At 39.8% G+C, this 72,089-nt stretch overlaps 1 protein-coding gene and 2 long non-coding RNA genes across 4 annotated transcripts; 2 read left to right on the forward strand and 1 right to left on the reverse strand.

Annotated features, from left to right (window-relative positions):
• Window positions 1-7,500: 7,500 nt before the first annotated feature.
• LOC146891923 (uncharacterized) lies at window positions 7,501-54,899 on the reverse strand. 2 transcript variants are annotated; one of them, XR_015004942.2, is made up of 4 exons: window positions 54,369-54,899; window positions 48,520-48,645; window positions 39,057-39,160; window positions 7,501-7,859 (listed from the first exon to the last, which is right to left on the reverse strand). It is a non-coding gene; the product is annotated as an uncharacterized LOC146891923 (long non-coding RNA). The 2 variants fall into 2 exon arrangements; XR_015004943.2 differs by lacking the exon at window positions 7,501-7,859 and having other exon boundaries at window positions 38,906-39,160; window positions 54,369-54,893.
• A 2,728-nt stretch (window positions 54,900-57,627) lies between these two features.
• LOC146891924 (uncharacterized) lies at window positions 57,628-58,905 on the forward strand. The gene is made up of 2 exons (XR_015004944.2): window positions 57,628-57,879; window positions 58,415-58,905. It is a non-coding gene; the product is annotated as an uncharacterized LOC146891924 (long non-coding RNA).
• A 7,424-nt stretch (window positions 58,906-66,329) lies between these two features.
• Window positions 66,330-66,916, forward strand: LOC125417387 (NHP2-like protein 1). Its single transcript, XM_085699063.2, has one exon. It carries the CDS (start codon window positions 66,426-66,428, stop codon window positions 66,714-66,716), a length of 291 nt encoding a protein of 96 aa, XP_085555189.1. The 5' UTR covers window positions 66,330-66,425; the 3' UTR covers window positions 66,717-66,916.
• Window positions 66,917-72,089: the final 5,173 nt, after the last annotated feature.

Consider the following 72,089-nt stretch of genomic DNA (forward strand, 5'->3'; position numbering starts at 1 on the left):
CTGAGGAAGAGATACCACATCCATTTAGCACACTGAATTTCTGAGATGTCATAGTCTTCATTTGGTTGTATTGCTACTGCCATTTAGTGAATGGCACAGAAAGCTAGGACCCAGAACAAAAAAAGGCTCTGCAATAGGTCCAATCTGCTACATCACCTGCCAAGTTGCTCTTACACTTGGATCATGTGATCCAGCAGGTTTGTTGATGCTTGCAGCATCAGTGGCAATAGATTTGGCATTTGGACATTTCGGCATGTCCCTGAAGGTGAATCATAGCACAGACCCTTAGGATTTTGAGTTTATTTGTACAGTATTATTCTCCTTTGGAGAGGCAACTCTTGAACTGCTTCTGGACCTCTGGAGAAACTAAATGTTTGACAATAGGTCACCAAGTAACCGTGACACTCATGATATTCATCATGAGTTAGGCTCATAAAATTGGGCATGTTCAGTACTCTATGACCAAACTGAAACGATATATAGGAAATGGACCAATCACAAGCAAATTACACATAGAAATGGTCCATTTGTCTATGATCCTCATACCTGCCTCGGTCTTTCTCCTAGATTGTGCAAATGGCCTGAGAGAAATCAAGAGATTTTTATTTGAGTACCATTTGTAAGTGGGTAAGTGCAGAATGATCCCCTTCTGAAGGACAGTGGGCATTAGAGCCTCAGGCAGTGTACCTAACTGTGTACTTTGCATAGAAAGAAAAATGACTGAATATGCGCTTATACACCAATCTATTGAATGGAGTCAGTGGTTTGGATGGTCATAGACTTGAAAGAAATATGGTTAGGAAACTGGTAGCAAAGAAAAATGGGGAAGAAATATGTAGAATTAATGACTAAAAGTGCAAAACTATTTATTTCTTTTATGAATGTTCACCTAAGATGGAAAAGATGCTTAAAAATTAAATATAGAGAGAATGCATTTGATAGACACAGGGCAGCTTCTTTATTCAGTCACCTCTGAGGGGTTCACAAACAAAGCAGTATGATAGTTACTTATGTGAGGGACCATATGGACTGTCTGTCATCAGAACACATACGGCTGCCAAGGCTCTGATGGGTACCCACTCTGTGGACAGCAGAGGCTAACACTGAGTGCCGGCCATGGCACCGTTCTCCATAGTGGCTTTCCAGCGCCCAAAGGACTGTCTGATCCACTAGACCAGTCGTTCTAAAGCTGTGGATCACATCCCTTTGGAGGCTCAAATAACCCTTTCACAAGGGTCGCCTTTCAGATGTCCTGAGTATCAGATATTTACCCTGCAATTCATAACAGTAGCAAAATTACAGCTATGAAGTAGCAACAAAATAGCTTTGTGGTTGGGGTCACCACATGAGGGACTGTATTAAAGGGACGCAGCATTGGGAAGGTTGAGAACCATTGACCTAGACTGTTTCCGATATGGAAAAGGACGCGTTTTGTCCTTTCAGAAGTAGACATTTACTCTGCAAAAGCTACTACCTGTGAGCTTCTGCAATGTCACAGCTACATGGTTACAAAGAGCATGGCTTTTGGCCAAGGAACTTGTCACCCAATAGAAGTATAGCAATAGTCCAAAGAATTCACTTGCCACAACATGCTCACCCTGCCAAAAAAAAGCTTCTTTGAGAGGTGAGTTGAATAAAAATTGGGAAACCTTAGTTATTCTAATGGCAGTGGCAACACATTGTGTAGGACTTGAGCAAGGTCTCCCACAGGTGTTTATGACCTGAAGTATCTCTCTTGTAACCATGATTCATAGGTCCCGAATCAAGGAATAGAGATGAGAATTGAGCTATTCAGTATAAGTCCTAGCAAAATGTGCGGTTCCTGTTCCCAGGACTCTCTGCTCTGATGAACGGAAAGTACTCGACCCTGCTGAGTGAAGAGTGCTTCTGTTGGGAGACATGCCCACATTCTGTGGAGCAGGACTTTCACATTGCCACCAGGCACTCAGCCCCTCATGCCTTGGAGACAGCAGGTTAGGAAGGAGATTAGAATGTTCTTGGGAATACTGACATACACTAGAATAAGAAAACTGCACTAAGTATCACTACGGAGGTTAAGAGCACGTCTGAAGTATAGAAGAACCTAAGGGCATCCCTCATTGCTACCGTCCCTTCAGGAAGGGATAATCCTTACAAATAATGAACCACAAAGACCCAATCCGTGTAGTCTTACCAATGGTTCCACTAAACACTCTTCAGTATTTAGATCATTGTAGGCCACTCCACCAAGAGAAGAACAGTGGCCACCTATGGTGTTAGCTGAACCTGAAAGTTCAAAATTACAGTGTTTTCTCACAAAAAAAGAGTTGAAACTTATTTTGATGTAGACAACAGGAGAAGAAAGAGAAATATGTCTGGAACAACCAAGTGTGTGTATGGGGGCGGTGGGAGAGAGAGCAATAGAAGAGGAGATTCACTTCCATAAGGCCAAGCAACTCCCCCGGTTAAGAAGCCTGGGAGAAAGTTCTAGAGAGAAAAATGGATAGGAGGATAAAAAGAGACAGTGGCACTGTAACGGGAGACTCGAGGAGCAGTAAAGAATCTGAACCGCCACAAGTTCTATGTATACCACATTTTAAAATGTTCTTGCAAAAGGACAAGAAAGGTTGGTTGAATTCCATGGTATGATTTTCTTCACAAATCGTTCAAAGAGAATAGATAAATGTTCATAAACATTTACTGATATGGCATCATTTTACTACTTGCTAATTAATTCACTAAGATTGACGAGGATTAAATTAGGATAGCGAGCTACTGGATGGAAAATTTTATTTCCTGATCCTCCATACTCACACTCAATAGGAGCCAAAACGCTGGTTGTCAATGGTTACACCACTGTGATTCAGAAGAAAGCTGTTCCACATTAGTAAATTAAATTAAAAACACATTGTTACTTTCAACATTAGCAAGAGCCACATGGTATTTTGCAACAGAGCAGAAGATTTGTGAGCAGAAAAATCTTTCCCTGCTAGGCCAGGTGGTCCAGATGACAACTCTCACACACCAGGCCTGCAAGCGTCATCCTTGCTTTTAAAAGTTGATTGAATCTGAATAAATAAGGTGAGGGTATTGCGTAATATGAAAATAGACACAGCGAAGACTTGATAAAGTGCAGACGCCAGTCTGCTTGAAGCTTAAAGACACTTGTGAAATGGCATGTTAGTGTGGCCTCTTTGTCATGAACATCTGACTCCACAATCACAGATTTCCTGCAGAAAGTAAACTAGACGCAACAGTATCTGCTGACAAGAGTCTAGCATCAGCAGGTGGGAAGGCAGAAACAGGAGTGATGCTGGAGGGACTGGCAGAACACCTTCTGGATCCCACAGGAAAGAAGGATCCATTTTCCTTTAAATCACTGCACCAAAGGTCCTGACGTACCCAGTGGCTGTACCAAATGCAAACGTCTGATCTTAGTATGGAAATTTGGCCCAGTTGGCAAAGTGTTTGCCAGGCATATAGGGGGACCTGAGGTAGAATCTCAGAATACATGTAAAAAATAGCTGGCTGTCCCTGGGCTTAGTGGAGCACTCCTTTAATCTCAGTCCTCCAAAGGTGGAGACCACCTTAACTCTGTGTGTTTGAGGCCAGCCTGGTCTATATAGGACAGCCAGGGCTACCTAGTGAGATGCTGTGCCAAACAGTGGTGACTTGTGAATATAATCCCAGCACTATGGAGTCGGGGGACTGGTGAATCCTGGGACTTGTAGTTCAGGCTGCCTTGTTAGCTTGGTGAGCATTCGGCCAATAGGAGACTGTGTTCCAAAAAAATAAGGTGGACAGTATCTGAAAACCAATACCTGAAACTGACCACCAGCCTCCACATGTACCCTCACACACAGCACCTACACTTACATGTTCACCTCACGGAGAGAAAAAAAATTGTCATAACTTCATTCAGACTCTTGGCAGGCATCAGCATCAGGAAAGAAGCCAAGACTGGTTCTCTTGTGAACTTGAATAGATGATGTGTCAAAAGGAGACGTAGATCAGCAAGGAACAGAAATCAATGGCTTGTGTGGCAAATGAATAGAACTGGAGACACAAACAGGTACTTATAATGATATATATTTATATTTACGCAGATCGAAATGTATTCAGTTCTTGGCTTTGTTGGTTGAGGGCTCATTTTTAATGCGTACACCTGATAGTTCTCTAATACCATTCTTCAGTAAAAAGGAACCAAGGCTCCTTGCAGAAATGACTGACTCTAAAATTTGGGGGATGGGGAGGAGGTTGTGCAAGATGAGCCTGGAGCCTCTGTTAGAGGTAGATAGTGTCAAATGTAAATAATAATGATAATAACATGAACTAGAAAGAAAAGAGAAAGAAGCAAGCAAAAAAAGAAAAAAAACAAAGTAAAAGAAACACTCCACAATGCTGGGAGTCCAACATGACCTAGAATCTAAACAAAGGCTTCCTAGAGTTGCGGGACTGGGAAGGCGGCTCCCTGAGCAAAGCGCACACTGGGAAACCTGGACCACCAACACCAGTGAACGTGCCGTGACATCATGAAACCTGCCATAATTCCTATCTTCCAGAGACAGACATGGGTTATCCCTGAAGCAAGATAGCTAAGCAGACTAGCCAAACTGGCAAACTCTGACTTCAAATAAGAGACCCTGTCTCAATATGTCAGGTAGAGAGCAAGGAAGAAGGACAGAAGCCAATCTCCAGTCACGTATGCACACCCATGCAGACACCCCTCACACTTTACATGTTACACCTAATGCTGAGGTAATTGGAGCTAAGTGCTTCAGTGTTTTGGGATTACAACCCAATTGTAAAATTAATATCTGGGAGTACAAACTGATATTAATATTTGAGTAAAAACATAAGAGAGTAAAGACACAAATGTGTTATGCAGAATAGTTCTTAGCAACAGATGTAGATACATGTCCTCAAGAAGGACAACTTAGCTACAGAATCCTTCAATGCAGGGTTGGGGTCCTGGGATTTTGCTAAGAATGCAGTGTGGATGTCCCATGAGGAAACAACTGCCACCTTATTCAGCGTACTCCTTTGGGTCACTATGGAGAGGACCGCACTTAACTAGTCTGTGCATTGTAAGTTGGGGTTCCAGTCTAGTGAGTGGTGTTGGAAGCTTTTTATCTCTTGAATAGTGTGTTATATACATAAGGTTGGCTCCAGTCCTTCACTATTCACCTTAGAAGCTGATTCGCTAAACTGGTGATGACAATTTATTATTCAAAAAAGTCCTTATGAAATCTTGGCAGATACCAAGGGGGAAACAACAGACTCCAATAACTGTGTTTATGGGCAAGTCTCTTGTCTTCAAAATCTTTTTCTCAACAAATAGTGAAAAAAATTGCAAAAAAATCATTATAGTGTAATACAGAAAATAAAAATGAATATGCATCAGATGGTTAAAATTTTTAAGATGATTAACTCTAAGAAAACAAATCTGAATAGCACACACGCACAGTGCACCAGCACACATGTTGGAAGCCTAGGAAAGTACTGAAGAGCCCCCAACACCAGAAGACCTGAACTTCCCTTTTCCTATCTCTTCTCCTTCTCCCTTCCCACACCTTTCCTTCCTACCCCTTCCCTCTCCTCCCCTCCCTGCCCTTTGACTTTCCACTCTTTCTTCCCACCCACTTCTCCCCTCCTCTTCTCTCTTCTTCCTTCCTTTTGATTTTCTCTCCTCTCTTTTTCTTTCTCCCTCCTTTTTCTTTTTTCCCCTTTCCTCCCTGTGAGGACAGAAGTTAATCTCCAGTCATGTATGCACACCCATACAAACACCCCTCACACACTACAAACTGTGAGCTTATTTCTACCTTGTATGAAGGTCAGAGAGTTTTAGCTTGCTCAAAGTTGTTGAGAACAAGTGTGATTACACATCCTGACCTATGGTGGGTGTGGTTACTTGGTCTTTCTGACAGTAAGATGGCCCACACAGGTAGATCCACTCCACACTGACCAATGGTCAGGATATTCAAGACAACTTCTGCTCCTTTTTTTGAAATAGGCAGTATGACTTTGGGAGTGGCCACCTTCAGGATACTTGGTCTAGGATGGGCACAGAATGCTAATGACTTGATGTCTCAAAGTATTGAAACAAATAACTGTTCTAGTTGTCCTTTGTGTCATGTTAAAGCAGTCTTTTGTCTTTTCCCCCCTGTTGTAGTGGCATCTGAAAGTGTGTGGAAAATTAAACACAGGTGATTTCAGTATTCACTGGAACTCTCTCTCGGTACTAGCCTCTGTTTTCTGTTGTATTATTTTCACTAGTGTCAACATTCTCTTTACTATTTTACTATTCACCATGGCCCTGTCCTGGTAAGTGGTATACTTGTCGAGCATGGTCCCTGACACACCCCCTTCCATCCCAGTCCCTCAACTGAAATGATCAAGACAGAGAAACAGAGAGAAAAAAAATAATGCAGAAAAATTAACAGTCCCCAAAACCCTATGACACCCATTCACACAAAGCAGTGTATGGATCATGGGGGCATCACATATAATGGGCTCAATTCAGTAACAAATTAAAAGGATGGTATGCTGTGACCAAGTGGAATCATTGTTGTGGAAAACAAGAATGATCCAAATATAAAAATCCATCAGTGTGGTATGCCAAATTAACAGAATGTAGGAGGAAAGCTGTATAATCTTTCCAATTAATGGAGAAAAAGCTGTTAGAAGTTCTGCGTGCTTTTATAACCGAATACTCAATACATTAGAGATAAAAAGAAATGTTTTCAATATTGTAATATATTGGCTACATATGAAAATAATTGGTTACATAAGAAAAGCCCAAGACTTTTCAATGCTATTCTGTAGTGAAAAATTAAAGATTTTTCCATTGGATCCAAGAACTGTACAAGGATGTCAATTACATTATTCCTCTCCATAACAGTACAGAAATTTATAGCCAGAACAGTTAAGTGAGAAAAGAAATAAAAGACATTGACACTGGAAAGAAAGAAGCAGAGTTACTTTCAATTATAGATGGCATAATCTTGTATAAAAAGCTCCCAAAGCTTTCATAGAATGTTAGAAACAATATATTTACAAAGTAGCAGATATCAAAACCAACACACAAGCCAAAATCTTTATTTCTATATTAACAGTGAAGAAACTGAAGAGAAAACTTAGAAAACAATCTCAAATATAATAGCATAAACAGAAGGAAATATTTAGAAATTTACTTGGCTAAGGAGGCAAAATGATTGTACCCTGATGTAATAAACTGTCCTGTCCCTTTAAGAAACAAGTCCTGACCACTCCATCCCCCCCTCCCCACCACCACCACCGAGGCAAGGTGATCTTCCTTAAGCTTTTACCCTGAACTCTCTTTCTCTCTCTTTTCCGCCCCCCCCCCCCACCAAGAGGTGGCTTCAACTCTACTCTCATCCCCATCTCTGTTCTCTCTCTCTCTCTCTCTCTCTCTCTCTCTCTCTCTCTCTCTCTCTCTCTCTCTCTCTGCCTCTTTCTGCTCTTTCTCCTTCTCCCCTTCCCCCTCTCCCCTCCCACTAAATAAATACCTGTTTTCTCTGCATGGCATGCCTATCTGTCTCTGTCTCTCAGCCACTGTGGCTCCTCGTGGGGCCAGCTGTCCCACTGACCCACCAAGGTCTCTTCCTCACGGCCCACATGATCTTCCACTCGCTGCTACCCTAAACCACCCGCAGTGGCCTGCTGACCCTCAGGGAACTGCAACGTTTTACCATTACAACTGAAAACTATAAAAACATTCCTAAACAAAGTTAAAGCTATCAAAATGAATGGGAAGAAATAGAAATTCTAATCCAAGTTCAGGAACCCAATCAGGGAATGGAAGTCAAGCCATGCTCAATATTATATGAGCTCTCAAGGGTTCAAACAGCCAAGGTGATCTGGAAAGAAAAAGAGTAGAGTTGGTGGAGGAACATTTTCTGCTATCAAAATTTACTAAAAAGCTATAGTAACTCAAACTGCATGCTATTAATATAAAAAGATGTTTGATCAATCAACAGAATGTAATAGGCACTGAAAAGTGCATTCTTGCAAATACAGTCAAATAATATTAAGAATGCCAAGACCAAGAGAAATATAGAATCACTTGGAAACAGAGATGCTGTGATCAGCACCAATGGCCTGTATTAGAGAGCCTTTGTACAATATGGAGAAAGATATGGATATGGACCTAGGGATTATGAATGGCAAAACTGTGAGATGTGTTGCCCATCCTTACTGGGTCTTGTATATTGTCTCTTTCTTGGCTAGCTAACTGAGGAAAGAGAAACTATGCGACTTGGGCACAGGGAGAATGAGAAGGATGCAGACAACCAGACTGTGTTCAGCCTGTGTTCATAAACAGCATCTGTCCTGCCCAGACAGGAGACTCTAGGACTCGAGACAGGCTTAGCCTCTCAAGAGCTTGTGCTGCTCTTGCAGAGGACCAGAGTTCTAGTTCCAGCACCCACGGCAGGTAGCTCACAACCTCCTGGAACTCTAGCTTCAGGACCAATGACCTCCTCTGCCTACCACAGGCACCTGAACACACGTGTGGAGCCAAACACATACATGTAAACAAAATTTAAATGCTTGTTTTTAAAAAGACAGAAAGTCAGTGTGTTGGAGATTTCAAAAGTAAGCAAATTAGCAGAGAAACAGTAATTCTAAAATGTTTCTTCCATAAGACAGGAACCCCAGGCAGACATCATGCCCTTATTTCTTCACGAAGAAAGACAGACTCCACAGCCAGGCAGATGTCCCAAGGGCACATTCTGCATGTTTGTTTTTTGTTTGTTTATTTGTTTGTTTTTCTCTCTTGTTCATCTATCATACCAGGAGGGTGGGGTTGAAGTTGCTCTACCTATTGTGCCCTAATCCCAGTGATCCAGACATGTATTAAAAAAAAATAAAATAAAATAAAAACAAAAACAAAAAACAAAACCAGAACATCAGTATCATTCCAAGGTACAGAATGAGGACAAAGGCAGTATCTGAAGGCTTTGCGTGTCTCATGCTGGACATCATGAGAGCAACAGCGAAATGCAAATATTAGAGTTCAATTTCACTTTAAATTTTAGTGAAAATTTTAGAGTGGCTATATAGGCATTTTGTCAGCACCTCATTTGTTTCCAGTTCTTTGCTTCTTACTTTTGTTGTTCTGTGCGTGTGTTTGCACACCTGTATACTGGTGGAGGACAGAATGAGTGTCATGTGTCTTGCTCTGCCTTGCTCCACCCTTTTACTTCCAGAGCTTAGCCCAGTGCTTGGATGTGGATCTCTGCATCTGCTTCCATCAGTTACTGGATAGAGTAGCTCTGATGACAATTAAGGGGTCGCCAACCAATCTGATTACAGAAGATGGCCAGTTCAGGCACCCTCTCCATTATTGCTAGGAGTCTTAGTGGGGTCATCCTTGCGATTGCTGGGAGGTTCCCTGGCATCAGGTTTCTCTCTAACCCAGAAATGCTCTCCCCATCAAGGCATCTCGTTCACTACTCTCCTCCTCAGTCCTGCCCCCATCCCACCCAACCCGATCCCTCATGTTCCCATCCCCCTCATCCCCCTCAACCCCACGCCCCACTATACCCCTAGTTTATCCAGGAGATCTCTTCTATTCCCCCTTCCCAGGGAAATCCACACATCCCTCTTTGGGCCCTTCTTATTACCTAGCCTCTCTGGAGCTGTGGATTGTAGCATGGTTGTCCTTTACTTTATACCTCCCAGCACCTTGTAAAGTTTGATTAGTAATTCCTAAGATGCCACAAAGGCTAGAATCAACTTATATACCAATTTCTGTGTGTAGATGTTTTCAACATATAGATTGTATTAAATTATAATTTTTTAACTCATAAGCAAGGAGCTGAGTTAAATTGTCTAAACAAGTCAACGATTAATTATGCAAAAAAAATGTTATTTGGAGCTGATGTGTTCTAACCAGTTTTTACTAGTATAGACAAGCTGTTATCTCTGCACCTGACCTTCATGTATAAATTGGGCTGTGGAGGTTACTTGGTTGCTACTGTTAGTTTTAACTCTAAGACTTCTGGAATCACTCCATAAATTTGAATGTCAATTTTTAGTTTTTAAAATTATTGAGTCAGGGAAGATGAGTAGTCAGTTAAAACCTTACCATGCAGGTATAATGCCCTGAGTTCAGACTGCCATTCCTGGCACCCACATAAAAAGCTAGGCATACACTTGCAATCCCAGCACTGGGCAAGAGGAGAGAAGGAGTCACAGGGCTTGGCAGTTAGACATTCTAGTTGAACAGATGAGCTCCAGGTTCCATGAGAGAACTGTCTCAAAGCTAAGATGGAAAGTGATTGAAGAAGATACTTGATGTTGACTTTAGGCTTCAAGATAAGTATGTATGTATATATATATATATATATATGTGTGTGTGTGTGTGTGTGTGTGTGTGTGTGTGTGTACACAAATATGTAAACATATATATGAAGCAAACAAAAATATTTGAAGTTTTAATGGTACCACCACACAGACAGAATAATTTGAGTCATTTCCAAAGATTTAAATGGGTTTATTTCTTGGTCAAACCACCATTCTAACTTAAAAACAACTATAGTATTTCTGAAAGTCCTAAGTGGTATAAATCCAAGTTTTGCCTTCAATATTTGCATGATCCAGTAAGCTTGTAAGCTTGCTTATGATGTCCTGAAAAGATAGAATACTGATAATTAAGGGAAGAGGTGTAACTGGAAGATGGTGGCTTGGAAGGAAAGCTCTGTCCACCAGAAATATTTCCATCTGAATATTTGGATTCAGAATTTCTGAAAAGTAGACTTCTACTCACATTGACAAACCCTGGGTGCACTTTTACTACTTATGAATATTCACACTTGAAAAGGACATTTTATGACCTGGAGAGATGGTTCAGTGAGTAAAGAGACAGCCTCAAAGTGTTGAGATGTGAGACTGGACCCCTGGGACCCACATAACAGTCAAGTGTAATGGATGTGTCTGTATTTCTGGAGCTCCTATGGTAAGATGGAAGGAAGGACAGGAGAATCCCCAGAAACTCACATGCCAGCTAGCCCAGAGCATGCACCAGCATCACCCAAGGTTGTCCTCTGTCCTCCACATGTGGGCCATGACATGCCTGTGTCTGTTCTCATACATTATCCTGCACATGTATTCTCTCTCTCTCTCTCACACACACACACACACACACACACACACACACACACATCTTTACATCTTTAAAAATATCATTTCAACAATCAATTTACATAGCATTCTATGCTAGGGATAAGGATCCCAAAATATGTAGAGAGATAATCCATGTCTATTTATTTTTCTGATCTCAGTTTCATGACATCTTCAGAGTCACTGTAGGAAGTGTCATACACAGGGAAGTCAGGAGAGACTGCAGGAGGCTGAAAGAGAGTCTCTCCCTTTAGATATCAGTGGAAAAAGGACACCATCTTTAAAATCTGCCAGAGTTCAGGATGGAGATCCTTGCAGGTAGCTATAGGTAAAGTCTTGTTAGTTTCAGAATTATTATTTTATTATAATAACTTTCAATTTTTTATAGCTTTTGGAGGTTAAGTTAAGTCTTTAGTATGTCTTCCCTGACAGGCAAATTCCTTTTTCTGTCTCAATTCTGAGTGGGTTCGAAAATACATTTCTTGTTGAGGTTAGATAGATTATCTTTTCCTTATTAAAATAATTAATTTTCTAATAACCTAATTATAAATAAAAATTGAATAAGGTTATAATTTCCCTATCATTAGCCATGATAATGAATGTCCACTTTTACAATGCCTTTATTTGGATGCTTTCTATAGAATACATTTTTTTCCATTTTAGATAAGCCCATAATGAAGTTAGGTGTGCTTATATGCCTAGTGACTGTTAATGTATAGAAAATTTATGAAAGAAATGAAGTCATTGTTCATTAAAATTAATGCAACCGTATATCATTTTCTGTAAACATACTCAGCACTAATACACAGTTGCTGCTTTCTCTAACTTGCTGACTATATAGACACCTAAGTAGATGACTGAAAAACCCTCTTCAGCAAAGCTATTTGTCAGATTTATTTTTAAATGACACTATTTTGGCAGTCATATCAGCATAGATGAAATATGATGATGATGTGGATGGCTGGATAGATAGATGATAGATAGATAGATAGATAGATAGATAGATAGATAGATAGATAGATAGACAGACAGATAGATGAGTATGTCTCAGCACATCAGTGGAAAGTTAGAAGACACATCCATGGGAGGTTGTCGTGATGAATTTTAATTGTCGATATGATTGTGTTGGAAAGACCCTAGGAGAGTATTAAATTGCACATGGGTGATACCCGTGAGAGTATCTCTAGACATTATGAACAGATTGTGAGAGCGCTAACATAATAAATGCATTAATTCCCTGATGAATTCATAATATGATGGAAATGTTGAGGTGATAATAGTAGCAGGTAGGACATTGTTGGAGGAAGTAGGCCATTGGAGCATGACATAAGAGACATCCTGCTCTTGCCTCTTCATATACCCCTCTCTCCATATTCTACAAAAATTTAGCAGCCTTTTCCAATATAAAATGCCACTATCACAATGCTCTGCCTCAGAACATACTCAGAATCAAGTAAACAATCTGTCGTATCCAGAGGAGACCCATCTGCATGTATAATCGAACACATGATCTGAATAAGTTGGTTTACAGCAAGCAGCAAAATAATTTATTGATTTACGATTTTAACTTCCTGGAGTCGATTGTCAAATCAGGTTGACTCAGGTGGCCCAGTGCTTAGTCCTCAAAGACAGAGCATAGTGAAGCAGTATTTCAGTATGTTTTGTTCTTCACACCCAAGCATATCCCCTTTAATGGTTCCTTGAATCGAGAGATGACAAATGGGTGTGAATGTTCCACTTCCAATCCTCATTCAGAGTGCTACTGCCTCATTCTCTCCCACAGAAGAGAAGAGCTAAGAATACATTGGAACGCAGAGAGCGCCAGTTGTCTGCTTCTCCCAGCTGTCAAGCTGCTGTTTTGCTAACAAGAAGTTTAGTGGGACATTCATTCTACACAGCACCATATCACAGCCAGCACAGAACACGGAAATACCCAGGCAGATGTTTAGCCGCATAGGGAAGAGCTTCACAGGATGCCAGCTCCAGAGAAACAAGAGTTCAATCACTCTGTTCTAATGATCCTAGAGGAAACAGGAAAATGGATGGAGAAGCCAGAGGGAATGGTGGGGGTTAGACCTCCTATAGCTTGAAATATAGCACCAAACTGAGTTTTCTATGTTCAAGATTTAGCAATGCAGGGATCCTTATTAAGTAAAGTTATAATTCAGAGTATGAAGTTGTAGGAGCAAAAGGATATGGTAGTCCTGCTACTAACATGAAAATCACTAAGTAGAGGGACCATTCTTGTTGAAAACTGGATTGAACTGTAGAGAAGTCAGTGGCATAGAGTACACTCCAAAGTCAGCTACAAGAGAAAAAAAAACTGTGTGGAGAATGCTCATAAGAAACCATTAAGAAACACATGGGAGAGAGCTAGGAGTTAAGAAAATGAAACTCCTTCAAGGCACAGGTTTATTTCATTTCTATTGGCAGTTAAATGCCACGGTGGCTCACCTTGACCTCTACCCCACTCCAACCTGTTCCATCCCAAAGTCATCCTTCTTTCCCCACTAGAAGTAGAGTTGCTCACCTGCTATTTCTAAAACTACTATTAATAGAACCCCCAAAGCACTCCTGTCTGCTGAACAAGTCACTGAAAATAGCAACATATTGCAATCTGCTATGGAAACTTGTCAATTAAAATAATGGATTTTTAGTTGCAAATCGTTATCACAGTTTGACTTTAAAGTGATAGATGAGTTATGGTGAGGGTAAAGGAAGGATGAAAGCAAAGAAACACTTGTCAAATGATCCCCAAATTGGCTTGGTTTCAGAAAGGAATAGGGATGTAGGAAAAAAAATTTAGACTTGTTTTGTTGACTCTAGACTGGGCATTGACTCTTAGGACAGAGCAAAAGACTCCTAGACACGACAATGTCTTTTTAAATGCATATTATATCCAATGGGCACAAACACAAAATTCTGCATTAAAATTTAAAACATTACTTGGCGACCAGCAAGTTGGTTCAGCGAGTAAAGGCACTTGTCAATAAGCTTGAGAACCTTAGATTGATCCCGGGGATCCAAATACTGAAAGACAGAACTGACTCCTGCAAGTTGCTGCTCTCCAACCTCGCTATGCACACTGTGACGCATATGCACCTGTCCCAAAGAAAATGAATGTGTAAAGTATTGAAATATTCTTAAAATGTCATGTGTGAGTTAGCCTATAAAAAATGTTTTCATATGTTTCATGTAGGTATACATGGGATGGCCATTTATAGGACAATTATTTCTTGCCAGCATAACAAGAGCCCAGATTAAGTAATGGGGTAGTAAAGGGATCTAGAAAGCCCAGTTTTCTCTTCTCCAGTGACAATTAATATCAAAGTGACCCACCTTTCTGGACTCTATTCTCACTGGTTATATTATACCTCACTTTCCTGCTTCACGTACATGGAATAACATCATACTTAGTCTCTTTGCTTGGCTTCCAGAAGTCTTTCAGGCCTTCCTTGCCAGATTAGGACCGTTCGGACACTCATACCATGAGCAACAACTGGGTTCTCAGCCTCTACATTGTGAAGACAATCATTGTTCAACCACCCAGTGCACATCCTGTAAGTCTGCCTAGTAAATTAATTCTTTGTGTTTTGGTGGGAATGAGTGAATAAATGACCATTCAAAAAGATTTTATGAGCACATGGAAACAATTTTTAATGTTCTATTCTCATTATGAAAATTAAAGCATTTTTAATTAGGGTCCCTCAATCTGACAGGAAGTAGCTTGTGTTTGGCAGTTAAAAACTCTTCCTCTTCTTGAGACCCAATTAGAATAGATCTTCAGATAACCTGGCCAAGGGTTAGGAAAGCTGAGTTCTCAAGACTAAGAGGGGAAGGAGGGAGCTTCCTTGTCCCTTTTTACTCTATACTTTAGTATTTCCTATTAGTTTCAATGGTTTCATATTTCATCTGCACTTAAAAACTATCTAACACCATCCTTTAATGAGGGAAGCTAGAGTTTTGGCCCTTCTGGGCACTCTTCTGATTCTTAGGACGGCCCTATTTAGAGTACTGAAACATTGCTACCCACGGTCCTCACCTGCCACTCTGTGGCTGGAAGTCTTGAGGGACCCATCTCACGTGTTCCTTTATTTCCAGGCATCTAACCATTCCACACAAATTGCTCTCCACCAAATGCTTGGATTTTTCCGTGACACCAAATCCCATTGTCATCTCTGTTCTAACACTGGATGCCCAATATTGCCAAATATTAAGCCACCTTCCTCCTGACGATACCATGTGAGTTGACTCTATGCTCTGGAAACCGCTTTCTCCTATGAGTTTTTTGAAAGCCAATTGGCCTTTCTTTTCCTTGTCACTGTCCACAGAGGCTGACCTCTGGCCCAGCAGCATACCGTCCTGTCTCCTGCACAAGGATGCTAGCTACTTTCACTGCCCTCTCTAATTTGCGTCGTGACTAATGTGAAGGTAGATGCTGGTGTTTGCAGCGACAGGAATAGCAACCGCAGAGGTGTTGGAAACGCTGTCACTGTAGTCTGCAGAAGCCTCTGTCAGCATTTTTCAGAAGGAAACAGCAGGGGCTTCTTATAATATAACTTTAATTACAATGGCCAAGCACCCTGGCATGGTCTGAGGAGTTGCTTATGATACACCTGCCATGAATAATCCGAACTGCCTCAAGATGAGTCTCGCAAGTGGTGCCACCCTCCAGGTGCCAGCCGACAGCTCTTTCTCGTCTTTCCTCACCTGCTCTCTCTCCTCTGTATACTGGTGACCCAGCAGCTTGAATGCAGAACAAGTAACGAAAATGAACAACCACAGCCAATGATGTCAGATGACCAAAACCCAGTAGCAAAACTTCTGTATTTGTGGCATACCTAAATACTTCCAATTTTCCAGCCATGATCTCTAAGTTCAAATTGATGAAATAAATTGAAACCATCATTGCTTGCCTTCTAACAGGAAGTTAATCCTTGGAGGTTTCTATTTCAAATCTGACCTTCAAAAGTCTAGTTAGATAATGAATCTCAAAATACAGCCAGCAGATGGCAACACAAAGACTTGCCTGGGGTTCTTTGTTCTGTGTGGTGGAGGAAGTCCAAAGGACAGTTAACAAAACCCAGAGATTACTTTATAATATGGTTTACCCGGAGACCAATTCAAGGATGAGAAAGTATTTAAATTAGATAATAAAAGCAAGCAAATCTTACTTGTTGATATTTTCTACTATTTTTGAAGATAAATGAAAATGTCTAATTGTAGGGGTCGTCCTTCCACGCCACCCACATCCCACGAGTTCCATATTGTCCTAGGGGTTAAAACACAAGACGCGCGCACACACACAGATACAGAGTTCCAGTCATCCTCAAGAAGAGAATGCCCCTTTATTTAACTAAATCCAGGGTTAAAATACCTTTGGCCCCAGTAAAGGAAAACTCCTCCCACCCGGAGGGGGCTGGGGAAACTGGCCTCTGTGGGAATTTTTCCCCAGGCAGGTGGTCGAGGGTACAAAGCAATGTCAGACAGGTTAGATGGGCCTTGGCGCCTGAGCTTCTTTGAGGCAGGTTGAGAAATTACCATTTTAAAGTAAAATAGATCCCTCAGGCTAATGTACCAGGCTATAGCAGAACCAAGGACGGAACTAGCAGGAAGCTTAGCTGGTTAGCGTAAACATTATTTACATCCAGTATTTTGGCCTCAAGGATCATGGAGGACAGGTTCCCACATCTAATCATCAGATAGTGTATAGTAATAATTGTCCCCAGGCAGAACTTCCATATTTTCTATAGTTTTAATGTAATTCCATAGAATGTGGTTGAGCAAAAAGTTAAACTGGAGAATCCTTAAACTCTCAGGGTGTGCTGTTCTATGGCTAATAAGCACAATGATGAAAGTAGTGTTGTAACTGTGGATATTTGGATAATATAAAGTATTCGTGAAACATTTCTAAAGTATATTGTGTATGTATGCATGAGTGCGCATGTGTGTGTGTGTGTGTGTGTGTGTGTGTGTGTGTGTGTGTGTGTTTGAAGCAGAGTCTCAGTTAGCCCAGGCTGGCCTTGAATTCCTGATGATACTGGCTTTAGAGTCTTAAGCCTGAACCATTTACTATGTCTGGCAAACAAAATAATTATTGAATGTTTTAAACAGTTTTCTCTCAAATGTAACATTTCAGGGTGTCAGCACCTTCCCCATTGGTGCTCCCCTCAACTGAGAAGGGGATCTGAGGCTTAAATTTCATTGGTACTGAGTGCATCTGTCTCAGCACAAGACATGGAAGGTATTGAGCCTGTGCTGCTATTATAAGGTTCATCCTTGAATGGAAGCAAACCTGTTACAGATTGAGCATCATTAACCCCCAAATCTCAAATACAACAATGTTTTCAAATCCAGTTTTGTTTTTGTATTGACAAATATCACAAAAAAGAAAATTCTACATCTGAGCTAATCTTTCATTTCTGTGCTATTCATTAAAGCGCAGATGCACTGAAAATATCAGGTAAAATTCCCTTCAGGCTATGAATTTAAGGTACGTATAAGGATGAATGAATTTCCTGTTTAGACTTTGATCTGCTCCTCCAAGAGATCTTACTACATATACCTACTTGAAAATTATCCCAACATATGGGACAGTTAAGATTTCAAATATTTTAGATAAGGGACAATCACTCATATAACTTTTTTCCTTCCACGTCCTGTTAACTTGCGTGTGGCAGGGAAGCAAGAGGACATGAGACTCAGTAGCAGATAAATGATAAATGAGTCATAAATTGGACTGAGTGTTGGTTTATTTAATTAGTTTATTAGAGTTCTCTGGAAACAGCTAGGCACTGCAAAATTAATATATACAAGAATATTTATCCATCCAATTAGGAAAACATAAATTAGTCACATCATCTATGCTGTAAAAGTCACAACTGCCAAAAGGAATTAAACAAATGGAAGGCTAATAAAAATAAATGTTTTGCAGTGCATTCTGGGTATCCTGTGCATAAGGTTTGCAAGCAATGGGGAAACACCCAAAGTTTATTAAATGGCAACTTCCTCGTGATGTATGTGGTTACTCAGAATAATCCACACCAAGTATCACCTACATTTTTATTTTTCTTCAAATATACATATTGGGTGCTTTGATCTTTTCAGCAGTGGATCTAATGGTACTTTGAAGATTTAATTTTGTATTTATTTATATACTGATGTATTAATTGTATTAGAGTTGAGACCCATAAGGATCTGTCCTTTTCTGGCACATTTTATGAGAGGTCACACACCCTGCTTGAGTTAATCACAGTTACGAGAATCACCCACTTGTTGGACAAGGATTACCATTGTATTGAACAGGCCTTGAAGGTCAAGAAAACTTGCTCTAGAACCCACTCTCTCAGAACCCCATGGACCTATTCAATTATCCCATTCAGAAGAATCCTTTGGTCTTCTCTTTTCCACCAATAAGTGGCTGAACATTAAAATCACCAAATGTGGACCAAAACAATATAAGGGAACTTAATGACTACATCCCTGTATAACCTGTCTACATTTAACTGTTTTTAAAACATGCAGTCATGCAGTCTGTAATCATTTTAGTGGATATTAAAGTTGAAACGAGTATCCCTGCCTGGGAAGAGACTGTATATTTGAATATAGTCTTTGCTTTCAATTTCCCCTGAATCTTGAATAATCTGTGAGTTGTAGTTTGCAATTTTAGAAGCCTTGCAATCTGAGACCCTGGTAGATAGGGCATATGTAAGACAGAGCAGGGAAAGTGGTAAATTAATTAAAAATAGTGTCAGGCATTCGTGAACCTTTGGTGGAGCACAAACATGCACACACACACACACACACACACACACACTCACACAGGGCGAGAGGGGCTGAAACACACTTGGCATGTACTGTCATTTCAATTCTGTGATTAGTTCATTAAATCCTCACACTTGACTGACTGTTGGGACACATGCATGCAAAGGCAGAAGTTAACTGACAATTGGTATTTCTTCTTTTGAGGACTGTCTGTTCAATTCATTGATCATTCTCTTATTGGATTTTATTTTAGTTGTTTCATTTTTTGAGATCTGATTTTTCTCACATTCTGTAGGTTGTTTTCTTCATTTTAATGATTGGTTCCTTTGACACTCAAAAGCTTTTTAATTTTGTTAAATTCCTTTGTGAAATCTTGCAATTATTTTCTGTGCAATGGAGAGTTTTTTGCTGCTGTTATTCTGTTTTGATTTCTTGGTTTTTGATTTTTTAAATCTGCCTGTGGCTACATCTTAAAATGTTTGCTTATGCTTGCATATAACAGTTTTAGAGGATCAGGTCTGTTACTAAGGCCTTGTATTCACTCTGAACTGAGTTTTGTGCAGGGTGAGAGATATGGATTTAGTTTCATCCATTTACAAGAGGATATCAAGATTTTCCAACACTGTGTTGAAGAGGCTGTCTTTTTTTTTTTTTAGTGTATATTTTCGACACCTTTGTCAAAAGTTAGTTGGATGAGGCGACTCTCTCAGATGGCCGCTTTAGAGCCACACATGTTTCTTTCCTTAAGAAACCACTTATCTGGATCTTGGGGGCTCAGTCCAGTGCTCCAATGTGGGTCTCTGTCTCAATCTCCATCCATCGTCGGATGAAGGTTTCCTCTGATCCTGACTTCCTTGCTCACGTTCTCCCTCCTTCTGCTTCTCATTTGGACCTAGGGAGTTAAGTCCAGTGTTCCAATGTGGGTCTCTGTCTCTATCTCCATCCATCGCCAGATGAAGGTTCTATGGTGATGAAGGAGGGAGAACATGAACAAGGAAGTCAGGACCGCAAGGGGTGCGTTCACCCACTGATACAAAAAGACTGAACTAATGAGAGCTCACCAAGGCCAGCTGGACTGGAACTGAATGAGCATGTGGTCAAACTGGATTCTCTGAATGTGGCTGGCATGGGGACTGTCTGAGAAGCCATTGACAATGGCACTGGGTCTTGTTCCGTCTGCATGTACTGGCTTTTTGGGATCCTAGTCTGTTTGGATACTCACCTTCCTAGACCTGGAGGGGTGGGAGGAACTTGAACTTCCCACAGGGCAGGAAACCCTGACTGCCCTTAGGACTGGAGAGGGAGGAGGAGAGGGAGTGGGGGAAGTGGGAGGGGAGGAAGGGTAAATTTTATAAATTAATAAAAAAAAAAGTAAAAAAAAAGAAACCACTTATCTATGCTTTGTAAGTCAAATCTCATTGGTTCCTTGTCTTCGTTATACCAGGACCTAGTCAACTTTTATAAAAGAAAACAATTAATTGTGGGCTTGCTTACAGTTTTGGATAGCCAGTTTGTAATCAAGGCTCAAAGCAGACAGACATGGTGCTAAAGCAGTACCTGAGACCCTTATGCTCTGATTTGCAATCAGGACAAGAGAAAGAGATACTGGAACTGATGTGGGCTTTTAAAACTTTAAAGCCCACCCCAAGTGGCATACTTCCTCCAATACTTCCTTCCCAAACAGTCTATCTTACTGGTAACTAAACAATCAAATATAGGTGCCTATGGGGGCTGGTCTCATTCAAACCACCACATTCCCCAAGATGGACTAGGGTTTGTCATTGATGTCCTATAATTTGACAGTACTCTATTTTTTATGATAAGAATTACTGAACACTCTCTGTTAGCTTGTTTCACAAAGCAGAGTACTGAGCATGAGGGTGATCTAATGGGATGGTGAGGACAGCAAAATGAACAATAGAACTGAGATTCCAACCTACCCTAACACGCTTGCGGATGCATAACACTTCTTCGTAATTTCAAGATTCTCTTAAAACGTTACTTCTCATTCTATGTAATTCTTTCCTTAGAAACTGCATTCTTCACAAATCTCATCTGATTACATGGGATGGTTTCTTCCTGGGTCTGTTGACTATTGTAAAGAATTACAGTAGGAGGCTATTTAAAATGAAATGAATTAAATTAAATTACATATTTTTAAAGATTGGTCTGGCAAGTTGGCTCAAGGATAAAAATGCTTTTCATGGCTCACAGTGTGAGGAAATAACCAGCTCCTAGAAGTGTCATCTGACTTCTATATGTGCCCAGTGCCCAGACTCACAAACATACAACACACGTGCACACAAATTCAATAAAATAGTTTTATAGTTTTGTTAGTCCCATTACAAATGCTTGCTTGCTACCTGTGCCTACTGGCCATCAAGGAACAACATAAACAAAGGAAATTTTAATAATGGCAGCAGGCCATTGGACAGAACTGGTTGAGAAGGGGTTTTATTTGCAGAGACTGTATTCTAGGGACCATCATAGGCTTTGCTTCTTTTCCATGGCCATTCAAAAGCACAACAGACCCTTTCACTGACTGATGCAGCCTGCACTTAACCAGTCAATGGTTGCAAGTGGAGAAAAGGACTCCAATCCTGTTGGCTTTGTTCTTTATGTGCCCTGTGCTTGGAAGAATGGATGAAATGCTGTTTTCCTACCCGAAGCAGAAGGTTGGCATCCATCCTTTCTTGGGACACAAAACAGTGTTTCAAATCAGAATAACTCACTACCTAAAAATATGCTAAAACACAGACCAAATGGAAGCATATCAAAATTATGTTGCCTATCAGTAAACCGCTGTAATCACTTACTATTGTTAGCTAAACTTTGGAATTTACAATAATTTACTGACTCCTATATTCCATACTTTTCTTATATATAAAGAAGAATGGAGGTTTTATGAATAAGTATTTATCTCAGTTTTAAAGAAACTTGTCAGCAGAGAAAACGCTCAATAAAAACTCTAGTTTTAGCAACTGTTGGATAGGGATCATCACATCCTTTATTTATGGTTTTTGATCCCAAGACTCCGTGACTGGAGCCTCAGTTTTAAGTTACTTCCCCCAATCCCACCCTCCCCACCCCCCGTGTGTGTGTGTGTGTGTGTGTGTGTGTGTGTGTGTGATATGTACATGTCCTTGTGAGTACTATGGATATATATGGCAGTCAGAAATCAACATGAGTATCTTTTGCAATTGCTTTCTAAGTATTTTTTTTTTTGAGACAGGTCTCTCACGGAATCAGAAGCTCTCTGCTCTATTAGACTGAATAGCCAATAACCTGTAAATCTCCACCTACCCCCCAATCCCCAGGACTGAGGTTGCAGGTGCACACCATTGTGCTTTCTATGTGGACGCTGGGTATTTGAAGTCCTCATGTATATACTGCAAACTTTATTAACTTAGCCATTTTCTCAGCTCCTATTGCTGTGGAGTTGAGAAAGTCAGATCATCATGGGATTATACCTGTCAATTACTGAATAACACTTGTGAAACCCCAAAACAATTGGAAAGGTAGCAACACACTTTTAAATGACACAAGCTTCCAAGGGGAAGAATATTTCAAACTAAGCAAAAATGAAAATAGCATCAAATTTTGTAGGAAGTTGGAAAATAGTATAATTAATAAATTTTCTGACATTGAGCTATGATGTGGGAAGTCCTTCTGTATATGTGCTGCTTTTATTGGTTAATGAATAAAGAATCTACTTTGGCCTGTGATAGGGCAGAATAGAGCTAGGCAGGGAAAACTAAACTGAACGTTTGGAGAAAGCAGGTGAAGTCAGTGAGAAGCAGTGTAGCTGTCAGAGGAGAGAGACTCCGGAATGTTGGCGGTAGGCAATGCACGGATTAATAGACATGGATTGATTTGAGATGTAAGAGTTAGCTAGAAATATGCATAAACTAATAGGCCAAGTAGTATTGTAATTAATATAGTTCCTGAGTGATTATTTTGGGTCTGGACAGCCGGGAAATGAACGAGCAGCCTCTGCTAACAGAACTAATTTTGCATAAGTATGGTAAAGTACCAGTTGATTATTATTTACTATTATTATTTTTATCTTATTATTATTTGTTATCCCAGCACTGCGGTAATATATCTTTTAACACAATTAAAGGAAAAGTTTATATAATGATAACATGGAATGATAAAATATTGACAACCAACATCCGTTCATGATATAAACTCACAAAACTTAAAAATTAAGAATCTCTTGAACATAATAACGAATAACAAAGAAGAAACAATATGATTTTAAGAAATTGGGTATTTCTTCAAAATTTAATTCTGAGAATACAATTAACCTTCTCCACATTGTGCTAGATAACCTAGCCAATGTGTAAAAGCAAGAAATGGGGACAACAAAGATACTGATTGGAAGGAGAAAAGAAAAGATTTGTAGATTTGTAGGCAGATCTACAGTTGTCTGTGTAGAAAACACTGAGCCAACGAAAGTGCTCCTAGACTAAGTGAATACACCAAGATGGCTGGATAGAAGATTAACATAATCAAAACAATGCCTTTCCATATAAATACACAGAATTGGAAGCTGAAATCATAATATTGATTTATGTACACGAAATATAAAATATTTATCTATAAATCTTAAAAGTATGAATAAAGGAGATTGAAAAATGCTACTAACAGACATAACAATTGTGTACACATGTGGAGAAATAGGTCGTAGTCATGGATAGTAGGGCTCAATAGTGTGATCAGTCCTTCCCACGCTGACCTATAGAATCAAAGCAATTCCATGCCTAATACAAGTGCATCATTGTACAAATAATCATGGTTAGTCTAATGTTTCCTGCTGCTGTGATCAACAATGCAGCCAAAGCAAACCGGAGAAAGGGTTTATTTTACCTTTCAGGTTATACTTTATCATTAAAGTAAACCAAGGCAGGAACTCAGAGTGCAACTGCTTGCAATAGAAACCAGCAGAGGAGTACTGCTTACTGGTTTGCTCCCAGGCTCATGTTCTTTCTTACAGAGCACAGGTCTGCCTGGTCAGGGATAATCATGTCTGCAGTGGGTTGGGCTCTCCTGCGTAATCAGCAATCAAGAAAATGCCCCCACTGACGTGTCCACTAGCCAAAACAATTGGAAACCCCTCAACTGAGGTCCCCTCTTCCCAGCTGAAAATCAAGATTTCCCATTACAGTAGTTTATATAAAAAGACAAAGATGGAGAATAGACAGCAGAACATTGAAGACTAGTAAAGGAGTTACACTATCAAATCTGAAGACTTTCTATAATGCTACAGTGGTCAAGACAAAATCATATTTGACAAAAAATAAACAAGCAGATCAAAATGACAGAGAGTTGATAGATTTATTTTTAAAGTATCAAATGACTTTTCACAGAGGAAAAAAGGCAATTCTGTGGAGAAAGAATAGACTTCCATAAAATAGCTGGCATATCTGGGTATGTACAAGGAAAACATGACTTTATACAGAACTTCCATGTTTCATTAAAAACTAACTCCATTAATGATAAGTCAAAGCGTAAAATATAAGCCTATAAAGCTTATACTTCTAGAAGATAGTATGTGGGACAATCCATGTAACAAAAGATTTGGGGGAAAGTGATGAGTTGGACATCGTTAGTTTTTTTTTAAATTGAAGCTGGGGAGGTCGTTCATGGGGTGAAGTGCTTCCTGTGCAAGCAGAAGGACTTGAGTTCAGATCCTCAGAACCCATGAGAAAACCAGGCTAATCATGAATATCTGGAACCCCAGTAGCAGAGGGATATTTTGGGGCAAGATAGTTAGGTCGAGTTTGCTGGCCAGCTAGTTTGGCCAAAAAGGGAAACTCCAGGTTGAGTAAGAGACCCTGACTCAAAAAATAAAATAGAGAAAAATATGTCAATGAAGTCAGCCTCTGGCCTTCTTACATGGACACACAGATAAGGGCACTCCCATACAAATAACACACACACCACATAATAACAAACTTAAGAGAGGGCTAAAGTGTAAAATGTAAAGAAGACATGAAGGAGCACTGTGGTTTGTTGCTGGAAGAACGATGGAAAGATAGTTAGTTTGTAAAAATAATTTAACAATGCCTTACAAATCTATATATAATCTTGTATCACCCCGTAATGGATCTTGGCATTCACTCAACTGAACTGAAAATGTGTTCCTTCACAAAAACCTGCTCAAATACATTCATACCAGATTTGTTTGCAGTTACTCCAGATAGAACCAAACGATGTCTCCCACAGGTGAATGGATAAACAAATGTAATATGGCATGTCAATACAATGAAATGTTGTACACCAACGAAAATGTGGTTGAATAAGCTAGGAGGGATGCTCATGAAGAGGTACAGTGTGTGCACAGTAGGGCTGTGGAACAGCTCTGCCTATGTACAAGCATGTATGCATTAAAACTTGGAGAATTGGGCAATGTAACCAGTGAACCATAATTTACACTATGAACATTATTTGCTAAAATAATTCATGTATAATTTTGATGTAACTATTCCGAAACAAAGTACTAGTAATAGCGGGGAGACTGGGATGTGAGGGCAATGTGGATGAGTTTCTGAGAGCTCTCCTTGTGCGACCTCTCAGTGGTCTTCAACAGCTACAGGAGTTCCCTGTTAGTCCTTTAAAACACTAGCCCAGTGACTGACCAGCAAACTGAGTTGAGCTGTTTTAATGATACAACTTTGGAATTGGAGCGATGATGAGCGCATCTGAGGTGCTGTTTATCTGTGGGCTCAAATCTCCTAGTCCTTGTAAGAACTGAGAGCAGCCTCAAACGATGTCTAATCACAAATGCTATTTACTGTGTCACTCTGCCTATGTCCATCTGTCGTATGACTAATGGCTAATGTATTTTGAAGATGTTGTCATTGTTGCATTTACTGAAACTTTAGAATTTAAATATAATTATATTGTTATTTCATATCTGATAGTACCACTGAAAAAAGTTGGAATTTTTTTGTAAAAAATATATTATTAATCTCCAAGAAATGTTAGCATGCCAGTAAAGATGCTCTGAAGTGCCTGTGCCCCCCAAATTCAACCTGTTCACTTCCCAAAATAGTCAAAATATTCACACACAGCTGTCGGCATAAACAAAACTGTGCCCGGTGCATGGTGTGAAGAGGATTTGTAAAAATTCAAACAGAAGCCTAGCTGCGTCGGTCCCCACACAGGTTAGAAAGTTATCCATTCTGTGTGAGTCAGCAGAATCCAGCCAGCCTGAACCACGCAAATGAAAAACCGCGTGCTGAAGAGAAGGCAGTCGGAGCCAACAGTTCTAGGAAGCTGCCAGCTGCATTTAGTTAGGTTGTGAAATAATGTGGTGTTAACTGGCTTCGCCTGACATTTTAATATCTGTAGAACCCATTACATCATGTTGCATTCCTTAAATATCTACAATAAAATGCCTTCTTAAGTAAAAAAAAAAAACCTACATTATTCGCACATTATTAAGGACAACAAACATAAATGCTGTGAGGGGAAGCTGGGGCAGGAAGCGATGTTCTCAGCCTGTAGCTGTTAGAACACTAGACTCAATATCTGGAAGTTCTCTGAAAGTGGGTTTTTAGATCCATCTGTCGTTAAATATCTCCACACTTTCCCAAAGTCTATGCGGTTTCTACTTTTTGATAGGTGCTCTATGCTTCCCCAAAGAGTATGGGGTTTCTACTTCGTGATAGGTGCTACATAGCTGGGTAATGACAAATATTAAATACTTAAAAACCAGATGCCACCAACCAGCGTCCTCTTTTTCACTCTCCTGTCATTTCTCATAAAACTGGAGCACCTTATAAGGGGGATGATTTGAAGACCATCCATCAGCAGTCAGAAAATATGCCTTCACTCACATATCCCTTCAACTAGGCAGAGGTAGTCCATGAGCCAAATTACCTGGATTTTATGCTGAAAATTATTCTTATTTGTGACAACCAAATAAAATAATAGCCACAAAATTTCTCTAAAAATAATACATAAAGAAATTAATTAATTAATTGAGTATAAAACCAAAACTTTCTAGTCTCTCTTGCTTTATACATATTACTGTTATAAACAATATTAGAAATTGAGTTAGAGGACTGGAAAGATAGCATAGTGGTTAAGAGCACTGACTGTTCTTCCAAAGGACCTGGGTTCAATTCCCAGCAACCACATTGTAATCCGCAACTGTCTGTAACTCCATTTCCAGGGAATCTGATATCTTCAGACATACACACATGCAAAAACTCTAGTGGACATAAGATAAATAAATAAACAAATCTTTTAAAAAAGAAAGGAAGGAAGGGAAAAGGGAGAGAGAGAGAGAGAGAGAGAGAGAGAGAGAGAGAGAGAGAGAGAATAAATTAGAAAGATGTCCACCACTGTGGAAAAAAATATTTGAGAACTCAGGTTCCCGGAATAAAAGACTGGTTTGGCTCACAGTTTCAGAAAATTTACTCTGTGTTTAGTTAGGCCACTATTTTAACATCATATTGGAGGGCACATGGTGGGCTAACTGATAGAAAACCTCAGTTGCTTGCAAAAAGCAGGAATCCTGTGAAATTACTTGCTTGACCCTTAGTGGTCAACCAAACCCAGGGAGGACTGCTGGTTGAGATGGCCTGTTTCCCAAGAGAGTCTGTTTGCTCAAGCAAACAGTTCCAGAAAGAAGAGAACACAGGTCAGCACACAGCCCTCTACAACTTTTTCAATGGCCCCATTCCCAAGCCTCTAGGTAAAGTCCAAACATTCTCCTCACTCCATGCAGACCCTACATTGCCATCGCCGAGAGGCTGCTCATCCCTGTGTGTTCTAATAAACGCAGTCTAATAACCACAGTCTCGCCTGCTGAGGTCAGACTCTGGCCTCTCTTGACTTTCGTTTCTACATTCTGCGTTCTAAATCTAACAGTGATTCCTCCCTGACAACTGGAATACAAGGGATGGGGAAGAGACGTGTTTCTGGTCCTAATATTCTTTTGAAGGACACAATCCTAGTGACCTCACCACCTCTCCCGGGTACCACTTTTTCTAGTCTCCACAATTCCTACAGTGCCAGCCACTTGGGACCAATCCTTAGACACAAGAGCATCTGTGGACCTTAACATCACACCACAGTAGAGCTGAAGCATTCTGTCCTTGCTGTGCTCCGTATCTAAACTAGGTATGATGACAGTTTTTGTCTAATAACCTCACTCTTCCCATCCAAGACTTAGAAAACAGAGCCTTTTGCAACAGTTTCAAAAAGTACAGGTTTAGGGGCTTGAAAATTATAAAACTTTAATACCCCTCATTATGAAAATAATATAAAAGTACTATTGTAGAATTACAAACAAGAGTAACTCTATAAAAAATAAACACTCAAAAAATAGATCATTTTAAATTTGAAATGTCAAAAAAGTCACAAATACCACCAAGTTCAGTAAAATAACATGCCTTCTAAATAACTTTCATAAATATATCCTAAATTTTTCCTCCATGTTTTATCTGGATATATTTTGGTCATTTCTTCATTTAGTAATTTTTGTTCAGAAATTTTTTTCCCAGAAACATTATAATATCTAAATTGTATAGTACAAACCACAATAATCAAAAAAGTGTAGTCTTGTGAAAACAAGCATATAAATTAAAGAAATAAAAGCTAGCCTGGAAGTAAACTTGAATGAGCTGCTTTTTGACCAAAGTTCTAAGAAGAAGGCTACTGCAATAAGTTGTCAAGTTGGCCATCACCTGGGAGAACTAGCATTTGGACATGGCTGTAGGCAATTACATTGATCACATTCATTGAGTTGGAGAGACCTCCTTGTGGGTGGCATCTTTCCATAACAGCACTTGCATTCATCTCTCTATTTGGTGTGGTAAATTCTTCTGTCTATGTATTGTTTTCATTGGTTAATGAATAAATCTGTTTCAGTCAGTGACTTAGCAGAATAGAGCTAGGAGGGAAAACTAAACTGAATGCTGGGGAGAGAGTAGACAGAGTCAAGGAGAAGCCATGTAGCCCCACTAGAGACAGATGCTGGAGGGAATTTTACCCGGTAAACCACAGCCATATGACGATGAACATATTAATAGAGATAGGTTAATTTAAGATGTGAGTTAGCCAGAAATATCTTAAGCTCCTGGCCAAACAGTATTGCAAATAATATAGTTTCTGAGAGTTTATTTCGTGGTCTTGGCGGCCGGGAATGAACAAGGGGTCTCCACCAACAGCTATTTATGGACAAAGAATGACCAGTTGTTTCAAACTTCTGCTGCCTGGCTTTCCCCACCAAGATGGACTACACACTGAACTGTGAGTCTGAGTAAACCCTTTCTCTTTCAAGTTGCATTTTGAGAATATTTTTATCATAAGAACGGGAAATGGGACTAAGAAGCTACTAAGGCACCTATGGTGAAGTGGAGGCAGCTTCTCTGTCACTGCTGCTGGGGAAATGAGGTATGTATAAACTGAATGACAACACCCCCCACCTCTTACCATTTAAAAGAATGTGAGATCTGAGACTATGAAACCAACTGAAATGTTGAGGAGGTCTGTCAGGAATTTAGAATGGCCAAAGATATTTTGCAAAGAGTCCAAAATAGAAAATAGACCAATGGAATTTTATTAGATTAAATAATTTTTGCACAACAATTAAAGCATTGGGGTATTGAGAGTTGAGACAATGTAGGGAAGGGGGAAATTTGCCAACTAAACTTCTGATATGGAATTGATGTCCAGAATAACAAAGAAGTGAAAAAACTCAGTCACTAGGAGACCAGTAACCTATTATTAAAGTGGGGAACCTACAGAGAAAACTGTAGTGGAAAAAAAATCAATCTTTCATTTAGCAGGTTTGATCAAATGTTTTTCTTACTATTGATGGCATTGAAAACTTTCTGATAGTTTTATAGCTTATCATCCATGACATCTGGCTGAACTAATCATAATCATCAAGTTGGGAAATCTGCTATACGGTGTCTTTCTTATTTAAGATTGTTTAAATTACATGTGTATGTGTATCTCTGTGCAGTTATGTGCCCCTGTGGTTACAGGTGTCCTTGAAGCCATGAAGAAGCTCCCAGGTTCTTTGGAGCTGGAATTACAGGCAGTAGTGAAACCAAACCCTGTCCTCTGCAAGAGCAGTCCAGGCACTTAACCACTGAGCCATCTCTCCAGAAACTCCTGGAGTTTCTGTCTTTGACGCTGGAGAATTTCCCCAGATGCTTCTTTGTTTTCCTCCTGTACTGGTCACCGATTTTTGGTAGCAGAGTTTATTGTGTAGATTCATAATGTCCTGTAAAGACGGCAGAGGAAGAAGTCCTGCCAAACATTTGCATGAGTACAGCTAGCGGAAGATGCATACATGTATTGCATTATCTAAAGGGAATTTCATGAAGCTGAACTTGAAAGTGCCCCGATTTACCCTTTCTTCACTCAGCACCTTCAAAACAGCCCAGTCTACCTCAGAACAAAGGGAGGTAGAGAGGAAGTGAAATTAGTGTGAGGAAGAGAAATTATAGTTACACTACTTATTTGTAAAGGTTTTGTGAAACTATGATAATCTTCTCAACACATGCTTGGGATTCTACTAGGTCTGACCCTGCAATGGTTTTGAGTGTGAGTAAATACTCCTGATGTCTTAGCTTCCTGGCACTCATGGGGCACAGGCCGCAGTCTGTTCAAGACAGAAGCATGAACTCCCTACACAAGGATTGAAAGTAAAATGAACACCAATCGTGAGTTTTTTACATGCTTAACTGCAAACAGTTTTGAAAGCTATTCTTCAGTGCTATTTCCAGCTTGCGAGACTAGCAAATAGAAAAAGAACATTCAAATATCTGATGTAATCCAACTGAACAAGACTGAGTCAACTAAAAGTTCCTCAAATCTGCTCTGGGTCTAAAACAATCTCCAAGAGCACTGAATAAAGGCTATGAGACATTCTTACATGATTTCTTTATAATCTGTGGATTATACATAAATTAGTTTAAAAACCAATTATAAACAACTAACACTAATTTTTAACCTACAGATGTTCAACACACACAGCTAGGTGTGTGGTTGAGGCCTATAATCTTAACATTCAGAAGCTAAGGCAGGTTGATTGCCTGAAAATCAAGGCTAGCCCGGGCTGCATAGAAGGCTCCAGGCCACCCTGAGTTAGTCAGATCCATTTTCTCTCTCTCTCTCTCTCTCTCTCTCTCTCTCTCTCTCTCTCTCTCTCTCTCTCCTTCTCTCTCTTTCTCTCTCTTTCTCCTCCACAAAATATATATTGTGTCACACCAAAAAATAGTATAAAAAGTAGCCTTTATTGAACCATTACAGAATTATTCTATCTAGTCTAGCACCAAATTATTTAACATTGTAAAAGGTTTAACATTTTCTACCTTGTTACTAAAATGTAAAATTATATTCTAATGAACAACCAATTATCTTTTAGTTGTAGTTTTGTCACTAAGTGCTAAAGTACAGCTGTAATATTTCTGTATATTTAGGCAGCTATTCTAGGCTTTAAAATGTAAACGTGTTCGCATGCCCATGTCTACATAATAAGTAAAATATACTATCTATCTAGAGAGATAGCTTGCATCTTACTTTATAAATAAATTATATTTATAACAAGATAATATACTTGCTTAAAATAGGTTGAGGTGCAAGAAAAGTTCATATTCCAACTGAAAAAAAAATGAACTCAGCTTTTTTCTGAAAGTTGGATTGGGCTGATTATTCATAAACAAAGAACTAAATAGGTTTATTGGATTGTATACTAACTATTTTCCATAAGTGGCAAGTACTGTCTGCAGCTCAAAGATCTAAATCAAAAACTTACTTGAGCATATGATTAAATAAAACCACTTAATTTAAAATATTACTATAACTAACACATGCTGAAGTAATCAATGTTTTGATTTTCCATTTCTTTCTGAATCTATCTGGTTATGCAAAGTACCTCGAGCAGGCATAATTAGTAGACATTTGATAAATCTTAACAAAGTCTTGAAGTATGCTTCCTGAAAGCTGAAAGAGTCTATTGACAAATCAGGTCATTTCTAGTTCTTTCCTTTCAAAACATTTGAAAGAGGACCTAATCAAGCTGTCAGCTCATACATCATTAAAAATAACTTTGATGGTACATCATTTTATGATACTTGGCATATTATTCAAGAGGAATTTGAAGACTCAAATGACATTGCACAGAATTCTTTACAGTCTCATGTGCTTGTTAATGTGAATAAGTTATCTTGGGCATTGCAACAATAAGCGTAGATTAAATAAGATTCATGCAATACTGCCACATCATAAAAATAAATAATGTATAACCATGACTACATGGACTACTTGAAATAAAAACACTTTGCTCTTTTCATATATCATTCATAGTCATTAACCTTTGCTCTGCTTCAATTATTTTCCAATTTAGCAATATATTTTATTTTATTAGATTACACAAATACATTATTACTAATAATCTTAATTTTAAACAGAGTATTTTGGTCAGAGGGAATTTAGCAAAAACATTATGCACACTTCTGCCACAAATATTTTGTAAAAGTGATAAAAGAGTAAGAACGAAAAATATTGCTAAAAACACAAATATGGTGTGAGGAAGGTGAAACAGAATAGGATCTTAAGGAGAGTGAGGGAGACTGAAGTTTGCCTAATAAAGCAGAGATTTGTGAATGAAATTGTGCAAATGTAAAGTATAAACATTAAGTTATTATGATATTGTGGGTTTATTAGAAGTATTATTTGATCACACTGCAGTAAGGGCAGTCTACATGACAGCTGTCCTCTTAACAGATCTGCAAGTGTACAGTACAGCATTACTAACCAGAGTCACAAGATACCTGGAACACAGTTGTCTTTGTTAGCGTTAACTGTCAACTTGACTTAACCAAAAGGAACCTGAGAAGGGAGCTGCAACTGAAGGAGTGTGTGTCTGTGGGGGATTTTTTGACTATTAATTGGTTTAGGAGGGCCAGGTACACTATGGGCAGGACCATTCCCTAAGCAGATGGTCGTAGGCTATGTGGGCAGCACCATTCCCTAAGCAGATGGTCGTAGGCTATGTGGGAAAGCTAGATGACCATGAGCTCGCAAGTGAGATAACAAGAAGCAATCCCTCCATGGTCCTAGCTTCAAGTTCCTGCTTGAGTTCCTGCCCCGGCTTCCCTCAATGATGGACTGTGACCATGAAGTGTAGGTTGGAACAAACCCATTCCTCCCTTAAGTTGCTTTTGGTCAAAGTGTTTTATCGAAGCAGCAAGAAAGAAACTTTATGCACAGTAATCAGCAACTATTATATCCAATCACCCGTTTTCCCGATCACCTCTACTCTTACCTCTTCTAGAAACCTATTTCAGATTCTTCTTATACTTGGAATTATATAGTTGGATGTCATTCTGTGACTGGCTCATCTCACTAGGGACAAGGTCATCATGGTTTATCAATGGTGTGGCACATGATAGAATTCCCTTTTCCTTTAAAACCAAATAATATTTTATTTTATGCATGAACTATATTATCTTCATAAATTTGCATGCATACCATGTCCTCTATGAATAATTCTATAATAGACAAGGAAATGGTTAAAATCTTTATATCCTGATTTCAAACATTTTGAATGAACATCTAAACGGGGATTGTGATATCACATAGAACCTTTATTTTCAGTTCTTCAAGGGGCTCCAGCACTTCATTGCACAGCGCTATCTCAAGTCCCTCCCATAAACAGATCAGAAGAGTTTCAATTTTTCTACCACCTAACCACTCTTTGTTTTCTTTTTTTAATTACATATAAAAAACGATGTCCAACTGGGTTTTTTCTCAACTCTGCATTTCCTGATGATTGCTGTCTTTTCATTTACCTGTTGTTCATTCATTCATATATATATATATATATACATATATATATATATTCATAGTCATATGTAAAAGAAGGAATGCCATACTAATTTTACTTTTAAATGATAATATTATAACAAGTATCAGTTTCCACAATTAGGAAATCCTGATGAATTTTTGATGGCTACCTACAGATATGTCAAAAGAACATTGATTGTCACAATAAGTTAAGGAAATGAACAAAAATATCTAAAGACTACTTACTATGAAGCTAGAAAGAGCTTCGTAATGGCTGCAATTTTTTTTCCTCTGAGGCAATTTCATTATTCTCAAAGAAATATATGCCTTAAAATAAAGTAACAATGACAGTAGATTGTAATGGGAAAACTCCACTCTATCTTCTGCTGCCAACAAAATGTACTATACTAGTTGCTTGTAGTCCAAGACAGCTATGCCAGCTTCGTTCCATGGTGTCTGTAGTGGCATTTACACCGGAAGGATGTGAGTATGTGCAAGGGAAGGGAAGAGGCACACATGACTGTGATCCTTATTTTAGTATGGGGCGTCTCATCTTCCATTCTTAATTTGATCCTTATTTTAGTATGTGATGTCTTGTCTTCTAGTCTCAATTTATGGTTCCTCTGAAGTGGAAAATCAAAACCCCTTTAACTGTGTTTTTCTTTTGGTGGGTGGGGGGAGGTCTTTAACTCTGTATTTGTAAATGTCACACAGATAGCTGCTATCTAACATTAGCAAACAGACACACACAGCAAGCTCTAAATAGACACACACAAACACTTCTCTTTTGCTTAAATCAGTATCCGGGGTGCTAAAATGTTATTGTGACAATGTAATTAGTGCTAACAGCTGAAGTGCTTCATTTATTTCCTGCAAAATCTTTTGATTTTTCTGAAGTTAAAATTGCTTTAACGTATGCATTACAAAATGAAAGAAACCTCAAATTGAGTTAGCTTTTAGAGCTTGAAGAAGGACTGTGCCCATGTGTTCTTACTGTAGACAAAGTGTGTAAATGTTAAGCCGGCAGCTGAATAAAACTATAGAAAATGTAATGTACCCTCTATATAAATGAAGGCAGGGCACTGCCAGTACCGCGCCAAGCCCCCTGAATTCCTGTCCAAACATTGTGACCTCAAAGGAAATCACTCTACTGACTTCTGCCTCTACATGCTACACTCCGTACTTTTGTTTTTAATGGGAAAATGATCATGTAATGCTCACTCTAGTGTGTGTCTCTGCCATGTTTAAATGTTTTATTCATGTGATTGCAGGTAACCCTGAGCTTTCATATACATATAGTACTTCGTTGTGTAAATATATTTTAATTTATTTAGCTAATCTACCAATAATGGATATGTGAGCTGTGTCTAGTTTGGGAGACGTAAAAACAATGCTATACTGAATTTTTGGCTGACTTTTGATATATTCACTGTTGTTGGGTGCACAATTAGAAGCAGAAATGTTTAGTGCATTGCTTATGTGTTCGTACATATATGCATTGCCTAATATTTTCCCAGAGAGTACATATTAACATTTATGCTTCCACTATAATGTACAAGATTCTGGTTGTTCTATAGATTTTTTTGTTTGTTTTTTATATATGCACAAATGTATGTAAACATGAGTGTTCATGCCTGTTGACCAGTCTTGCTCTACTTATTTCTCCTTCTCTTTCAAAACTGGGTCTCTCAATGAACATGGAGCTCCCTGATTCCATATAGATAGCCACTGAAGTCCAAGGACCCACCAGTCTCCACTTCCCCGGAGCTGTGATTAGAGGTGTGTACTACTTTGCCTGGATTTTTCACGTGGGTTCTAAGGATAAAACTCGAGTGCTCTACTTGCATGGAAATCATTATTATTGAACCATCGCTCCAGTCTCTCCATTCAATTTCTACCACTTGGCAATCTCTTGAAACGCCTTCTTCTGAGCTGTATAGTAATGTTCCCTTATGATTTCATTGGCATCTCTTTGATAACACTTAAACTTAGTGTCTTTAATGTGTTTATTAGTCATTCATGTGTTAACATACATTAAGTATAGGCATAAAGTTCATTTTAAGAACTTTCATTTATAGAGCATATGAATTATTTGTGTATTCTGTCAATGAGTTCTTTTTAATGGAGTCAATCACTGTACACATTATATTCATCAGGTGATATCTGTTTCAGGCTTTTAATAATATCTTTCAAAGAAATTTTTTCATATCTACCCCTGTTTACCTTTTATTAATTTTTTATTGATTTTATTGAGCTATATATTTTTATCTGCTCTCCTCCTTGCCTCTCCCCTCCCCTCCAACACTCTCGTGTGGTCCCCATGCTCCCAATTTACTCAGGAGATCTTGTCTTTTTGTACATCCCATATAGATTAGATCCATGTATGTCTCTGTTAGGGTTCTCATTGTTGTCTAGGTTCTTTGGGATTGTGATTTGTAGGCTGATTTTCTTTGCTTTATGCCTAAAAACCACTTACAAGCGAGTACATATGTTAATTGTCTTTCTGGGTCTCAGTTACCTCACTCAAATAAATTTTCTTTTTTGTTGCTTGTTTTTTGTTCTTACTAGGGATTAAGCCTAAACCCACAAGCATGATATTCAGGTGTTTTCCTCTGACCTATATCCTAGTCCTCCAGGTCTTAAGGTGAATAAAATAAAATTCATCCCATTTCTTCTGTGGAGTAAATGCTCTTGTGAATCTTATTTAAGACATCCTCCTTTATCACAGGCCCATCAGGTTGTTTTGATAAGCTTTTAATAATTTTTTTCTTTTAACCTCTAAAGTTTTAACTGAAAAATTGTTAAATTATTTCAGGAGAGACTATGATGAAATTTTCTCACATTTGTCCGGATGCTTCAATTCCACTTGCTGAAATTACTCATTTATTCTTACATTGTAATATTCCTTTACTAAATATAGCCAGAAGGGCAAAGTCAGAGAAGCCATGGATCCTCTGCCTGAGATGGACACCAGTTAGAATCTCCGGTAAGCCACTGTCATGTGGCAATACACAGATTAATGGAGATGGGTTAAACTAATATATAAGAGTTAGCCAATAAGAAGTTAGAGCTAATGGCTGAGCAGTGTTTTAATTAATACAGTTTATGTGTAGTTATTTCAGGTATAAGCTAGCTGTGCAGTCAGGAAGAACAAACGGGCCCTCTCATTACAACACTCTTCTTGTTTACCAAACAGAAGAGAACATTTATTTCTTCTTAAATTTAACATTTTATCTATGATTTTTTAAATTGATATACACACACAATTACAAATACGTACATACACATATGCTTGTCAGTGACTATGTACACTCAGTTGGGCATTTCACTATGATTACATTGCACAGAAAGACACTTGAAGAGGAATGAATCTCACACCATAAATAATTGGTGATCTATGAATATGGCCTACTTTTCCATACATTCTGAAGTCCAGAAGAGACAGAGTCTGGTAGGACATATTCTTGTCCTCCAGAGATATATTCTTGAGTAGGAACTTCTGGAGTTTCTTACACTAACACGTGCGTGGAGCTGCGTGAAAAGCAGCTGCCAAATGCTAAGTGGTGAGTACAGAATCCAGACTCCATCCACAGACACTATGTGAGAATATCTGAGTGAACTCCCGTGGTCTACACCAGCCCCACCATTCAGGTAAGCCATCTCACGTACCCACAGATTAACCTGCAGACTTCTTACTCCAGACCATTTTAAGCAATAGTTTTCCATCTGTGTTTCAAAGGTGGCCTTTTTGGCATTCCATTTCTCGCTCCTGGTGCACGGCCCGTTGGGTTATTTTCACTAACTCATCTTGCAGGTCACCACTCTTCTTGTCTGTATCTAATGTGGCATCAAAACCTGTCACTAAATCTGATTCCTGGATTTTTCCATATACATTTAGCTTTTAGGATATCTAAGCTACTCTCTTATAGAAGTAAATTACAAATTACTTCTTAAAATTTATTTTGTGTTTTCTCAATAATAACAATTGTTATCTGTTTTGTAAAATTCTTCATTTCTTAGACTTACGGGTTTATGTACATTTTCCAGTTCTCGTTCTCCCCACCCCCTTTTAAGTACTTGTTTCTGTCTTTTACATAGCTTACTATTTTATTTTTCATGTTTCAAGGTGAACCGAAACAGGCTCCCCCCTGAAGTTTGGAGTGAGAGCATTTTCTAGTTGACTTTCTATTCACTGACTGTAGATGATACTGAAAGAGCCACACACACAATATTTGTCATGATTTCCCCAACTGCCTCCTTTGTAACAGATATTTGTATATAATTACAGTCTAGTGGTAGCTCACAAATGGTTACTTCAGGTTTATTCAGACATCACCTAACTAAAGACCAGAAAACAGTGTGTGTGTGTGTGTGTGTGTGTGTGTGTGTGTGTGTGTGTGTGTGTGTGTTATCTGTATGGTGTGTGCATTCATGTAAGGACCAGAGCTAAAAATTGTGTGTCTCCTACAATTGCCCATCTTATTTTTGAGTTGAAGTCTCTCACTAAACCTGGAGCTAAGCTGGCAGCCAATGAGCTATCCCCATCCCCATCCCTCCCCCATCACTGGGCTAACAGAAGCAACTGCTGTACCTGACTTGTCTGTGTGCTGGGAATCCCATGTCCATCCCTATGCTTGCAGAACAGGCGCTATAGATTCATTCTTCCATCTCTCCAGCTCAGAAAATGCTTTTTGAAAAAAAATGTTTTTCCTGTTTTTCTGTTCAGCATAAAAAACTCCCTCCTCATTATCCAGCTTCAAAAAATATAACCAATTCTTTCTCCCACTTTAATCTCTTTTATACCTGCATACATATATTTCAGGCCAAAGGATTTCTAATACAGAGAATCAATTATCAATTATTCTAACAGTTAATTTTATTTAATGTAGATTATAGTAAACTCAGTGCTGGATAATGGAAACTCAAACATCCCATCTGTAACTTGGTGTTACAGAATAGTGGGAAGGAATAGTAGTTGTGGAATCAACTACCACTTCTAGGGTTAGAAGATAAAAAAAGACCCCACTTCTAGGGTTAGAAGATAAAAAAGACCTCAAACAACTAAAAACACTTAGTTTAAAGGTAAAGCCAAATGGAACCCTATTTAGACCTTTGAAATTGTGTCACCTGGCTGGTACTTCTGTCTTTGTAAGCACAGGGATTCTGGAAACATGAATTTTGCACGTTAGAAGCAGTGTTTTCATTTATAAATGCAATTTCTTTATTAAAAAGCTTCCATGGTTTTTTCATCTGTATACAATTTGCAAAATTGTTTTGAAAATAGACTAGATGTGTATGAGTCTGCAAAGAGTACCAACTTAAAGTTTGCTGAATGCTTTACACGCTACCTTCGGGAATGGTCTGCCAGTGGATGAGAAGCACAAACAGGAAGGAGAGATTTCCAACTTCAGTCTTCCACGCTCCCCTTTGGTCACCCCTCAGCAGAAGGCATCTAGAAAAGAAACAGTAACATCCTGTTTTCCCTACTTCGGAATGCACATTTATTTGACATTTAAGCATATTTGAAATTGGCATAAAAAAAGAAGTCATGTCGTAGTTCAAGGGGTGATGTTTTCTCCCCCAGTGCCTAACAAAATCACATGCTTCTAACAACATTTGGTCGCTTTTATGAAACACAGTGTTTTTTAAAAGCAGAAATGATTTCCATAAGCAAACTTTCTGACCCCAGTAATGATTGTTTTTCTCTTCTAAGTTCTCATATACCATCTGTTAAATAGTTTTACAATTTTGAAGGGGTCTAGTGTTAATTTTTATGATTTTTAGTTTCTGCACTATTTCCTCTTTTAAAAGTCTGATTGCACTTACTTTTAACTGATACATATGGACATAAAAATCACGCATAAAAGTGGGGCACAGTTTATCTAGTTTATTCCACTCTCCTACTTCTAGGATCAACTTCTTCTCTGTTGAACTTTCTCTGAGTAAACATCACCAACATACACGTTTCAGGCACTACACAGTGCTGGTGCCCACACTCATAGATACATCCCTTTGCTTTCCTGGGATGGGAGCCAATTGATTATGAAAGCCAGTCTAAGAGCAAGAACTTAAAGTCCCAACTCCTTGTTAGTAGTTTTTTTGTTCTTCCCAGAATGACTATTCAGCTTCAAAATTTGTGAAAACTTATTGTTATTATTTTTCAAAGTATCTACTCTGACACCAAGACAAAGAATCCACAGCTTGAGGGGATCTTCTCCGAGAAAGTGGAAGTAGAGTTTAGAATAGACTTCCTGACTATTTCAAAGGGCACTACCGATGTGCAATACCAAAGCTCAGTATGACAAGCAGCACTCTGAAACTACCAGCAAGGAAAGAAATTATTCTAGAAGACAGTGAAAATCCCTTCTGACTTTATGCCAGCAGAGAGTAGACAATAAAAATATGTCCTCAATCTCCTGAAGGCCCAAGAAGGGTTCAACGGTGAAAGCAAAGCAAAAGTAGAAGATAATTCCTCTCTTCCCATCAAGTATATTCCTGATATTTGGTTATAGACAAATACATGTGAACAAATGCAACAGAAATATATGAATTTCCTGTTTGTAAAGTGTTATGTGGTCTAAAATATTATCTCTTCACTTCATCTTTTGTTTGGTTTTAGAGCATATAAATTTTTGAGAAAAATTGTAAGCATGTGGAACCTATTATGGAAGAGATCACATCCTGCACAATATTTTTGTATTTGAGTTGATATATCCAAAGATACACACAAAGAATGAATATACTGTCCTACCAAAGCAGTTTTAGAGGTAAGTAGCTTCACAAAACAATATAAGGAGCTTTTTGTAATTTATCAGTATGCTTAGTTAGCTGCTTTTGTTAAGAAACTTCTCCAAACCCAAGATTTTTGTCTCAAAATCATCTTGCCCAGTCACAAAGTAACATTTTGCCTGTTCTATATTTCCTACATTAATGAACATAACAGTTTCATCATAATTATGCCAATATATAGCATAGAATGCTATGTTATCAGCCTCCTATATGCAATATCTCTTTTACCTCTGTATCAAATGACAGTCTCTTCATCTCCCATATATGAACTTAAATTTATATAATATATTTAGGTTTATTTTTATTAGAATTTTTATTCACAATCTAAAAAAAATAACTAAAAAAAATCTAAAAAAAAATCTAAAAAAAATCTAAAAACAAACTTAGTAGCATATTATTATCATTTATTTAATCATCATGAGTATATAAATCAGTTAGGTTTTGATTGCTCAAGTCTGGATTTGACTGTACTTGGCTCTGGAATTCAACACAAAGGTCTCACTTACCTCTCTCTTATTCTCTTTAGAAGAACATACTTTTCTCACAGCAACTACCAAAGTGTAGAAACCACTCCCTCTGTCCACATATTTGAGAATCTTGCCTTGCGCTGTGTCTGTTAGTACCCCATTGCCAAAGAAAACTCAAGGGGCAAAGGTACTGTCTGCCCATGGTAGAGAAAGGGGGGTGTGATCCCACCCAGCAATCCTCAACCCGGCCTAGAGGTCAACCAGAGAGTAAGTGAAGAGATGCATTCAGATCAGTCTTCCATATGGTTTCATCTATTAGCATTTGTCATTGTCCACCTCCCTGTTAATAGTTTTAGGATACTCTTTGAGCAACATTATCCAAGCAAGAGTCTTCATTTGTGATACACCCATCCATGACCTGGACAGTAACATGGAGAATAGACTATCAGCTGTACACAGAGCCAAATACATCCCTATAAAATTCTTATATTATAACCCTAAACTCCAATGTGACTTTACTCGGATATGGGGCCTTCAGGAATGTAGCTAATGAGATTGTAAGTGTAACATCCATATCTGATAAAAATCGGCCCTTATAAGAAAAGGAGGAGACGCCAGTGGATTCTTTCTTCCCATGTGAACATGGACTAAAGGCCTTGTGAAGACACAGCATGAAGATAGGTTCACATGCCAAAAAGTCAGTATTCACAAGATCCTGTGTTTGAAGGTGTAGTAGGGAGGCCGCTTGCTAGTTCTCGGCCACTTAGTCCTGAAATAATCACACAGAAACTGTATTATTTAAATCACTGTTTGGCCCATTCGCTCTAGCTTCTTATTTGCTAATTCTTACACCTTAATTTAACCCATCTCCATTAATCTGTGCATCACCATGAGGTCATGGCCTACCAGCAAAGTTTCAGTACATCTGTCTCCAGCAGCAGCTCCATGACAACTCTCTTACTCTGCCCTTCTTTCTCCCAGCATTCAGGTTAGTTTTCCCCACCTAGCTCTGTTCCCTTATAGCTCTGCTATAGGCCAAAGCAGTTCCTTTATTAACCAATGATATTCACAGCATACAGAGGGGAATCCCACATCATGAAGGCATCTTGAACATCGACTTCTCATCATGAGAACCAAAAGAAAATAAATGTCAGCTGTCAAACTTTCCAAGTTGTAGCATTTTGCTATGAAAATTAAGCAAAGAATGTCAAAGAAGGGTAATGAATGGATGATATGTATGACTCAGGGAAAACAGACATGGGGGTTCACAAGTTGAGGACAAGTTACTATAGATGCCAAACCTAGAGAATGATGTAGTCAATTATAATATTTATCTGTGAAGAATAGAAGAGTAAGGAAGCAAGGCATGGAGAAGCTACGGTAAGTGGGAAAGTGTATGCTTTATTGGACTTTTATACACAACAGCACCATAGCCAGACTTAATAAGCTGCAGTTTATGATTGCAGCAAGGTAGTTTTCATCTTGGGCCTACATCCCTAACAAGGGCTCTCAGAACTCTTTCTAGAACTGGAGAGATGGCTCTATCATTAAAGGATAAGTTCACAACCAAAAGACAAAGCAACCACTCCAAGCAACAACAAAAGAAAAACCCCCAGAACTCCTTACAATAGATTCTAAGGGTCCCTCTTCTTCAGTCCTTTCTGATCCATTCTGAAGCAAAGGTTTTGACTAGGTTTCTGGGCTGCAAATGGAGATAGGGAATCAACAGAATGAAAAAGATAGTTAGAAATAAGTTATTATATAGAAAATGACAAGTTTATTTGTATATGAAAAAAGAAAGCTAACTCCGTATAATCAGGGATCTTAACTAAGATTATTTTAAAAGGGTATTAAATAGCCAGGTCTTCATCTCCATGGAGATAAGACTACCAAAGCCTCAATGTGAGAAGTACTGATACGAAAAGACTAGCTAGGAAAGAAAGTATTCTGTTGACAAAGTGAAGCCCCTTGTCTTAGGGTTTTCATTGTTGTGAAGAGACAACATGACCACAGCAAGTCTTATGAAGAAAATGTTTATTTGGGGTGGCTCTCTTAAAGTTTCAGAGGTTTTCAGAGGTTCCATCCATTATTATCACGGCAGGGAGCATGGTGTTGTGTAGTCAGATGTGGTGCTGGAGCTGAGACTGCTACATTTTGCAGGTAACAGGGTCAACTGCCAAACACACTGCGGGAAACTTGAGAGAGACCTCAAAGCTCTCCCGACAGTGACACACTTCTTCCAACAAGGCCACGCCTCCTAATAGTGCCTCTCCCTTTGGGGGCTATTTTCTTTCAAACCAACACACCCCTCCTGATTTTATGCCAGCGAAAGGTAGAGAATCGAATGTATCTAGTCCCCTGAGGCCCCAGTAAGAGTGGCACTGTCAGGGTTCATAAAAGAGCACAGAAGAGAACGCAACTCCCCTCTTCCTATCAAATGCAGTAGGAGAATGTGTACAGATGCACATGAATACAGGCAATATAATATGCAAGTCAAGGCTGTGGAATGAATTCTCAGGTAATGTCACCAAATCAAAAGCTCTCCATTGCCAAGCCCCTTTCATGCCCTTGGGGAGAACACACTGGAATATATAAGGAAGGCTGAGACTGGTGAGACAGTATAGTACATAATTGTGCCTGCTGTCAAAGGTGAGGCAGAGGTTAAACCCAGGACTCACATGGCTGAAGACAAGAACTGACTGCTATGGTTCTCTGATCTCTGCATGGGTGAGCGTGCACACGCACAGACACACACATACACACACACATTAAATAAATTCATTAAAAATTTTATAAACATATAAGGCAACTTAAAATTAAAAAAAAAGAAAAGTTGCTCAAAGCAGTTAAGAGAGCCCTTTGTCTCACAGGCAACCTCTTTGCAGGATCACGGATTTGCTTTTCTTCTTACCACAGAAGCTCTGGTGCTCCTACCCATGAGCTCTTCTTAACAAAAGATGCTCTGGTGCTCCTATCCTACCCGTGAGTTCTTCTTAATCACAGATGCTCTGGTGCTCCTACCCAAGAGCTCTGACAACTCCTCTGCTGTCTCTCTGGTTCATTCCCTTTTGTTATTCTCATACTTGAGGGCCGGCTTGTTGGGGTATCTTTCCTGTCCAGCACCCCACAGACGGCAAGCCCCAAAGAAAATCACACACAGGACTCCACAAGATTTTAAACTGATTGACCCATTAGCTCTGGCTTCTTGTTAACTCTTATAGCTTATATTAACCCATTATTCTGATCTATGTTAGCCATATGGCTTGGTACCTTTTTTAGCTGTCAGTTCACATGTTGCTTCTTTGGTGATCTGGGCAGGAATGGCGGAGGAAGCTTCCTGCTTCCCAGAATTCTCCTGTTCTCATTGCATCACCTCTACTTCCTGTCTGGTTTTCCCGCCTATACTTCCTGCCTGGCCAATCAGCATTTATTAAAATATGATTGACAGATTATAGGCAATTCTCCCGCACCACACTCTGAAGGAAAAAAAAATTGGTAAGGCAATTATAAAAGGTATAAACTTCTCTATATATGGAAATATGTCACTGTGTTCACTTCTTCCATGGTTCCTAGACTTCATTATGTAAGACTTGAAAGCTTTGAATTTTCCTTTCAGGCCCCTGGAGGGATGTTGTTTTGAGTCTAACAGTAATTTGGAAATAGTCCCAAACTAATTTCTGCATTTTGACAAATAGTGGCAACAAACTCCCCAATCCCTGAAACATGTAATACTTGAGATTCCTTGGCACTTAGTTCAAGTTATAAAAAAAGAAGGAAGGAAGGAAGGGAGGGAGGGAGGGAGGGAGGGAGGGAGGGGGGAAGGGAGGGAGGAACGGAGGGAGGATGAAAGAAAGAAAAAGGAAAGAAGGAAGGAAGGAAGGAAGGAAGGAAGGAAGGAAGAAAGGAAGGAAGGAAGGACGGCAGAAAGAAAGGCAAAATCCAGGAGGTGAGTCTGCTTTCAAGGTTTCCATGTGGGGTAGGTTTTATAGGAACACTAATCCACACAGTTCAGCACAGGGCTCCAAAGGAATGCGCTGTCTCTAGCAAGTCCAGGAGCAGCAGTGAGACTAACTGGGAACTGTGTTCCATGGGAAGCTCAACGATTTTGAGCAAGACGTGGTGCAGATGAAGAGGGAAGGAGAAAGGGCAAGGTCCACAAAGGAGCTGACCTACAGGAGGCACAGTGAGAAAGGACAGCTCTTTCTGTACATGAGTAAGGGAGTAGCTGTGTGGAGCCCTTCCCATGAAAATCATCCTCTGAAGCACATGATTACCTCCATTAGCATTGTATGAATGAGCCTTTTGTGATAATAATAAAGCTCAGAGAGAGAGAGAGAGAGAGAGAGAGAGAGAGAGAGAGAGAGAGAGAGACCTTTGCTACCTATTCCATGGGAGTACAGTCTCCTCAAGATGCACCTGTAACTCCTATCCGAGCTAATGGCTGCTGTAAACTGACTCAAAAAGCCGTCTATCCCATTTGTCTGGAAAAGTAAAGGTCTGCCGTTACAAACCTCATTATCATTCAAGCTGATCTTTCTCTTCGGCTTCTCTCTCAAAGGCTATGTCTCTCCCTGGAGGTCATTATGAGAAGGGGGAGCCTTGAAAATCACACATCTGGCAAATAGAGCAGATTCTGATGCAGTTTTTCTCTATGGCTCTCAGTCTGTTTTTCTTGGATACCAATGAAAAGGCTTTCAGACCCCCAAAAAAGACATTATTCTTTCCACAAAATGGGTTCACATTTACTTGAAGAACATATGTTCTGAGAATGTGATTCAGCAAAGGTTAGCCTGAAAGCAGAAAAATTTATGAATTCTTTAATTCAGCGAATGAAATCAGACTAGTTATTCAGAACTCTGTGCATTTTTAAATCCTTTTGTGTTTTTTCCTTACATAGAATTTTGAAGTATACTAAGAAAAATAGAAATTTAAAAAGAGATGAAAATTATTTTTTTCTAACAAATAGAGGCTGTTTTTAAAGACTTGTTTTTATTTATTTTTGCATTTTAAACTTTGTATAAGGCATTCAGTCTAATATTATGAAATGTCACCTTACCCCATTGAAAGTGCCTTCTTGTCTGTCTTTTGAGATAAAGTGAGCCTCGTCCTGAGCACAGGTATGGGATATCTGTATTGGACACTGTATGCATCTCATACCTTAATGCAATGTCCAGTAAACTACATGCAGTCAAATGTATGTTGTATAAACCGATAGAATTTCCGGAATCTTCTTCCTCCTGCATCCCTTGGGGAGGCAGTAACAGAACGTGACTTCACCTGGAGCTGGGAGGGGAGGTGGGGTAGACTGTAGTCATTGCTTTGCATTTGGTATGCTATAAGCAAAGCAGGAGAACGGTGCAAAGCTGTTTTCATTTTCCTCCATTGCACATCCAGCAACTACACAATCCCATAACATCTGGAGGCCACAGTTCCCACAGACTCCTCCTCAGCTCCACACTGGAGACCATACTCGCCTGGTTGCCCAGATTCCTGCCACTTACCTGCTTATCACCCTGTCCCTGCTCTTGATAATCACCGCGACTTCTGCTGCTGAGCTTCTCCATGGCTCTGTGAACCTACTGTGTTATTATTCCTGTAATTAAGCACTTGCCTTAGGTTAAGGTGTTTGGCATTTCTGATTAGTGCTGACTAGTATGACTAGATCTAATGCTTAGTGTTGCTTATTAACCTGATATGGACTCGAGCAGCACTTCTCATGACCCCTTTGTGAATCAAATGACCTTTTCGAGGAGGTCACCTATTAGATATCCTGCGTATCAGACATTTACATTACGATCTATAACAACAGTAAAATTGCAGCTGCGGGGTAACAACAAAAAAAATTTATGGTTGGGGGTCAACAACACTCGAGGAACTGTATTAAAAGGAGGTTGAGAACCACTGCTCTAGAATCCTCCAGGGGATATGCTCCTGGGGGTGCCTGTGAAGAATTATCTTGATTTGATCAATTGAAGAAGGCAGGGCCACTCTAAAAGGTGGAAAGCTGGGTCAGTCGCAACATTCGAGGAGAGCTTCTTGACTGTGGGTGTGGCCAGCTGCCCTGAGCTCCTACCATGAGGACTCTATGCCAGAACCAGGAGCCGAAATTAGCCCCCCTCCCTTAAGACGCTATTGTTATTACACTCTATCATAGCAAAAACAAGTAGCTAACACAATAGCATAAAATAGAAGACACTGTTCTTCGTTTGGAAAATGAAATAAGTGTTTAAATACATACTAAGACTTTTAAATGCATTAAGACACAAATGTTTTTGGGGGAGGGAAATGCTGCTTTATGCATCTGAAACTAAAATAATTGAACCAAAGGGTTAACTTTACAACACCAAGACACACCAAGTAAATTCAGAGCACAAGACCCAGGGAGCAGCGATTTCCTAACTGAAAGAAAAAAATGTCTTTTGTTTATTTTACTCATGATCTGTAGAAAATCATTAAGATGAACAAAGCCAGGCTTCCACCTGAACAATACTTATTCAAATTATCCAATTCATAATAAGTACTTCAAAGCGATAGTCTGTCATTTAAATACATTTCTTAATTTTGTTGGTTTTCCTCATAATTCAAATCACCGAATTTATCGTTGAATTTATCCACCATTTTATAAAAAGAGAACAATACAAAAACATTCTAGCCCTTGAGAAAATTAGTTCGCTTCTAAAGCTGCATTTTTCTTTCTGCTCCCAAATTTACATTTCCAGTGTTACTCTTTATCTCCTTATGAATGTAAAAGTGGAATGTGAGCTCTAGACCGTCTACTTTGCGCACCCTACAAGCATGAGCTTATCTGAGTCTTAAGCTCTGTATTTAGGCGGTTAAGACAGATTTGGTTGGACTTCACATGTTTAAAGAACACTGTTCTAATTCTCAGAATGTTTTTCTATCCCAGTCATGAGTTTGGTTTTAAATATGTAATTTTAAAACTTGTTAGCCTGAATTTGGCAACACGGTTAGTGTTGTCAATTTGACAGATTCGAGAATTATCTGAGAGACAGGACTTTGGGCATTTTTATAGGGGACCATCTTGATTGGGTTGATTGAACTGTGACAACCCCCTTCCCACTGTGGGCCCCACCACTCCCTGCCTGGGATCCTGGGTTATGTAAATGGAGAAGGAGAGCAGACATCCATCACCCCCTGCTTCCTGGTTACCAATATGATGTGAGCAGCTGCTTCATGCTCCCATAGTCTTGACATCTCTGCCATGATGGACCATATCCTTGGACTCAGAGCCAGACAAAAGCCTTTCTCCATTAAATTGTTTTTGTTGGAGTATTTTATCACAGTGGCGGAAGAAAAGTTAAGACAGAATTTTTTAAATTATTGTTTTGTTTTGTGGTACTGGGGGTTGAACCAGAACCTTGCATGTGCTTACTTTACCACTGAACTGTATCCCCAGGAATGGTTTGTAGCCTCTAGTCACCGTTATACTCCTTTTGTATCATGAAACACTCCACATTTAAGCCTAACATTAGCAGACTTCATCCATATCATTTCACCTGAAACAAGATAGAATAACCCAACACTTCCACTTTACCTGGCAATGAGAAAAAACATTCACGCGAATACGTTGCTCGCTGATTATCTGATCCATGTCATCTGCCAATCACAGCACAGTGTTCTGCTCCCTGCTGTCTCTTCGATTCCTAAAGATCTAAGCGAACTGTAAGGTAATGATTTTAAGTCAGGAAATAGACTCAAAACATTAGGAATGCTATCTGACTCTTTCTTCCAGACAAGATAATTTACATTGTTCAATATTAAGCCAAATGGCTCATACCCTCCACTGAAAAGCACACGGAGCTTAGGAAGACGAAGATAGTGGCTGGGAGGATGCACTGCAGGTTCAAGCTGTAGAAGTGTCCAAATAGATGGGTAGCAGGAGAAAGGACGGCGTTTGATAGGAGCAAGGAGGACATCCCAGAGACAGGAGATCCAACAGAGTCTCAAGTAAATATTTTCTGATGGTGATGGGAAGGAAAGGTGAAAAACTTGGACGAACTCTAACTAGCCCACGAGACTCTGGAGTCATGTTGGGTCTGAGCCTTCTGTTCATTTTTCATACCTTCCCATCAACAGGTGTTGATGTGCGGGGCTGGATGTGTTTAATATGGTCAAGGATGGGCTAGCAGAGCACCGTGGAGATGAAGACAAAGGCACTTTAGGTCATGCCCTCAAGTCCACTCATTGGCATTGATTTAGACGGTCCTGATTTGGAGAGATTATTTCTTCCAACAGTTATTTTCTTTCTTTCTTTTCCTTGTCCCCAATCTTTTGAAAGAATTTCACACTATTTTTTCAACCATACATACGATATATAGCACATGCAATCAGTACTATATTGTGCATAGTATGTTTCATGTCTAATAACACATGCAATGTACCATATGAAGTTGCAGTTATCTACTAGGATCAATGGATTATGCAACATGTACTGAGAATGACAGTTGTATGACCTTCCCAATGAAGATGTGAGCTAATGTCTGTCCATGCCAGATAGGGCTCTCATGGCAGGCCAAAGAAACAATTCCACACCCACTCAGCTTAGTGAACTGGGAGCTTGTTGGAGTGACTGACATAGCATGGGAGACTCAGAGGTAGCTGTGTGACCAAAGAGCCTACCCAAGCATGGATGGCCACTGAAGAAAGCTGTATTCCCTTGATCTCTGTGAACAGTTCGGGAGGAGAGATTCCTATTTCCAGCACTTGTTCCTACTGTTGCAACTGTGTGAAGTTTGTGTTTCATTTTCTTAAGAGGTGAGGCCTGTAGGTTTTGTTTACTTTCTGAGTCTAGGAAAGCCTCTCCTGCCGCTATAAGGGAGTGTCTGAATTTGGAGGAAATTGCAGAAAAATGATCTTGAGCCAGGGACCAGAGTTCTTGATTTTGTCACATAAGCCTCCTAGCCCCAAGTACATACTATGGTATTGAATGTTTTCTATTTTCGGCTTGGGAAAAAGTACTGTGACTGCAGTAGAGCAGGGCTGGCAGACTGGCCAGTTCTAGGCATGGTCATCTAAAATGCAGAGCCCCATATGGTAATTCTAGGTCGTTACCCTAAGCTAAACAGGCCCCGCTTTACTTAACAATTCTATTTAACTGTATTTTGGAAAACAAACTTAGTTCTCCAAATAAACATTTGGTTGGCAGAGATACACCGAAGGCCTTATCACAGAGTGAGAAGGTGACTTCCGTATGTCCCCCCTGAGTTAGTGGTGAGGGTACAGTGTCACAAGGTGCTGACACACGTCTGGCATCAGCAGTACAAAGAATGGAAAATACAGAGAGAGAGCGGCAGGAAGTATAATAGGAAAGAACTAAAACGGAGGTCAAAATAGCAAAGAGAACAGAAAACCAAAATGCATTCCTTCTGCTCAGAAAGGCAGTGTTTACACTGAAGACCACTCCTCTCTCCTCGCTCACTCATTTTTCAGCTTTGAAGACCAAATGGGATAATTGTGAACAAAAGCAGAGAAGCATACCTCCGAGTGTCAGGAGCCAGTTTTTGCCTGAATTATATATGCATGTCTTGTGAGAGAAAGAAAGAGCCAGAAGGATGAGTTAGCTATGCCCTGGGGAGCTCCTGGCTAGCCAGACTAAGATGGTGGTAATGTGGTGGAAAGAACGCAGAGAAGGACCATGATGTGTGCGCTGTGCAAGTGTGCACAGACACGGTTCTCAACAGTCTCATCGAGGGCAGTCGCTTGTAGCTTTGTTTTTGTTTTTAATGGAGTACGGGTTAGGATGTGAAGTATGCGTGTGTGTTAGCTATAAAAGAAGATGCCAAATATAAGGTCTGGAGTAAATCCCGCACCTACTGGCGGGAAGGGCGCATCTACACTGCCTAGCAACATGGCCACAATTGCTACCCAGAACCTCTGCAAGCTCCATAGGAGGGAAAGGTGAGCCAAGGTGCAGAATACATCTATAATTCACGCCAGGTCTGCGCTCAGCTAGAGTTTTTACCAAAGTCTCACAGGCAAATGGAAAATGTTTGCAAATATCTGAGATGAGCACGGAAACATCATTATCTAGGATCTAAATACCAAAGTCTGCGCATTTTTAATTTTGGCAAAGTGGACGATTCCCTTCCTCTCTGCCACCCATAAGGTGCCTAAGACTCACAAGCATCTGCTGGCAGTAAGGAGACGGGAGAGGATTGCTGGACAGAGAGGGGGTGACATTGGAAAACCTGCAATTATCTGCGAATTCCATTGGAATCCAACAGCTGTATTTGGAATACACAGACACACTTAACAAAACAACAGTAGTGGGGTACATACATACAAAATTACGTGTTTATTTTTTGTTGAGACTTTCTTTGTGCATAACATTTTCACTGACTTTTTTTTTTTTGAGCCCGTGAGAAGAATCACATTATGCTTATTAAAAATATGTGTGTTTCTGGAGGGATATGCATTCCTATAACCTTCATTATGATGCTCTTAATTAACCAATATGCTTCATAATAAAGTATCTAGCTGTCACTAAAATCAACACTTTTCAGTTATTAATAGATTAAGGAAAGAATGTTAATTTCTTCAAGCTCCATTTCATTTGGTCTCATTACTTCAGGAGCCAGATGGTTACAGGGCTGGACCTGTCAACAGTTACTGTGAGGAAGAATACATTGAGAAACACCAAACCCAAGCACAAATAACAGGCGAAAAACGGATAAGGCGGTAGCCAGGCACCATGTGCAGGGCAGGGCAGAAAGTTATCCTGACAATAAATAAAATTATGAATCAGATGCATTCTAATTGAGGTTTTGAACAAATGCCCAACTTTTTCTTCCCTTTTCCCACCACGTTTTTTTCTCCCCCAAATAACCGCCAAGCGGGGTTCCAGCTGTGCGCCAAACCACTCGCCATTTTTCAAGCGCCTGACTATTTCTCTTATCTCTCGGGCTGCCAGAATTTGACAGTTCTCCTACACTGGTGGTTGATTGATGATGTCAACTTAGAGGAGACAGTCCCACCAGCAGCCAATTTTTTCAAGATGTTTTCTTCTTTGATTTTTAAAAATTCCCCTCTGAGCGATTAAGAAAGCTGTCTCTCTGAAGGGCACCTCCAGCCTGGCTCTTTCCGAGAGTCTCACCCTGTTTGCAGACCACAGATGGGTGAGGTAGTTGCTCCTCATATCCTGCACATTGGCTGAAACTAATCCCTAAGTTTCCCACCATCTCAGAGTGCACAGCATTCAGCAATTCTGTTATCTCATACACAGACATGCTCAAAGCACAGACAGATGCTGGCATCTTAGAACACGGTTTTGTTGAATTTCTGTGCTCTGACTATGCCAGTTTCTGCTACCTGACAAATAAGGTCACCGTGTTCTCCTTGTGAAGTATTTGTTCAAGTGTGAAGTGTTACATAACTTGCATTCCTCTACCATAATTGTTGCTCATGGACACCATTCTGTCTCTACTCATTCTTAATCCCAGATATGGAAACATCTGCCCCCTAGTGGACAGGAAACAATTTGCAAGCAGCTTCTCCCCTACCCTGTCCTCCACGCCCCGCCCCCCACCAAGCCCCTGTAAAGGGTGAGACTCAAATAACACAGACTTGCTGAACATTAATAAGCACCTACAAGTCTCACAATGGAAGATTAATGATCTTCAGGACTTAAATAAATTGTAGAGTTTTTTTTTTTATCCAAACGTTGCATCTTAGAAATTACAGATTCAAGAACTTATTCGATGCCAGGTTCTAACCAACACCTAACCTGTTCCAAATTTGCAATCGGATGACTCAATAAAATTCAAACGGCCTTTCGACTATGAATCATATCAAATTAATTGCAGGGCCATCAACTTATTAATCAAGAGGTTCATTCACTCATCCAATCATGTCCTCACATAGTGTAGCGTTATGGAGAGACCAGCCACCGCAATAAACAATGGGGACACCCGAAGAGCAAACATATCTCTAGCCAGCAGTTCCTTTCAGCAATATTTTCAACTTTTCCAGGAAATGAACTTTTACTTAAATAACCAATGTGGGAAGCATGCTTAAGATTTACTTAGCATTCATTATGACTAAAAGAAATTTTCTTTTAGAATATGTCTTCCCTATATAGGGAGAAAAATCCTTACACATTATTCTCTTATCTGAACTGCTGATGTGTACCTGAAAAGGGAAAGAATGCAGCTAAAGCCTAAGGGAAATTCTGGGAGATCCTAAGAGAACAATTACGTGTGCTTCTTACCATCTCTCTTTAAAATACGGAAGCATCGCCAGTCTCTTCCATGTTTAGTCAGTCCAGGTTAGCTGAGGCTGGGAGTCCTTACCTTTTAAGTTAACATACAGTGCCTTAAACAACTAAACAGTGTGTTATGACTTTAGGCTGATATGCCCTGTCGCCTGGGTATCCTGTCCCTTCTTTTAAGAGACAAGCTCCGCCCACTCCCAATCTCTCGCTTCCTGATCTCTGCTCTCTCCCCTTCTCTCTCTCTCTCTCTCTCTCCCCCCCCTCCACCGCCCCAGCCCCGTGTCCCCCACCCTCCTGAAGAGGCAGCTTTCTGTCTCTCTCCCCCTTCCCTTTTTCTCTCTCCTCTTCCTTCTCTCTATCTCTCTTTGTCCTTCTATTTCTCTCTCTTTCTCTCCTTACCCCCCTACCATTATACCTCTCAATACCCACTAAATAAACTCTCTATACGCAAACTCTCTCTGAGTGGCCTGCATGCTGTATCTGTCTGCCCCATATCCACCGCGGTCCCCCACACTAGCACTGTAACCTGCCAGGGTCACTGGTGCAGTAAATCATAACACAGTAGTGTTTAGGCTTTCATCCTTGTCCTCAAATTCCTCAGTACTAGTTTTTTAAGAAATTATAAAGCAGTTAGTTGTAAATTAATGACAGTAGCTGTGTATCTATTCCCAATTACCTAGGAAACAGAAGCCTGAGCAACATACAAAAGATATGATCTCAAACAATTAATTAATGGTTAAGAACACTGGTTCTTGGACACATTCCTACACTGAGGACATGAAGACCATCCCAAGCCTAAACTGTTAGTAATGAAGTTTTTTGTTGTTGTTGTTCTTTGTTTTGTTTGTTTTTGTTTCAAGAGCGACTTTCAGAACAAGAAACAGCTCGTGAGAAGTACATTTCTCCTCTCAGGATTTAAAGTGGTCATAGATCCATTGAGTGCTTGGACAAGCAACGACTATTCTTCCCTCTAGCATGCCCCACTTAACCGAATAGACAAATGTTAATTGTTAACTTGTCACTGAATTCCAAACACTAACAGAAACCAGAAAGTCCACCATCGTGGCCTCAGCAAGCCTTTTTGCTCTTCTCCCATTGGCTGGCTGTGTTTGCGCTGAGCCCCTAAGTACTAGTCACTTGCATGGATAGAAAATGTCACTGACAATCGCACTTGCCTGAGTAAACACCGAAGACACGTGGGTCAGGCCCAGGAAACGTTTGTTTGCCATCGGGACTGAGTAGTCTCCTGGGAACGGTTCACTCTTCCAGAAGGAGAGAAGCTGGCATATTAAATTTACTTCAGTAAATAGCTCAGCATTGGACAGCTGGCTTCATCTTAAATCCGAGATATTGTTTGTCACTTGCATTCTCCCAGCCAAATGACCTTGAAGCCTAGAAAAGGGAAGCTCGTGGAGTAAACCAAATGAGCTATTTTCTTACAAGGTCCCCAGAGTCATTGGAAATGCAGAGTAGCTTGCATTATAATAAGAGCCAGGCGGTCCGCCACGGGGCAGTGTTCGCCCACCATGGCTGCAGCGCCCCCTTCCCATAAGCCACTTCGGTTGCCATCAAGCTTTCACTTCGGGAGCAAGATCAATTCCCCAAAGCGTCACACAGCAGCCAGAAGCAATGCCGCCCCAGGCTGGTGGGATTAGACACTCGGAACAACGGATGCCGAGGGCTCAGATTCTCCTTGACAAGATCCTGCAACTGGAGCGGGAGCGAGGACTCAGTCCAAAAAGCTCCAAAAAGCTCCGAGCGGAGGATGAGGAGAGCTGGAGCAGCCTGTTGCTCCTTGAAAGGATGCACAGAACAGATCCTCCAAGGCTCTGCCAACTAAGCCCGGGAAGTGGAGACTGGAAGAAGGAAAGCCAGTCCAGCGTTTCACAGCTGGAAATAAGGCCAGGGACAATAAGGCCTCATTTTAACCTCAGGATGATGAAACTTGGGAATTAAAGCACAGTAGGCAGTAGGGGAGTTCTTTGACAAATGTTTTCAAAGGCGAACCATGACTTTTGTGTTTAGTCTGTCTCCTACAGTCAGACACTGAAATGGCAATTCTAGCTTTTCATCTGCTGTGCTGGAACTGGGAAAGTCTTCACCCAGGTCTTTTTTGATGCCATATTTTAAAAGTCCTGTGTGCAGTAGCTGTACCTCTTCAGCAGGCTGAGAAGTCCTGAACGTTCCCACAGTTTGACTAGATTTTGACTTGCGTTCTTACTATAAATGTCCATCTTCCCTTTTCTTAGCTTTTACTTAATAAAGCTTAAAATTATGAATTCTTTCACTGCCTCTCATCCCCAAGGAAATAAAAAATTTCTCTCGGCCTCTGGACAGTTTTACAGTCTAAGAAGGCCTTTCTCAAAAAAAAAAAAAATGCAGCCATGACAGAAGATGGTGACTGTCTTGGTTGCTGTTACATTGTGGTGACAGGTGTTCTATCCAATAAAAGGAACTCAAGGGCAGTAAGAAAGATTCTGGTTCATGATTGGGGGAAGTATGGGGTTAGAGTCTGTCATAGTTTATAGGTATGGAAGGTGCTAATTACACAGTACTGACCAGATAGCAGAAAAACATAGACTTGGGTCCTGGCTGTAGGCCTCAAGACCTAGTCCTGCTTGCCCATTTCTCTGAGTAGACCTCAAATCCTAAGGAATCCACAACATCCTCTAGACTGTGTCAGCGGCTGGGGATGTGACCCTGTGGGGAACGTTTCAAATTCGTAGCAGAACAATGACTCCTCCCTAGTGACCTTAAACACCTGCCTCAGCTCTTACCTACCTGGCTTATCTCATTGTTATCTAACTGAATTATTGTTATCGTCTGAGGCCTTCTGCTCAGAGCATTTACTAGCCTCTGTGCTAGCCTTACAGACTGATTACCATTTACCCAAGTGCCCCGAGAATGCGCTCTGAGTAGAAGCCTTGCTGTGCTCATTCCACGGTGAGAAACTGAGACTGGCAGGTTATGAAACTCATTTGTAGACAGAGGGCAAAGGCTCAGTAACCGTGTTGACTTTTCCTCATAGTCCAGCCTGCCACACTTGTGAGCCTCTCGCCGCAGCCTCCCTAGTGTTAGGTTACAGGCAAAAAACATTCAAAAAACATTGATGGTGACTAGACTCTCCCCACTTGGTAGCTTTTACTCTCCTGTTTGGACAATGTTGACCTTCTTCTGGTTACTACCGTTATTGAAGAAAAGCCATTATAAGCTTTCAGGGGCCAGTGTGGAATTTAATTCAGCAATTTGGTGGTACATTTCGGTGAAGTTTATCAGAACTCAGGCATTTCTAGAAGCCACACCTAAACGTGTTGGAAGCCATTGAAGAGAGGTTTTGACGAGTCTGTAAATATTTGTGAGTTTTTTACTGCTACTTTTTTCATGGCAGTTTGGTTTCTGTCTGAGGTATTTTTCCTTAGCATCTGCTCGCTCTCCCTTCCACACGAGTTCTCCCACACAGTTTACTCATGACACATTGTCTTTATATCAAATATTCTTCTTCCCTACTGAGCTGTGTTCTAGGGCTCCACTGTCACATCAATCATATTTGGAATCCTAAAAGGAGGTCTGACATACGCACATTTTTGAATTTATATAAATAAATCTGGGCAGTGTGTTGGGGGCTGAGTCTAGCACAAATGGAGGGCTTTAGTTTTGAAGAAGGAAAGCTCCTACTTTTTCCATGGCAGGTCAGGAAGCAGGAAGGATCCTACCATGGGCTGGCAGGCTTATCTCATACTATAGATCAAAGCCTCTGCCACAGCTACCTGGAAACATCTTGCTCACGAACCCACTTTGAAACGCCAATGGCCAGGCCACTTGTAGAATGGAATTCCTTTCCTATTTCTGATATAACTAATTGCAACAATATTGATGTTTTAACAAACCCATTTTCATATGGTTCTAAATATCAGAGCCCAATATCAGGTTATCACTTGGTTCTGTTTTGGTTTTGGCTAAAGTCAACGTGTCAGTAGGTCTCCTGTATTCCTTTGGGATCTCTGACGGAAAATCAATTTCCTTTTTGTCTCCAGCTTCTAGAAGCTACTTTTGTGTTTCGACTCATGGCTGCTTCCTACGTCTTTAACGCCTCGGAGGTAGCATTGCCTCAACCACCTCTAACTTATTTTCAGTGTCTTATTTCTTCTTCGTCTTGTCCTTATGATGATTCTTATGATCATACAGGGCCCACCCAAGTAATCCAGAATGATTCCTAGTAGAAGTTGTGTCTATAAACTTTACCTTTACCATATAAGGGGATTGGGTATGAACATCATGAGGAGATATTGTCAGATTGCCACAAATAATCTCTTTCTCATATTGATAGCAGAGGTAGTTGGAAAACTTGTTCAATTATCCTCCTTTTTTTTCTTTTTCTCTCCCTTTATTTCCTGCTTTCTACATGAAATTCGATGGCGTGATGAATGAAGAACCTCAGGTCCTAACGGGGACCATTGGCAGAAGGTTTGTTCTCCATCTCTGCCCTGAAATACAAATGTGATGCTTGTATCTTCAGCCACCAAGATGTGACGCAATCCTCAAGGACACTGTGGTCTAAATCAAGGCAGGGCAAAAGTCACTGTGGGAGATGTTCTAAAGTTAACACAGAATAATTTGAATTGTTTTGAAAAGGTTTGTAATGGAACACATCATTTAAGGAATCCCAAGAAACATAGTTCTCTCATGGTAAGAAAAAAAAAATGCACCACACCAAGTAGAACAGAGAATTTTTACAGGATCCTAGTTCCTACGTTTCTTTATACCAAATGCTGGGTGATTTCAGCTAAATTCGAAATTATGTTTGACAACTTAGTACATTCTGCCCAAAATGTTAGTGTATCTTAGAGGTGATCAGCAGTTGTCAACATCTGCAACTGAATGCACTTAGAACTTCACTTCTTCCTGGTGTGGGAGGTCCTTCTGTCTATGTGTTGCTTTTATTTGGTAATGAATAAAGAACTGCTTTGAACCTATGGCAGGGGAGAATAGAGCTAGGCAGGAAAAGCAAGGCTGAATGCTGGAAAAGAGAAGGGGAGAGTCAGAGAGAGGCCATGGAGCCGCTGGAGATAGATGCTGGGAACTACACGGTAAACCACAGCCACATGGTGATATACAGATTTATAGAAATGGGTTAAATTAATGTAAGAGTTAGCCAATAAGAAGCTAAAGCTAATGGGCCAAACAATGATTTAATTAATATGGTTTCTATATGATTATTTAGGGGCTAAGTGGCTGGGCACTAACAAGTGGCCCTCCTCCTACATCTTCTTCCTAGAACATCACTTCTTCCTGGAACAACACTTCTTCCTGGAACATCACTTCTTCCTTCCCCTGTGCCAGCATCAGACACGCAAAAAGATCACGGCACCTGGAACTGCTGTGGATCCCTTGAAACCTCAGTGTCTGAGCAAAGAGTTTTACCCACCCAAACTAAAAAGATGAAAAATGGGATACTCAGAAGGACTTTGCCTATATGCATTTTAAAATCTTCCATGTCAAAAGAAACCTCTCTTCTTTAATATAAACAGCGGACAAAATTAAATGCAAAAGAGTCTGCTAATGTGAGATTGAGATTCTCAGAGGAACATCAATTTTCCCACATTCCACACATTCTGAATATTAAGGCTTTGCATTTACAAGACTATCCAGTTCTGAAACATACACTATTTAAAACATGATGTGTTCAAATAAAAGGACGGGTAGTAAATCTCACTGTTTTGCTGTGTTTGATTACAAAGGGATCAACTGTTGATTGTGCAGGGTCTAATCAGTGTGAGAGCACATGGTCCACGCCTTTCATGTGCCCCTCCTTTCTTACAACCCCTTCCTCTAAAAGCTCTTGCAAGCTCATGGAGAAGTAAATGAGAGCAGGCGATTTGGTCCCTAACCCTGACTCACTCCGTGGCATAGGAGGTAGCGGGCAGATTGTAACTGTCATTAGCCAGCAGAGAGTTTACATAGCTTGCCCTTGAGTTGTTCAATAGCAAAGTAGGGACCTGATCTCACTCTGAGGTGATCTCCCCTTGTCAGAGAGTCAAAATGAGCAGTAAGTCAGATACCTTTTAAAACAACTCGCAATGCTGACAGAATCTGGGTCTGACTTTTCCTCACTAAGTTAGACTACACATACAGGAAACGAGACAGAGCCTAATACCATGAGTAGTTTATTGCAGGTGGGTATTATATCATATGAATTAAACACGCTGATGTAACCACCCTTCCCCGATTTTGGAGACAGGCACAGGGAATTTGCAGTAAAGGCGTTGTTGAATAACAATAGCTGCTTTCTGCATTCCTGCAGCCCCTCTTTCCCAGAGAGTTGAGAGCGCTTGTAAACAGGATCTCATTAATCTTCACACTTTCTCTATGTGGAGGGCGGTTTCAGCCATCATCACTCACATCTTTATCAACACGGTAACAGTTGCCTGCAGAGTGGCTAAGCACCTTGCCCAAGGTCACCGAGGGAGTGAGTGGCAAAGCCAAGAATAAAACTCAGGGCTTTGACCTTCCAGTTCAGTATTCTCTCCAGGAGGCCACACTGAAGTAAGAACAGTTTCTTACATGCATATTCATAAATCTCCCAAGAAAAATTGACCATTTTTCAATATTTTCATGAGCTGAACTTTTATACTAATTGGTGATGGTTTAATATAAATTCCAATGGCTCAAAAAAATGGACGGAGAAATAAATACTGAACTTCTATTAAAACTGCATTCAGACCTCATTCTCTGAACCTCAGTAGTCACCTAGATGACCAGCAGTTGCCTGTGCATGCTCCTTAGGAGAACAAGGTGAAAGAGCTGAGGAACAGGCAGCAGCCATGCATACTGTGAAGACCCTTAGGCAACCAGTACACTCTCACTTCTCCCAGAACTGGAGGTGGGGGGAGGCCAGGATGTACGTCAGCATACATTGTCATATTTTCTTACAGTTTATTGTTTGCTAGGCATGTCCCAAACCTAGGGTAGTTTGTGGTCTATCATTAAAGCATGGAAATCCATATACACAGTGTCCGGGGAGAGAGAAATCCATAGATAGCACGGTCTGCGGTCATTAGACAAGACTAGACCAAGCTCCAGGCCTTCAAGGGTCTTGCCTAACCCATGAGGTTTGATTTCAAACATGGTGTCACCTATTCCTGGGCTGTTCCTCTAATCTGCATAATGGACATGTTCCCATCTCCAGCCATTAGCTGCTCTGTTACTTCTTAGAGAAGTCTCCCTGGTTGTTAATCATGGAACCCCCTATGTCTCCTCAGTAGTTTTTATCTCAGTTGGCATAATATTGGTGTTTGTTACCTAGCTTAGAATTTGTGTTCTTCTCTGAACTGTGTGCTTTCGTGGAAAGTAATGACTCTCTAATAAGATTCACTCGGTATGGACATGGTGGCTGAATGGAGCCTCCTAGCTTCTGTTTTCTCTCTTGATGACTGCCTCTTAGGATTGTGGTGAGAAATGAACGCATGATTTCTGTCAAATGGACGAGCACCACGACAGGTTCTTAAGTTTAATAAATGACAACCTAAAAGTAACATTAAATGTCTACACAACTAGTGATTCAGAAATGATTATTTTGTCAAGTGGATATTTTTATGCAATGGTAAGAGTAGAATTGGAGAAAGAAAGCTAATAAGTATAGGAACTCAGTGTAATTATGAAAAGAAGAGGTTAGAAGCTGCAGGGAATGCTTACACTTGTGTGCATGTGTATATGATTAATTCATATACTGAGAGATGGAAAAGGACAGAGTAAGAGAGGAAGAATAGCTAGTTGTTGTACTAATAAAGCATAGAAAATGGTACAGTTCCAACCCCTTATCTTTGGGAAGCTATGTTCTAAGTTCCCCAATATATGCCTGATATCAGGTATAGCTAAAACTTATCCATAAATACCTCTTGGAATGCTATGTAATTTATAATTTAGACGTGGTAAGATCAATACAAATTCATAATAAAATAGAATAATTATAATGCACAGTAACATAAATTATATAAATATGGTCTTTCAAGATATTTTCATGTATGAAACTCACCTTCTTGTAGTAGTATGATATAGTACCTTATTGTAGGACGTCCTTCTGTATATGTGTTGCTTTTATTGATTAATGAATAAAGAAGTTGCTTTGGCCTGTGATAGGATAGAGTAACTAGGCAGAAAAACTAAACTGAATGCTGGGAGAAAGAAGGCAGAGTCAGTGAGATGCTATGTAGCTGCTGCTGGAGAAAACAGACGCTGAAACCTTGCCAGTAGGCCATGGCCTCATGGTGATGCACAAATTAATAGAGATGAGTTGATTTAAGGTGCAAGAGCTAGTTATAAATACTCTTAAACTATAGGCCAAACAGTATTGCAATTAATACAGATTTTTTTATGATTATTTCTGATCTGAGCAGCTGGGAACGAATAAACAGCCTCCACCAACAGTACGTACATGCAAGGATGAAGTAAGGAGAATGATGTAAGTCTTCTGACAAAATGACATAGATTTAGAACCGAAGAACTTCATCTTATAACCAAAATGTCTATTGAGTAATTAATGATTGGATAGCACATACAACACACACATGCCGGACTGGTAAGGTCTGTTTTCCATATCAGGCAGAATGAAGTGAGATTCTGTTATACTAGTCAAAGCTCCATATAATTTAATACTATGAAACTGATTGTTTCTACTTCCCATTTGTTATCCTCGGAGAATGACTGAGTGCAGATAACTAAAGCCACAGAAGCAAAACCACTGTTTTTTGGGGATGTGGTTCAGTAGTTCAGCAGGTGCCTAGAGAGCTGAATGCCCTGAGCTCAGTTTCCAGCACTGGAGACACCAAAACAAAACTCAGGATAACAAGAAAAATTACTTGTATGGAACTGAGAACTATGTAATGAGTATGGTTAAAAAAAAATATTAGTCTTGGGTAGACTCAAAATATTCCTTCTAAAATGGGAGATATAATAAAAAGATCCAAGAGTGAATCCAAGAAGAATGAATTCACAACACCCGTTCATTTTTATAGTGAACATTTCCTGAGTAATGGTGGAGTGATCCAGCATTAGGGTGGCCCCTACAGAATCATTGATCTCAAGAAATAACCTCAGTGTTGGAAAAAGTGACAGTGATGATTTTGGTCCATGACTGGACAGTTGCTGACGACAGCTACAGGAGAAGAAGGGCTGATGGCGCTGGTAAGAAGGGAAATCAATTGGTTGAGAAGGAAAGCTGTATTAGATAAATAAAGACATGAAGGGGGGGGAGAGATGGGAGTGCTTAGTGGCAGAAAGAACTCAAAGAAGTGCCGAACAATATGATCAGACTGAAGATAAACCAACCGGATAAATAAAAATGCAAGGAAATAATTTTAGGAATATATGAAAATAAATGATGAAAGACCCAGGAAAATTAAATTGGGATGGAGATCTAAATACAACACAGGGTAGGGATACCAAGAGGGACCAGACTTAAAGACGAGGTCTTCCTGTTGGATATGCCCAGGTCCCCCGTATACAGAGTCTGATTTTTTAGGAGAGAACATGTAAGGCTGTGGTAAGCCTGAGTGCACGCTGGAATCCCACAAAGGAGGCTGTCTGCCTCTCCTTGCTGGCTAGTTTGATAATGTTAAATAACTATAAAGAAGCCCTTTGTCTTTATCTCTGACACTGGTTGGCATTCTCTTAAAGCAATCCACAATTTCTGCCAAAATATGTTCAGGAAATATGAGTCGCTGCCGCTTGTGACCCCTCTGGATAACCACAAACTGAATCATGGCATACAGTTCAGCTGAGTAATAAAACATAATCAGATTGGCAGGCAGCATCAGGCTGGGGCACACATACAGATCTTCTTTTAACCCAGTTTAACAAGTTGGTCTCCAGAAGTTATTTATTCCACCTGTCAACGTTCCTATTGTGAAAATGACAGCCGTCAGATCTCTTTTAGATCCTAATTCTATTCTTTCCTCTTGCCCCAGGTAGTGGAAAGCCTCGGAGAAGCAATGTTCTTTAAGACAGCTAAGTGATTTGTTTGACACTGATTATTTACTTGAAAGAATAGCGATCACCTTAAAAAGAAATAAATGCAATATCCCTATCATTAGCCAGAGAGTAAATTCAAAATAAATATCTGCAGCAAAAATTACTTTGGAATTGTATAAGGGCTGGATGGGCGTGGGCAGCTGTCCAGACAGCAGTAATCTGCCATCCTCCTTCACAGTGCATAATAAGCTGACAGCAATGGCTACTGCATCACCACATGGCCAGGTCAGGCCAGATTTCACAATTCATTTGCAAACTCATTCTTAATAAGCATTTGGTGCTAGGAGGGCCAAATAAGGGCAAAGTCTTGGAGGAGATGACCTTCATTTTGCCTCTTCATAATATTTAACAGCAGCAAAAGGGAGAATTTACCAAATGAATTGGCAGGTGAAGATGATGACAAATAATTGGTAATCAATAGTCAATCAGAGTCACTCTTAGGCAAAGCTCGCCTTAGATCTAACCAAATGTCTGTCGTGATTCAATCTGTATTTTATTTTATTTTTAATTTTTTTCAATCTGCATTTTAATAAAAATAGGCAACACTTATTACTTTCTCTGGGCCATATATTTATTGCCCTTGGTAATAGTTTCCATTTTTATTTCTATGTAACAGGTGTTACCATTATCTTATTCTACAAACAAGGAAATTAAGTTTGGGGTGCTAAAGTATCTTTCTCGAAGCCAGTAAGTAATAGTCCCAGAAGCTGGGCTTAGGCCACTGGGGGTCTAAAGGAACGACCTCTTCAGTATTTCTGCTTGATCCACCTGTACCCGCAATCCTTGAAAAAAAAAAAAAAGACACAAAGCAGCAAGGAATGCACTCTGCAAAGGAGTGCCTCAGGCATAAATTAGAGGCTCAAGTTACTGAAGTTAGAAACAGTCTTCCCCAGGGAAGAGCCCCCAAATTGGCTCAATACCAAGTTGTAATCCTGAAATCATATATACACAAGTAACATTATATGGACTGAATGAATCATTTTTACATATTTAAGAAAAAATACATGACAACAGTCAAAGAAACAGAAGCCGTGAATATGAGAGAGAACAAAGTTGGGATATGTGAAAGGGGTTGTAGAGAGGAAGGAAAAAGGAGAAAATAATGTAATTAGATTTTAGTTTCAAAAAATAAAACAACAGAAGGCTTTGTTTCTTAAAATTTTCATATCATATCAAGTTTTCATTCATTCTACTATAGAAAAAGATATATAGAAAAAATAAGAGAAAAATATTGAAGGTAAAAAAAAATCCTGTGGATGTCAAAATAAATAAAATTCTGGAGCAGGGCACACATTTCACTAGTATGTAGGCACCAGTGACCATTTTTATGATTAAGACTTTTGCAAAAATCCTGAGCTTGAGCCGAGAGAGAAGTCTGCCTGCTGCAGAAAGAAAATTGTGTAGTACAAGAAGGAAGCAGTCAAATGGCCTCCTGCTGGTGAGAATATGGAGTGCCTTCAGCTTTTGAGCTGGGCTTCCCCAATTGGCAATTCTTATTCTAGAATAAGAGCAGAAAGGAGAGAGGAGGGGAGATTAGGAGAAGGGGCGGGGATAGGGAGACCAATAGAAAATGAAGAGGAGAAGGGGGGAGGGGAGGAGAAGGAGGGGGAGGAGGAGAAGGAAAAGGAGGAGGGGGTACAGGAGGAGCACCTTGTGGGAGAGGGATCTCAGTCTCAGGAAATGTGAAGTCAGGGATGAGCTAAGCTAGTTTTGCTACAGCTCTCCTCCATTCACAGAGAAAGTTGATCTCTCAATAGATGGTAACGGAGAAAAGTCAGTTCCTTCCTGAAGCGGAAAGGATGCCTAGCTTTGCCTCTAGCATACAACAAGCCCATGCAAAGATGAAGATACATATAATGTTTCAAGCAAAAATGTCAAGGAACATAAGGGAACCCGATGATGATCAGGACAGTAGTGTAAGAATGCAAATAATAAGCTGAAAACCTTATAAAGAAAATTCTGTGAAATGTTCAGTTAATTCAACAAAGAAATGACAGTTTGAAAAACAAAACGAAGAAAGGAAAACCAAAGTGTCTTTGAGCCCCGGTCAGTGTCAGGCTGTGTAGGCACGGACAGCCTTGGGCTCCTGAACCATGAGGAGGCCTCTTCCTCCAAACACTGGAATTATGAGCATGTGCACCATACCTAGTACATTTTAGAACTGCTTTTGCTTGTTTGGGACTTTGGGGCTGATTCGTTTCCTGCAGTGCTCAGTAGACAGAGCGTCTCAAAGGCTAGGCAAGGCTCTAATACTGAACTACATACCCTGCAATCTACAATTTCTAACCAATGAAAAAATTAAAGAATTGAAAGAAGATATAAAAATTACTCCATAGAACTGAATAAGAAGAGACTAGTAAGAGGAATTTGCAGAGAGTCAAATAAAACTTACTTGACAACAAGAAAAATTAAGAAAGTCAAATAGAAAATGTATGAATGAATATGAATTTTTCCTGATTTTCCAAAGTTAATTTCCAAACATAAAATGAATATCTTGTGAAGTTTAATGTATAAGTAGAAAGAAAATATCGGTAAATAATGTCATAAAGAGTTGGTGAGAAGTTATTGCAAGTATGTGATTATAACATTATTGTATTGTTTGGTATAAGATGAATATGCATGTAATAAACTACAGAGGAACCAGGAAAAATGCAAATCTAAGCATCCAACATAGCTGAGAAAGTGAAAAACCTTAAAGGAGGCCAAATAATGTATGGGATTCCACAGCTGTGGTTTTTCTCTTCTTTGATTCTCCAAGCCTTTAGGACTCGGTGATGCTCTTTCTTCGCTTCGGAGTTTTTAATCCATCGTTTCTTCACACGATGATTTTCCTGTCTCATTCCCTATCTATCTTCCTTTCAGTATCCCAGCTCCACATGTTTACAGACCTCTGTTTTATTTTAGTTGTCTTTTCTTCTTTGAATTTGCATACTTTCTGGCACCCAAGCTTCAGCTTCATGCGCTCTTTCTGTGCTTAGCCTTGGCTGTCTCTTCTCCGGTTCTCTTACTCTTTGACTTTGGACTGAGATTACGACTGTGCCGTCCCTTTACCCTGAGAATCTTTCTCATTAAGAAGTTATTTCTTGGACATCACTTCCGCTTCCTCCTGTGCAGAAAGTGACTTCCGCTAGTCTTTCCGTGCGGCGCTTTCAGTCTGTCGGAGCTCGGCTGTTCTCGACCCGCGGCGGGGCCGGCGCACCGCAGCCATGACAGTGGCTGATGTGAACCCGAAGGCCTATCCCCTCGCAGATGCCCATCTCACCAAGAAGCTGCTGGACCTTGTTCAGCAGTCGTGCAACTACAAGCAGCTTCGGAAAGGAGCCAATGAAACCACCAAAACCCTCAACAGAGGCATCTCTGAGTTCATCGTGATGGCAGCAGACGCTGAGCCCTTGGAGATCATCCTGCACCTCCCACTGCTGTGTGAAGACAAGAATGTCCCCTGTGTATTCATGCGCTCCAAGCAGGCCCTAGGACGGGCCTGTGGGGTCTCCTGACCCGTCATCGCCTGTTCTGTTACCATCAAAGAAGGCTCCCAGCTAAAGCAGCAGATCCAATCCATCCAGCAGTCTATTGAAAGGCTCCTGGTGTAGCCTGTGGCTCTGCCCTTCCTGTCTGCTCCCACCCTATTCTGTATCATACCGTCTGTTAGCATGTAGTGTTTTCGGCCAGTTTCTATTATAAATATTGTACTACATCTGGTTTTTGTATTTTTTTATAGTCTTACAGGGTTGTTCTGTCCCATCTCTCCATCCTCTACTACCATTTTTTAATCTGTTTCACTTAATCTAAGTGAGATGATATCTAAGTTACGTGAGAGGCAGAACGTCACAGTTTAACTGGGAAGAACCAGGAAAAACCTAAGCCAAGGAATAGTGTCTACTTTCATCTGCAAATTCATTCCTCTGTGCAAGACAAGATGACAGTAACACTGGTCTCATGCCTTTGCATATGAGATCTCCATAAATGCTGCCATGACTGAAAATCTTTCTTTAGAAAGCAGCCCCTCCCACCCACTGTCATTTGAAGAGAAAGTCTGATAATGTTAAACCTACGTCCAAGTGCCATTTATAAATGTTGTGTTTTTGATATGTGTAATCTTCTATTCTTACCCCATTCCCTACTGAGGGTATCAAGGCAGTAACAATTCAAAGCTGTGGTCTGCAGACTCAGAGGTGGCCTGAGTTTGACTGCGTGAATCTTGAAGAGTGACAAGGACAGAATAGTTGGAGTAAAGAGTACCGGGGCTGGAACTTAGAGCAGAAAATGCTATCAGGGACATCCTGCCCTTCGCTGAATGGGGATTTCTTGTGGGGCTGTTTGATACCCACTTTGGGAGTCCTGTCCCTTTCCTCCCTCAACATGGGTCAAATGTATTCTTTATCACATGAAGAGAGTGAAAATAATGTTGTTCATTCTTGAGCATCCTAATAAATATGTTCATATTACATTTAAAAAAAAAGAAGTTATTTCTTTGGACACTGTAAGTCTAGCTCCTTGGTTCCTCTCTTAGGCATATTCAGAACCTAGTAAAGGTGTTCAGGAAAAATGAGCTGTCTATTAATGTCAAGTTTCTTACAGCTAATGAGCCTTATCTTCTATGTATCATAAGAGATCTTACTCTACTATCTAGAAATGTCTTGGCTGCATCTTAATATGCCACACAATCCTACTTTCTTTCGCTGCAACAGAATATCTCCCTAAGAATAGATAGTTTATAAAGGAGAGACATTCACTTTGTCAAAGAATGTCTGAGAGCCTCCTGCTTCTTCGCCTCATGGAAGGAAGTAGCAGAGTACACATAGGCAAGCCGACGAGGTAAAGCCGTGGGGACAGATTCAGTTTATAGTAATCTATTCATGCAGAGATTATCATTCTGCAAATGAAAGCGCTTACACATGCAAGAAAGTCACTTGTCCATTTATTGGGACTGCATTGTCATAACCCAGACACTTCCTACTAGGTCCCATCTCTCACCACTATCACATAGGCACCAAGGCAACATGCGCTTTGGTGAGAACTTCCTTTCCCTCGTAGTAATATGAAGACAGTAGCTTCACGTACCTGAGCAAAAGCTAGGAGTAACTGTCATCAGAGACGCTTACCCTCTGCAGTAGAATTGTTTAGGAAACCCAGTAAACTCTCTGTGACCCGAACCAGGTCTAGGAATATGTTAAAGGGCAGTAGCTTCTAGTCAAAGGCCAGATTTTCAGTCAAATGCCAGAGACATCTTGGATCACACACTAAATAACTCCCCAGTGTATTTCACTTTAATTTTATCCTCATGGATATGTATTAGCCATGAGATTATGTGTAACAAAAAATCTATACATCTTGGAAAATTCTCAAGGAAATGAATACACCTGTTCTGTTGATAGTGAGTTACTCAAGTCTCTTTGTCTAAGGTCTGCTTCTGCTTGTGCTATCTCAAAGATAACCTTGTCCTATCGGTTACATCTACAGCTGCTTCTACGACCATTCAGGGACCAGAGATATTGCCCTGCCCAGGGATTTAAAAAAATTCTATGCTTCTCTCACCAATACATTACAGAGAGGTGTTTTGTAGTAGATGGAAGAAAATAGAGAACTCAGGAGGAAAAGTTACCCTTGCAATTCTAGAATAAGCCCTATTTGATTATATTGGATCATTCTTTAATATATAATATAGCTGGATTTCAGCTTCTTGTGTTATTTAGGATTTTAACAGCCACCTTCATAAATGGATTACCAAGGTTTCTTTTCTGTGCTTGGTCAGGTTATGAATAGTTCCAGTTTGTGGCTCAAATTCTACTTCTTAAAATTATAAGAGGATTTCATAGACACCACCCATCACTCCAGGTGGGAAGACTGTGTTGGGAGGGCCTTCTGGCAAAGTCCTAACTGCATTCAAGGTTTCTATTTTTTGAATAAAATTTTGTTTATTTTATTTTCTTTATTTAAAAAAGATGAAGATGTTCACATGTACCAAACATCCATAAGTATTATTTTCTTATGATTTTATCCCCCTATACATCTATTCTCCCAATCTGTTTGCATTATTCTCTTTTAGATATTTCTATAAGTATTTCTCTAGTTTTTAGGGTTTATCCTCTACATTCATGCAGTATAATGGCTCCTTCTCTATTACTGTCATTACAATATTATTTTTCTTTCTCATAATACAATGATGATTACTGGCTTGCTAGATTTTAAAAATTTATCCTTTGATAATTTCATACATATATATGACACACTCAAATTCTACCTATCCCCTTATCCTGAACTTCCAAACTACCTGAACTCCTTCTGACATAGATTTAAATCACCTTTTCAGTTCATTTATTTCCAATAATGAAAATATCAAAATGTACAAATTTTCATGAATAGAGTTTGAAATATTCTATATTTGTGAAACAAGACCTGTACAGTGTTTGCAATACGTCTTATCATGATCTAATACGTTGTGTTTGCTGAACTGGCTTCAACACCAACTCACCCTTCTACACCTATCACCCAACTTTTACTATTCTCTTCTCTTTGTTCTAGGTTCACAGTAATGGCTCCAAGTTTTAAGATGGGAGAAGAGGAAGTTCAATTTTCATAGATTTTACTAAGTAAATTCATTTTGACTTATAAATTAACCTACCAATTTATTTATTTTTCATTTTGAAATCTTCTTTCTCTGTATGTGTTTGCATGTATGTATGTGTGTCTTGCCAGTTGTTTGAATATCGGTGCATGTACATGTTATCTGTCTTTCCAAATGTGTGCCTCTGTGAGCATGTTGAGGTCATTGAAGGATGCAGGATAACTTGTATGACTCAGTTCTTTCCATCGTGTGAGTTGTGGGATTGAACTCAGGTGGTCAAACTTGGTAGCAAACACTTTTATCTGAGAAGCTATCTTAGCAGCCCTTAAATATTTTAAATTGCACTTATTTGTGTTGCTGGGGGAGGGGCTGGAGACAATTTGCAGGTCAATTCTCTGCGTGGGAATTCTGGGGATTGAACTCAGGTCAGATTTCAGGTTTGTGACACATTCCTTCCTATCTGAGCCCTCTTCCAGGGCTCTGTTGACTATTTTAATCAGCTTTTGGCTTAAACGGTTTTTCAGTTTGTTTTCCTCCATTCTATTTCATTGGTTTCTAGTGCGGTCTTTGTTATTTCCTTCTTTCTGCTTATCGTGGAATTATTGAATATTTCTGTCTTGTATCTGATTTAAGATTAAAGCTACCATTATTGATTAGAGACATTTGCTCTTTATTAATATAAGGTTTCAATGAAATCAGTTTCAAAGTATGTGATAGCTTTGTGATAATCCGAATATTCTAGTCATTTTGATTTCTTATATTTTAATTAAAATTCGTCTAACACTTCCTTTTGGATCAAGCTGTTGCAACAGCACTTCATGTAGATTGAATCCCAGCTCTAACCTCCTGCATCACCTTTTAGCTTGTAGTATCGTCTTTCACTGAGAGCACTTCATCAGTGACTCTCTGGTAGGGTCAGATTGTGTGCCAGTGCAGTTCAGTCCTCAGTGCAGTCTTGGGGAAGCTCCACAGACATCTCTGTCTTACTCTTCACATCTTCCTGCTCTCAGCCCTTGTCTGTGCTCTCACGAAAGCTTCCTTGAGTCCCAGGGACACTCTCCTCAGTGCAGCAGGAGAACCACACACTGTTGGGACCTTGGAATTCTGTGCCTAAGATGAATTTTGTTCCTGGAGTCATGTTTATCCTGGTCTCCCATCCAGACAAGATTTCTGCAATCATTTCCTCCTATTCTTAGTTTGCTGAGAGTTCCTAATGAGATGGCCCTGAGTTTTATTTAAACTTTTTTTTATACTTATTGAGATAATCAAGTGATTTTAATCCTATATTCCATTCATGTGGTGCATCTTATTAAAAGATTGTTATATGCTAGGCCAACTTTCCAGCCCAGTGATAAATTCCATATGGTCCTTGTGTGTGTTCTTTATAAGTGTGTGCTGCTGAATTCACCTTGCCAGTATTTGGTTGGGTTCTTTATTTATAACCATTAATGATATTGGCTCAGGGTTTTCTTTCTTATAGGGATTTCTTTCTTATTTTTCATACTTTGTCTGGTTTTGATAATGCTGGTCTCTTGAATGTGTTTCGTTTCTTTTCTTTTTCTTTCTTTCTTTCTTTTTTTTGCGACTTAGATGGATTAGTATCACTTTTTAAATCTTTGGCATCACTCTCCAGTGAGAGCCTGGTCCTCTTGTTGATGCTGTTGCTGTTGACAGGATTTTGATTACTTCTCATTACTATTTAAAATCTGTTCATATTTATTTTATGGTGAAGCCTTAGTAAGCTGTATCCTCCAGAAGACAAGAATTCACCTCTCTCTTTTAAGACATCTAACATTATTGACATATAATCATCCTCATTGTCATGCCTGATAGACCTGCTTTATTTCTGTAGAACTATATGTATCTTTAAGTTTATTTAATAACACGTTTGGATTTTGGCTTTGTGTTATCTGATGGTTCATCTCTTTCCTGCTTATTGTGTCTGAATGTCAACAAGGCACACAAAATCAATTCATGTACTAATCCTGATATTCTATATTAGCATGCTCATCAAGTTTTTTAATCATGCTTTTATTTATCTCAAACTTGGTGATTATTCTGTATTCTGACTCTTTACCCAGTGGCTTCTGTTTTGTTACCATTGTTTGATGCCGCACAGATTAGGAGACATATCCTTGCCTATGTATGTACACATTGTTTGTGCTTTCTGCCCGTTTATTCCCTAAAAATCTGTCAACATCTGTAAGCTTCCTTGTTTTCAGTTGGAGGTAAAATGCAAATGTGTAATTCTGCGTTTTTACTCTGAAGATGGAAGTAAGATTGTTCTAGTCACAGCAGTATG

The sequence above is a fragment of the Myodes glareolus genome, chromosome 14, assembly GCF_982192425.1.
Source record: "Myodes glareolus chromosome 14, mMyoGla1.1, whole genome shotgun sequence".
NCBI lineage: Eukaryota > Metazoa > Chordata > Mammalia > Rodentia > Cricetidae > Myodes > Myodes glareolus.

Coding starts and splice junctions, on each gene's coding strand:
- LOC125417387 (XM_085699063.2), top strand. CDS start 66,426: ATGACAGTGGCTGATGTGAACCCGAAGGCCTATCCCCTCGCAGATGCC.